At 32.0% G+C, this 72,089-nt stretch overlaps 1 protein-coding gene, 1 long non-coding RNA gene and 1 other non-coding gene across 3 annotated transcripts; 1 reads left to right on the top strand and 2 right to left on the bottom strand.

Annotated features, from left to right (window-relative positions):
• Positions 1 to 17,368: 17,368 nt before the first annotated feature.
• LOC105341677 (uncharacterized) lies at positions 17,369 to 24,141 on the bottom strand. The gene is made up of 4 exons (XR_010707834.1): positions 24,078 to 24,141; positions 23,909 to 23,984; positions 23,517 to 23,819; positions 17,369 to 17,849 (listed from the first exon to the last, which is right to left on the bottom strand). It is a non-coding gene; the product is annotated as an uncharacterized protein (transcript).
• Positions 24,142 to 42,965: 18,824 nt separating this feature from the next.
• LOC136270215 (uncharacterized) lies at positions 42,966 to 44,278 on the bottom strand. Its single transcript, XR_010707958.1, has 2 exons — positions 44,070 to 44,278; positions 42,966 to 43,556 (listed from the first exon to the last, which is right to left on the bottom strand). It is a non-coding gene; the product is annotated as an uncharacterized lncRNA (long non-coding RNA).
• LOC136270214 (uncharacterized) lies at positions 44,235 to 48,866 on the top strand. The gene is made up of 10 exons (XM_066067136.1): positions 44,235 to 44,393; positions 45,736 to 45,783; positions 46,114 to 46,179; positions 46,260 to 46,361; positions 46,521 to 46,565; positions 46,652 to 46,717; positions 46,842 to 46,877; positions 46,979 to 47,047; positions 47,164 to 47,232; positions 48,036 to 48,866. Exons 2-10 carry the CDS (start codon positions 45,736 to 45,738, stop codon positions 48,426 to 48,428), a joined length of 894 nt encoding a protein of 297 aa, XP_065923208.1. The 5' UTR covers positions 44,235 to 44,393; the 3' UTR covers positions 48,429 to 48,866.
• Positions 48,867 to 72,089: the final 23,223 nt, after the last annotated feature.

Below are 72,089 nucleotides of genomic sequence, written 5' to 3'. Positions count from 1 at the left end.
AATTTTTATGATGAAGATGTCTCATTGACGCATACAATGTACCCCTTTATTTTTACACTTAAAAGAGGATATATAAGACATTTTGTTAACTAGTTTTCTTAGTTCTAGTTTATGATATTCTGAAATATTGCCTGATTTAGTAGAAAAAGAGAAAATTAATTCACATAAAGGATTGCAATAAACGAAGAAAAACTTGATAGAAAATGGCTAGAATTAAGCACAATCTAAGTCAAAGCATTCGAGAGCCTTAGGCGGCTCCCAGCCTAAATGTTTTGGCATTTTTTCCTCATAGGTAATATATAATTACTATATACAAGTTACGGTCATGTAGCCGATATCTATTCCCTGTCTTCTTGTTTATTTTATAGACAAAAACATTCATAGCATTCATAATGTAACTTATTTTAGGACATTTGTCTAAAATTGGTGTAATGAAATGGTGACAACGTACTTTATTATCGCTATTTTGGTATTAACTTGGAATCATCCGAAACATGAAACATCAATGTACAAACAATTTCAATTCTAAACCTGGTAGCTGTGACATTATGATCAAAATGACAGCCTAAAGGACAATCCAAATATTCATTTCTGCCAAGTTCACTTACTAGTATCTCACTAAGCTTCCACTTCGACATATTTGTTTACAGTCAAATAAATTGCATTGCATCAACATATTAAAAAAAATCGCCCAACTTTGGATCCACATTTTGCCGAGAGTTATGTTTTCCAATCACTTTAGGTTTATCATCACTGGGTTTGGGAGAAAAAACCCACAACTAAGTCCAAATATTTGGAAATATTTTCTTCATCTTTGTAATTGATCAGCTATAGATTTTTAGCCGGGCTGTAAGCAGGCAAATCGCCAATGTTACTATAAATAGCACAACTTCAAAAGTAAACAAAAAACCAATCAGCGTCAAAGTAAAAGCTTCCTCTATACCAAATAGTTACACAAAGAGCAAAGTTTTGTCAAAAGTGTTGGCATTTTGTTTCTTGTTTTTAATTTCGAGAGAACTGTCTATCTTATTTAGTTTTCTTATTAATAACGTGTTTTAAAAACAAGACTATGCATTTTTGGCACACAGAATGCGCATGAATTTCCATGAACTACTTTGCTGCGCGTTAAAGAAATGGGGATTGAATATATAATGCCTGTTGGCAAGTTGTTGCAAAATTCAAGTCAGCAAGTGTTGAGTCTTTACTACACAATATGCATAAAGACACAACAAAAGAGCCCGGCTTTCAGTATTTCAGTACTTTGAATTTTTTTCTTCTAGACAGACATATTTTTGTTTATAGCCGCTTACAAAATTTGGTCGCTCTTTGACGCTTTGCCGACATTAAAAGCATGAGAGAGAGAGAGAGAGAGAGAGAGAGAGAGAGAGAGAGAGAGAGAGAGAGAGAGATTTTCAGTCTTTACTACACAATATGCATAAAGACACAACAATAGAGCCTGGCTTTCAGTACTTCAGTACTTTGATTATTTTCCGTGTTTCCGTATAATAAGATAGGTATACTATATATGGTTATCTATACTAAATCATGTTTAATTCGACTATGTTGAGAGAGAGTGATTATGGAGAGAATTCTCTATACAGCAACTAGAATATCGATAGCAAGTGTTTTAGTCGACGCCGTGCAATTGTTTTTTTGCCCTACATCAACCAAAAAATATTCGGCTATTCCCCCAGAAGTGTAGGCTTCCCAGCCCACAAATGAGTTTTGACATTTTGAATTCTGCAAACTATTTCAACACATATTTTATGTTGTCAGATTGCTGTGACTTGAAATTAATCTATGCTTCATTTTATAACGTTGGAATTTTCTGTGACAGCGAGAAAAAATACATTTTTTTGATAACGGGTTTATTTGCACTAAACAATACAATAATTATTAAGTATAGTAGGGTAGGATCTCCGTTAAATATGATTATTTGTGGTGTTGCCACTCCACCAATAAGTGTTGCAACAACTAGCCTATTGTGTTCGTCGAGATAGTTAAAATAGTGGTTTTTAAAATGTTGACAATTAAAACAAAACATTGGGCTCCATTAGTTGTAATGATGAAACCAAATTTACACCAAAAAAGTCATTATTTGATCGAATTACGAGTAAAAAAAAGAATACAATACATAATTATGTATTTTTCATTGATTTTTTCGAAGAAATTGAACTCCTTCACATCTTCTTAACGTCCACAACATTATCATTAACAAACAACTAACAAATCAATAAACAAACAAGCAAACCAAACAGTTCAAATAATAATCTTTTAATTATTGGATTTTTAAAGAGACATGTATAATAATAGTTTTTAACATCCAAAGAAATGCAAAAATCGAAAAAGTGAAGTTAGATTTAAACATGTATTTTATATTTTATACCATGCAAATTAAAAAACTGAACAAGATATAAAGAAAAATAATTCAAAGTTGTTGAATGTGTAATTAAACTTTCCATCCTTTAAAACTTGACCATTCCTTATACAGAAAATTTGCTGTGATCGTTCGAAGATTCACTTTATCTCCAGCTTTTAAGACCAAAGGTACTGTGTTTGCGCAGTTTCCAAACCCCGGGCTACCTTCATTGTTGCAATTACCCAATCCTTTCCGTTTCGCGTTGATCAAGATTTCTGCGTCAAATATACTTTTAGGATTAACTAAACTGGTCCAGGTAAAAATATACAGCCCGGCAGATGGCGCTGTGAAGATTCCGCTGTGAGGATTGTATGCGTTTCCGTAGTTGAAAAATACTTTGTCATAAACAACATTGACGGGTGTATTTCTGTGCAAGATCAGATGTTTTGATATGTATGCATTGAAAGCAATGATAGGTTTATCTAAAAGAAAACAAAATAATGAAGTAGCGTGCCGCCAAAGTACAAATACGTCCCAAATATTGTATATCATATTCATTAAAAGAAATAATGGTATCGCAGAACAATCATTAGTAATAGGATGAAAAATGGAAAATATGTACATGCATATGTGTTTTCATAGAAACCATGAATATAAAACTACCTTGTATATCATTGTCAATGTTTCTGACACAGCGGTAACTAATTTCCAAATATTTGGAAATATTTGCGCAAGGGTTTCCGAAGTGTTTGCTTGTGGCATGTAGATGACAAGTTGCGTAACCGTTGCAATTCCACCTGACCCTGATTTCCGATGATTTTGATCGACAAGTGAGTGTATCCGTTTTACCACCTGGACACACCTGGTCATCTGTACGTCCGTAGTTGGCCGACACTATTTTGATTTTCAATCCATTCTTACAGCGTATCATACCTCTTTGGTCAGCACATAGAGCAACGGTTTGATCTAAGAATATGAAGAAAAATTGAAAAAAAATCAACATTGAGATGGTTTTAGTATTATATTTCTAAGATACTTACTTACCAGTTGCATTTGTCTTTTGAAAAAATATTGCCAAGAATAGAAGAACCAGTCTGAGAAGCGTAGACATCTTTTGTCTCTAAAAATTGTATATTTTTTAAAAATAATTTTGTGAGGAAAAAAGAAGAGAGAGAAAAGAGAGAGAGAGAGAGAGAGAGAGAGAGAGAGAGAGGGAGAGAGAGAGAGAGAGGACGCACACCCAGTATACTTGTAACTTTCAGTCTGATGGATATCTTGATATTTCTGAATTTTATAAAGTAAATGGACGTATTACTGCCCACTTTTAATCAATATGAGTGTTGTGTTGCAAAACAATGCTGATATATTTGGTTTTAATAGTAATATAGCACGCGATTTACACATTTTCTTGCTGTAGCAGGTTGACTGAAAAAACCAACGACCAAAACTACCTATTACATAGATGACACTAAGTGCGCAGTATCAACTCAACTTAATTTTTCAGTATATGAAACATTGTCTCTTGGGTTAACTACACACCTGAAGTAAGGAAAGTGGAATAGGAATTGAATAATTAACTTATTATACTTAGTAATGTCTAGGGTTCTTTAAAAACATGTACAGGGTTTGCTAAATCAACGCATTAAGTATGAGTATTTATAGCTCTAACGCTGTATGCATGAAACAGTTGTCCTTTACATCACGCCTTTGAATCAAAGTACTGAAGTTCTGAGGGGAGTTGATTTTATCGATTATCATTTATTTTAAAATCAACTTATCTTGCATGGCAATTACTAGTTTCTAGTCTGTATTTGAATAACGCACTTTTTTTATTATATGAATTTTTAGACTTTCCCGACAAGAATTTCGAGAAACCCCATATGAATCATGTTGTGTAATATTTAAAGATAGATTTCAAACTATGTATTAGTAATCGAAACAATTCTAAAAATCGTATGGATCCAAGCACTATTGATATCGAACTCTAGTCTCGTTCAACCAGACACTCCGTTAATCTCCGACAAGGAAGAAAGCCTCTCTGCTTGACGGAGATTTACAGAGACAGCCGAGCTTCTGGCTGAACGAGACTTTATTACACTCTGGCGTAGGAACACATGAGCCTACAAAAATATCTAAATTGTTGTATTTTCAAAGTGTTTATAGATAAGTTTCCTTGAAAAACAATGCTTCAGCATACATTACATCAATTTTTTTTTTTACATGTAAGTCTTGTCAGCGGTGATGATTTGTGATTAGGTCCAAACACTGTTTCATTTTCGGTTTGCCAGAGTAACTGCATAGGAGAGTTGATTTAAATCAACTCCCAAAAATGAATGGAAAACATAAGCTCCAAATGATAAATGTTTGAAAACAAAATTTAGACCGAAGGACTAAAATTTTTAATTCTATTTTTAGTAAATCTTCAGAAATCGCCAAAATATGCCAAAATAATATTTCTGCCCCCATATAAAATAAGATTAAACGATCGAAACAAAATAAAACAAGGTATACGGTATATGGCGCTTCTTTGATTTTACTTGAATATTATATGCATATGCCATTAAAAGGTAGAAAGGTGCAATATCTTTAAACAGTGTACAATGGCAAATACAGAACGTATTTTTAGCCTTAAACAAATAGCAGGATACTTTTTGTATATATTAATAATTTTGGTTCATTTTCTATCTATTTCCATCACTCTGAATTATCTGAAATTTGAGATAACATCAGCCAAATCTGACATGTAACTTTAAACCGCGACGCTACGCCTCCATAGTTATTGTCAATGTTTGATATTATGTATCTGGTACATGCGTAGTATGTATTGATCGGTTATGTATCTGATGCATCTGAAACACGTAGCAATGTACTTACATACCCAAGAAAAAGACGATGAAAAAAAAGTTTGGAAGAGGGAACATGTTGCCTCTCCTTAATTTCACATGCCCGTATAGGTATATCTTGTCTTAACAATTTGTGACATTATGTAATCGGTTGTTTATTTGAGATATTCTTGATTAATCATTGTGATGATAATCTGTAAAACTGTATAGGGATCAGTTTTAAGTTAATGCATACAAAAAGATACACATTTATATTGGTATGAGCATGTATTTTACAGAGATATATTAAAATTAACAAAACAACTTTATCAAAGAATCAAGCAAAATAGATAATTTTTTCGTTTTTCAAATAAACCAAAACAACAACCCCCGTTTCTTTTCACATTAATTGTTATTTAGCTTTGTAACCAAAACCAAAAAAAGGTGTGTTTTTTAACCTTAGATATATTCTATTACACCATTTTGAGAGAAAATAATCTTTCTTTAGTACTAATATTTTGATTATATAAGTATTCAATTGCTCGAAATATAAATGAAGCTCATTCATAGCTTTCTATTATAAATCGTCACCTATTTTAATATCAATAACAATAGTACATGTATATAAAAAAACTAGGTCTTAAATATCAACACAGTTTATTCTCTTTAGTTTTGTTTACACAAATGAACATATTAAAGGGACATTGTCACGATTTTGGTCAAATTCTATTTTTCTATGTTTTACTTATTTACAATGCCTGAGGAATGTATTTCTAATGATTAAATTTGAGAGTCATTCGTTAAGTTATAAGCAAGATACAAAGCTCACAATTCTTTATCATGTAAACAAGGCTCGTGTCCTGTTTTTGTTTACATAGGTTTAATATACCAGTAAAAATCTTTTTCAAGCTGATTTATATAACTTCTCATTCTTTTAAAAGCATAAATAAACAGTTCCTAACGTTTAACACAAGCATTTTACGTTTAAAATTGGAATTTATACTTTAACATTCAAAATGTAAACAAATGCTTTCTCAGACACGTAGCATCGTTTTTGAAAGTGGGGGGGCCAGACCCATCCAAAAAATCTTGACAAGCAAAAAAAAAGGAAATTTTAAGTTTCCAAAAATCTTCAAAATCCTAATCCGTGGGGGGGGGGGGGGGGGGGGGGGGTAGACTCAACTATACTTCCAAAAAAAAATTCTTCCCTACCAAAATTTTTTTCCATCAAAATCATGAAATTCCTAATCCGTGGGGGGCGGGGGGGGGGGGGGGGGGGAGGAGGAATAACCTTCAATTTGACTACTCCTTTCCTAATTTTCATATCAATTTTTTACTAACTTCCAAAAAAGTGGGGGGGGGGGCAACTCCATTATAATTCATTTTTTTTATATGTAAATTTTAAAAAATTCGTTCCTGCGAGAAAAAGTGGGGGGGCCAGGCCCCCCCTGGCCCCCCCCCCCCCCTGATGCTACGTGCCTGTTTCTTTACAAAGCAAAGAAATGGAGGCTCTGTAACTCGCTTATAACTCAACGAAGGACACTCAAATTTTGGTTGCCTATTTAAAATGCATTACTGAGGCATTTCGAAAAAATATTTGTTGACTAAAATCGTGACCTTTAATTGTACATAGTTCTGGATATGTTAAATTGGTATGTTAAAAATATTAAAAAATTCTCAAAAATCATTTGGCCAGGACAATTTCAACTTGTCTGGAAGCACTTTTAGGTATTTCAGAATTAAAATCATATCATAAGTTTGCCAGTTAAGTTGAAGGTTTCCGTGAATATGTTTGTGTTATTGAAAATACATGTACCTAGTAGTACAGTGTAGGGCGAGGTCACTAGCAGGCTATGGACGGACATTTGGAATTCAAATAAAACGGGAAAGCTGTAGATCCTCTTAAAAAAGAATTATTTGACCAGAAAAGTTGAAACTAAAGTGATAACATTCGCAGGTATGTTATAAGCTGCGAATGTCGCAGCCTACATGGATAAACCCGACCGAACATGGATACGATTGTGATAGGACATCGAACGACAAATGGACGGTATATTATTCCAATAATAGCGAGCGCAGCTTGCCGGCGCGTAGCGCCGGAGCGAAGCGAGTTCTAACGGCAAGGCATGTGTGAATAAAAAATTCGGACTAGTTGCACTTTCATTCAACGGATTTTTTTGGCGTCAGTAAATCGGACCAGTAATGCATTGTTTTAATCGTCCCAGTAGTTCCCCGTAATCATGGCAATTTTTATCACTTCACACTCTCACGAGAATCAGAAAGACAATAAAAAAAAAATAACGATGTATACGACATACAGTCAGTGCTACCTCTAAAGTTCACGTCAGTACACTCTCAATCAAAAATAATCGAGTGACGTCACAAAGGTTTACACATTGATCCGATAGATTTTTTTGGCGTCAGTAAATTTTGACCCACAATTCATTGTACCAATGGTTTCCAACCTCACGTACTCGCGAGAATCAAAGTTCATCTTTTGAGAAGCATATATAAGATATGCAATTTTAAGAACATCATGCTTTTTTTAAAGTAAATAAAACAGTATACTTCGCGTACTTTTATTTCTAAGGGGAGTTTTAAAGAGTCAGTCGACACTTAACCAACGTCAGCTTTGACGTCACAATAAGGACTGATAAGGGGAAATTACTCTAATCGAAGTTATTGTAAATCTGCTGAAATGACCAAAATCCTCTCAAAATCTTGCAAAGGCTAAGCTAAAGAAGAGCTGAACATAGGCGTCGGAACTCTTTTTTTGCAAAGTTATACCGAATCATTAGAATCATAGCATGATAGAGGGTTCAGTCCCCCACTTTTTCTCGCAGGAAAGATTATTGTTCCTTAATTTACCTTGAAAGATTGAGAAGTTGGATTCAGAAGCATACTAGCCCCCCCCCCCTCTTTAGCAGTTCAATGGTTTCTTTATTTTCACTTCCATTTATTACATGCAAGGGGGGGGGGGCGCACCATGTTCTTTTAATATGATAAGCAAATATTCTTAAGTGTAAATTAAAAAAAAATAATTAAACATTAATTTTTTTTTTAAGTGGAGGGGGCAAATCCATGATAAGTCGATTTTCTATGTGTAAATTGAAAAAAAGGGAAATATTATTTTTTAACATAGGGGAGGGAGGGGGGGGGGGCTCTATGATGAGTCAAGTTTTATATGAAGGTTTCAGAAAAAAATGTCTACTGCAAAAAAGGGGGATGAACTGACGTTAAAATCACTTTAAAAGAGGAGATACAGTGCAATGAATATTTATATATTAAAATCTTTATTATTCAACAACATTGTATCTGAGATTAAACTACTGTTATACTTATAATTAAATAAATTATAGCAAATCTTATAAACTATGAATAATGAAAATTTACTGAAAAATAAATAACCGTTATGTATATTTTTTATTTTATTGATTTATTACAATTCATCGTTTGATCGCATGCTGTGTTCGCCCCAACGGTCGCACCGTAAAACATATTATTGTTTACCTTTTAAATGGAAAATCTGCAATTATTATCAGTAAATGTAAGGGCGTTGAATACTGATGAAAAAAAGAAAAAAATGTTATGCATGGCTAAATGAGTTAAAACAGATATCATTTTTTTGCAAGAAACACATTTTATTGAAAAAAATGAAAAAAAGTATAATTTTGGATGGAAGGGTAAATTATACCACGCTTTTAGTAATTCTACTTATAGTAGAGGAGTGTCTATTCTTTTTAAAGAAAATATCGATGTGCAAGTTAACAATGTAAATAGGTCCAATGACGTTAGAAAATTACTGCTGAATTTGGAAATAAACGAATATAAATTCACTGTGGTTAATATTTATGCGCCAAACGATAATCAAAACAGAATTGATTTTTTAAAAAAGCTTCTAAGTTTTATAAATAAACATAAGGATAGTGATAATGTATTATTATGTGGGGATTTTAATAAAATATGTATCCAGATATTAAAGGTTTTACTTGGTGTAATGCCAGGGATGTTCCTACAAGCAGAATAGACTATGCATTCATTAGTTATAGTTTTGTTCCAAGAATTGAAAACATTATATTAAGAAAAATCCCAGGAACGCATTCGGGTAAAAGAATGAGTGACCATAGATTTTTGAAATTTACGCTCAAGATTTTAAACAATAACAGAGGTCCAGGGTATTGGAAATTAAGTGTATCATATTGCGAAAATGAAGAATACAAAAGTAACATTAGAAATATTGTTCGAACCTTAGATAACTCGCTAGGTGCAATCGACAGATTGGAGCTCTTAAAACGAAAAGTTAAAGATTTTTCCATATATTTTGCAAAAAACAAATGTAAGTCTATACGTGATAATATAAAATTGATTGAAAGGAAAATTGACGCACTAGAAACGGGTCCAACTGAAAAATTTAACTACGCGGAACTGAAATCACTCGGAGCTAGATTAAATTTACTTTATGATGAAAAAATAAAAGGAACACAGATAAGATCAAAAGCGAGATGGATTGAAAATGGTGAAAAAAATTCCAAGTATTTTCTAAATTTAGAAAACTAAAGTCACACACCGGTGAAACGGTAAACGAAACAAACTCTATAATAGGGGAAAAGGTAATTAAATTTCTATACAAGTCTATATTCTTCTAAAACATTCCTAATGAAAATATTATTGAATATTTATCAAATATAGATGTTCTAGAAATAAACGCTGATGATAAAAAGATGTTAAATAAATTCCCTTCATACGAAGAATGTAAAGACGCAGTATTTCAAATGAAAAAAGATAAATCTCCTGGCTTTGATGGTATATCTATCGAATTTTATCAAATGTTTTGGTCGGATATTGGGCCATTATTCTATGCAGCATTACAGGAAATATATGATCAGGAGGAATTAACAAGTACCCAAAAATTATCCATAGTATCTCTTTTGTTTAAGAAGGGTGAAAGAAACCTATTAAAAAATTACAGGCCAATTAGTCTCACCAACACTGACTATAAAATTATTGCATTTGTATTTGCCAAAAGATTGCAAAATGTTTTATCAAAAATGATTAATGAAAACCAAACGGCTTATGTGAAAGGGAGATATATTGGGGAAAACGCTAGGCTTATTCTAGATATTTTTGACTATTGTAATGCAGAAAATGAAGATGGTATACTACTGTTCTTAGATTTTGAAAAAGCTTTTGATTCTGTCGAATGGAATTTTTTATTTAAAGTGTTAGAAAAATACAATGTTGGTAATAATTTTATGAAATGGGTGGAAATTTTATATAGGAATCCAACATTTAAAATGAAAAATAATGGTTGGCTATCTAAAACATGTAATATGTCACGTGGCATTAGACAGGGTTGTCCTATATAGGCACTCTTATATCTCTTTGTAGCTGAAATTTTAGCAATGAAAATTAAAATTGATTCAAACATAAAAGGTATTAACATAAACTCAAATGAAATTAAAAGTATTCAGCACGCAGACGATTTGACAATAACTGTAAGAGATGATATTTCTTTTATAAACACTATGAAAATAGTACACGAGTTCTGTGATCACGCAGGATCCAAAATAAATGTTAGTAAAACGGAATTTTTATTGCTAGGTGGACTAAAAAACACTTACAGAAATTAATGGAATAAAAGTAGCTGAAAATACTGTAAAGTGTCTTGGTATATATATAGGGCATGACAAAGAGGAATGTTACAACAAAAACTGGATGAAAATATATAATGATATGGAAAAACTGTTTGAATCATGGAAACGCAGAAAATTAACATTATTTGGAAAGTCTTGCATAATTAACACACTAGCTATATCAAAACTTATATACGTAGTGTCTATTCTATGCCTCCCAGGGAAGAAGGAATTCTTTAAAAAGAAAATTCAACGTCTCATATTTAATTTCGTATGGAATAAATCAGAAAGAATAAAACGCAATACTCTTATTGGCGATGTAAGAAATGGTGGTCTGGGTATCATTGATGTAGAAAGTAAACTCAAAGCTTTAAAAGCGGCCTAGTTACCAAGAATATTGAAATCAAAAGGAGTTCTGTACAATATACTGAACGGTTTTTGTAACCAATATAATATAGATTTGATGTAAGTTTTGCAATTTTCGAGTAACGTAGACAATCTAAAATTTCCACTGTTTTATAAAGAAATACTTTGTGCTCTAAATGAATGTAAAATTTCCCGATTAGATGTAATGTCAAATGTCGATATATTACGACAGCCGATATGGAACAATTGTAATATGCGATACAAAGGAAATGTATTATTTTTTGAAAATTGGGTTAAAAGTGGCATCCTATTTGTAAAAGATATACTGGATGATAATGGAAAAATTCGAACTTTAGAAAGTTTTACCAATGTTTTGAAAGATAGATCTAATTGGTTATGTGAATATAAGACTATTATTTCTGTGTTAAAATCAGTGGTGAGAAAATATGATTTTGCATATACAAAATTTGTGGATAAGAAAATTGGTTTGGATTTTTATTTTCAAACTGGCTATGATAACTATGGAAAAAATGTAATTTTTTTTACAACAATTTTATAAAGATGAAGTTTACAAAACCTTGCTACCAGACAAAACTATCGAAGGAGTTTGAAATTCACGATACTCAACAATGGGAAAAAATATATGTCTGTAAAATTTTAGAAGTTGAAGATAAACAATTATCTGACTTCAATTACCGACTGCTTAATAATATATTGTGTAATAATGCATATTCATGTAAATGGAAGGTAGATGTGAAACCAGAGTGCAGGATGTGTAACAAGATGGAAACAAGTAAACATTTGATTTATGAATGTAAAATTGTGCTAATGATATGGAGGTTATTAAGAGAATTTCTTTCTTTTGATGTTAAATGGAAACATATTATTATAGGTTTTTACTTAGAAAACAGTAGAAAAACTGCAATATTAATTTTTTTAATATCCTTAATAGCATTGAGAATATAAAAGTATAAAATGCATTGTAGATTAGAAAAAATAGATGAAAACGAAGAAGGTTTTAAGACGCATATCAAATCATCTCTGTTAAATTACGCATCTGTTTTACGTTTTAAGTTATATCACTGATTTTGCTCGTATGTTGTAAAATATTACTATATGTAAACTTATATTATATATAATTATACATTTATAGATAAAGTATCTACTGAGAGGAAACCAGTCCTCCAGTAGCGCTGTCTATAGGGTATGTGAATGAACTGTAACGAAGAATCCCTATAGTGATCCCTATAGACAGCATATATCTACGTTTTTTGTTAGAATTTTTCAAATTTATTTCGTAGTACTCGGATTTACATATATGAGTTTTGTGATAAACCCTATTATTATTATTATTATTATTATTACCACTACTATCCTTTTTTAAAGCAATATACATGTACTGTAAAATGTAACTTAAAAAAGAATATGCCTATCATTTCAAAAAGATGTATGCATACGACCTAATTCAAATAGTTTATATTATTACCAGCACATGTTCTGTGGCTACTTTTGTCAATGCTAATACTATCATTATTATCGCATCTATTATATTTTGATTGATAAAATGTTGTTTATATGTTGTATTTAATGACAAGAAAAAATAAAATTACCAAAAAACCCCCCAAAAAACATTCGCAGGTAATGTAGATAGTTGAAGAGTTCATATTGCGATCTCCAAGGTTGTGATTGAGTCACACTTGGAGATCAAATTATTTTATAGGCAGATCTTAGAGGAAATCTTCAAAAGCTTCTTTTTAAAGATATGAAAATATAGAAAAGTTGAAAGTGAGTGAAAGCATCTTCAAGTTTACAAAAATAATCCTGATCCCTGCGGTTATAGGGGAACCACAATCGGGTATAAAATATTCACATACTAGTAAGGGTTTGTACAAATTTGTAAGGAAAAATTCTTCTGCTCCAGCGTCAATGTTACTATAACTAATAATGTTACTACAATTTTGCAATTACTATGTAAGCATCGTCATAAAGTGTTTCAACCCTCAACCTTATTCTGGGCCCTCTGAAAGATCATATATATATATATATATATATATATATATATATATATATATATATATATATATATATATATATATATATATATATATATATATTTTTTTTTTTTCAAGAAATGCAATGCCATGATGTGTGATGTAACTATGCAAGTATCCTGATATTGTGTACATTCAATATAATAATCAAACTGTGACAAATATGGTGTTGGTTCTAAGGAAGGGTTAAGAGCTCTATATATGAATGCAGTTAACGGTTTAATTAACTTGTTCAAATCTTGACCCCCAAAACCAGCACATGAATCTCCGGCGAGATAGAAGATCATTGAAGGATTGTTTGGAGAATACTTTTTAAAGATAATATTCTTTTAAAAAATGCAAAGCTTAACTTGCAACAGTATCAAATATGAATATGCATTGGATATAGTTTTTATTCTAAACTCTTGAAACATTGACGACTGAAACAACTCTAGAGCCAAACAGGGTTCATTGATTCACATACAAATTTGTAGATAAACATTTGAATACTTTCTTGAATGAACAATTCAAACTAACTCAATATCTTCATAAATACTATTATCAACCAAAGACAGTTTTTTTTTTATATTTTATTCAGAAATATGCAACCCTTTACAATACCTGATTGCCCCGGGTCAGGACAAGCAGTTGAATCTTAACTAATAAACAGATTATAACAATCAAATAAGTTCTAATATTTTACCTCTATATATTTTTGTTTTTGAAAAATTCAACATCAAGTCCATTTCTTTAGAGAAACCTTTTGAAAAAATTCAATAGCGTGTTACATGATTGAAAATTTTCTTTCAGTCTACATGTCATTTTAAATTTATAAATCACATATGATACATATGATATAATTGTATTTAAAAATGCAGTTTTTGAATTTTTTTTCTATATAGAATCCTATAATGATGTGTTTCCAGCATAAATCGAAATTCAAAATACTATTCAATTTTTGCCACAATCTTTGTACAGATAAACAATCAAATAAAAGGTGCTTAATATCCTCCTTTTCACATGGACAGAATTCACATTTTGCACATAGACCTTGATTTACATTTGTATTGAAAGGAATTACAATTCAAAATATTATTTAACAACTTATAATTAAATTCACTAAGTCATACATGTTCTTAACCTTTCTTTCATAAATATCTTTCCAATTTTCTCTACCAATATTAAATAAAATTGTTCAATGCAGATTGGTAGCAAGGTAGTTTGAATTTTTTATGAAGCAACTTTACATAGTAGAATTTACATCTCTTATCGAAAATATGAAATGTTCTCTTATGGAAATTATAAACCTTTCTTTTCAGTATTTTTGTATAAAAACAACACTTCATATCAAAACGCTCACTTTTTTTCTTAATTACTTTCTTTAAAATATTGTATTCACACAACCAATTATTTTTCTTCTTTAGATTATTTGAAAGTTCTTGTAGTGTTTTGAATTCACCATTTTTGTTGAATAAATCTTTAACAAACAAAATTTTACTCATTACCCAGTTTTTAAAAAATAATGATTTTCCCTTATGTCTGAACAGAATATTTTTCCACAGTGGTTGTTGTGCAAATGTTACATTTGAAAGTTCAGATATATCAATTAACCTTTTACATTCATTAAAACAACACAACAATTCTTTATACACAGTAGGTAAATTTAACAAGCATACAAAACTTTTAGCTTTTCTTTCAGACATTGATAGTATATAATCTATATCTAATCCAGTGTTTTTTTTTATTTATCCTTGAAATATATTATTAAGCATGCAAGATTCATCTAAAAGTCTTTTTACCCATGATGCTTTTATAGCATTAAGTCTCAGTTCTATATCTACTAGACCAACACCTCCGTCCTTAATTTTGCCAATTATTGTATCTCGTTTATTCTATCTCTTTTATCCCAAATAAAATTAAAAATGCTACATTTGATCTTTTTAAAAACATTTGATTAGGGAGGGGTAAAATCGACCCTACGAAAATCAGTTTTGAAATAGCTAGAAAATCTACTATACAAGTTTTTTTTCCCAAAAATAGTAAGTTTTCTTTTTTTCCATGATTCAAAAAGTTTTTCCATATCATCGTAATTTTTTCCCCAGTTTAAATCAAAACATTGTTCTTTATCATGTCCAATAAAAATTCCTAGACATCTTACAGCATCGTTTGTGACATTAATCTCGCCAATATTAGAATGTTCATCTTTAAGTTTTCTAAGAAGTATACATTGTGTTTTGTTTAAGTTAAGGTCAGACGACACGTTCCCCGAGAATCTTTTTTGTATCTCCTCGTAATAGACTTCCTTTAAAAATGATAAAAAATTACTTGGATTTGGTTATATGTCTAGATGGTTGAGTAGTTAGAACCGTGGCCACTCACTGCTAGAAGCGTATAGGTTCTAGAGGTCGTGAGTTCAAAGCCCCGCGGAAATATAGTTCTAATATAGTGAATTTCGCTGTGCTGTAGATGTATTAATTTTTATATCAGCAATTCAAGTGTATTTTCAAGAAGATTATATAGGAAATTACATACTCTAGTATTTTGCAGAAATGCCTGGCAAGGTATCCTAATTTTTTGCAAGAAAGCTTGTCAAAGTAGTAGTAAACCATTAACAAATTCCTGCAAATAGTTATCTAAAATTGAGGAACGTGTCGTCTGACCTTAAGATCCAGCATGATCACAAAAAACCTTTATTGTTTCAATAGCTTTGTCTAAGAAAAGCATTTCTCTAAGTGCTAAGGTAACATCATCTGCATGTTGTAGATTTTTAATTGCTGTACTCATATTAGCAATTTTTATACCCTTTATATCATTAATTGTTTTAAGATTTATAGCTAAAATCTCTGCAATACATAAGTGCAATAAAGCTGAAATAGGACATCCCTGTCTTATGCCACGCGACAATTCACATGTTTTTTGAAATCCAACCATTGTTTTTAATTCTAAAAATTGGATTAGTATACAATATTTTTACCCATGAAATAAAATTATCTCCAAAATCAAAATTGTTAAGCACTTTTAATAAAAAGTTCCATTCTACCGAATCAAATGCTTTTTCGACATCCAAAAAAACTATCATAACCCGTCTTTATCATTCTCCATGCAAAAATCGTAAATATCTAAAACAGTTCTGGCATTGGCGCCAATAAAACGACCTTTGATGTATGCAGTCTGTTAGTTACCGATTAAATTATTGATAACTTTTTGTAGCCTTCTTGCTACGCATTATAAACGCAATAATTTTGTAGTCAGTGGTTGTCAAACTAAGAGGTCTGTAATTTCTTAGATTTTTATTATCTCTTTTTTTGGTAAACGTTACATTTTATTGAAACTAACGCCAATACAACACATATGTAAAATATGACAATATTCGAGCTTAATTTACAAAACAAAGAAGTATGAACTCTGTATCTTGCCTATCACTTGATATTTGACTTTCAAGTTTTGACATAACATTATAAACTTCTATATGTATCAGTATAAACATTGAAAATGGGAAAATAAAATTTGAAATTTTTAAGTCAAATCGTGTCTTAGTCCCTTTAAAAGATGATATAAGACTTTTTGTTGACCAGTTTTCTTTAGTTCTAGTTATAAGGATTCTGAAATAAATATTGCATGATTCAGTAGAAAAGAGAAAAATAATTTCACAAAAAGGATTGCAATAAACGAGGAAAAATTTGCTAGGAAATGGTTACAATTAAGCACAATTTACATGTAGGTCAAAGCTTTCGGGAGCCTTAGGCGGCTCCCAGACTAACTGTTTTGGCATTTTTTCCTCATAGGTAATATATAATTACTATATACAAGTAACGGTCATGTAGCCTATAAGTCTTCTTCATCTTTGTCATTGATCAGCTATAGATTTTTAGCCGGGCTCTGCTAAAAGTCATTATTTGATCAATTTACGAGTAAAAAAATAATACATTATTGTGTGTTTTTCATTGAAATATTTTGAAGAAATTGAACTGCTTTATATCTCCTGAACGCTCACAACAATCTATTTAACAAGCAGCTAACAAATCAATTAACAAACAAGTCAACCAAACAGTTCAAATAATAATCTTTCAATTATTGAATTTTTAAAGAAACAGGAATTATATATAATAGTTTTTAACATTCAAAGAAATGCAAAAATCAAAAAAGTGAAGTTGAATTTAAACTTTTTTTTTTATATTTTCTAACATGCAAATTAGAAAACTGAACAAGATGAAAAGAAAATGATTCAAAGTTGTTGAAATGTGTGATTAAACTTTCCATCCTTTAAAACTTGACAATTCTCTATACAGAAAATTTGCTGTGGTCGTTCGAAGATTCACTTTATCTCCAGCTTTTAAGACTAAAGGTACTGTGTTTGCGCAGTGTCCATATCCAGAACTACTTTCATTGTTGCAAATGCCAAATCCTTTCCGTTTCCCATTGATCAAAATTTCTGCGTCAAATATACTTTTAGGATTAATTAAGCTGGTCCAGGTAAAAATATACAGCCCAGCAGATGGCGCTGTGAAGATTCCGCTGTGAGGATTGTATGCGTTTCCGTAGTTGAAAAATAATTTGTCATACACAACATTGACGGGTGTATTTCTGTGCAAGGTCAGATGTTTTGATATGTATGTATTGAAAGCAATGATAGGTTTATCTAAAAGAAAACAAAATAATGAAGTAGCGTGCCGCCAAAGTACAAATACGTCCCAAATACCGTAAATCTGGAAATTGTTACGTCGATTTATTTTTGCGAATTTGCGAATTCGAGTCATAAAGCTATAGATTAATTTTTACGTTTTAAAATTTTGCGAATTGTCATCGGCGCTAAAAATAAAAAGCACTCAAATATTAAATGTCAACATACTGACATGCACAATGTTAGCTAACCTTCGGACATCGTATATTACCGCCGCCTCTAATTTTCTCACGAATCGTATATGTTTACCAACTTCATATAGTATCATGTGAGAGTTGATGTCTGCAATTTATATCTTGTTCAAATTACCAATATATACAATAACAGCAGCAAATGCAACAAAACTACCTAAAGGGGTATCTTGGTACGGATTTATAGCGAGATAATTATCCCAATTAGCAGTTCACACCTTTTCAAATTCAAAATACTGTACAGATTTTCGTATTCCGTGAATTTTGGTGTCCCGCCAGTACACTGTGAATGGGGTAAAAAAAAATAACGCTACATTCTGCGTAACGCCGGTGTAATGAAGAATAATGACCCCCGGAGAATAATGACCGGGGGTCATTTTTCTACGTAGAATAATGACCCCCCGGTCATTATTCTACGCAGAAAAATGACCCCCGGTCATTATTCTACATAGAAAAATGACCCCTTTGCCTGAAGAATAAGTGTCATTTTCATAAAAATGAGCACACTCCACATGAAGAAAAGTGACCCCTGTAGAATAATGACCCCCTTGGAGATTAAAGTTTTTCAGTATATTTTTTTTATTAAATGTGAAATAGTCTTTACACTATTGTAATTCTTACTGCTGCAGTTTACAGAAAGTAACAGAAATTATAATTCATATTCAAATAAACTTAAAGTGAAAGAAGGGGTTTATCTTAGAAAATTAAAATCCTTTTGTTATAACAAGATATTGAGGCATTGCATTACATTTACATATATCTATGGTGTTCCGTTAGGGCCACTTCGACCTAAGTTGCAAGGGCGATAGTGCGAAGGCGAAAGTGCGAAGATGCGACGACGAAGCGCGAAGATGTGATGCCTAAAGTGCGACGGTGCGAAGGTGAAGGAGCGATACTACTATCGCTCCTTCCCAACTTTGCAATCTGGCCTTTGCATCTTCGCACTTTCGCCTTCGCCTTTTTTGATTGCATTCAGCAAGCCTCGGTAGATTACATAGAATTTAATACAGGCACCGTACTCGCCAAGGTTTTCCGATTAATCCATGCTATTATTGGTAAGCATGCGCTAGGCCATCGCGCTTACTATGAATGTTTATAATTATTTTAATGTGTACATGTAAAATATATCTTAACCAGTGCTGATTATGCCTAATCATTATCTACTCCACACAAAATGTAATGTCCGCCATAATGTGCACATATGCACTTCCAGACTCCTGTCACTTACCAGCCGTCTGTTTAATGTGGACCAAACACAGTAACATTTCATTATGCGACACTCCTTGCTCATGCATGGATCTGGAGGGGGAGAGGGGGTCCGCCCCCCCCCCCCCCCCGGAAAATTCAATATTAATAATTTTATGCAGTAAAACGGGAGAGGGAGTCCGGACCTTATCCCCCTGGATAATTTAATTTTATGAATTTTATAAAAAAAAAATAAAAATCCAAAATAAGCCTCGGAACCCTTTAAACGATGGAGAGCTCCGCAATTATAAAACATAGGTCATCACAGATTACAAAGCTCACCGAGACGAGGCATCACCTTTATGAGGCATCACCTTTATGAGACCACCTTTATCATATTATATGAAAACCATCCTTTATGATCTTGGATATTAATTGATTCTGTTTTGACACAATATCATATATCATCTGTTAAAAAATTGTATGATAACAATATGTTCATATGTTAATCAATACAATAATATAAAATTAAAATTTAATCCTATCATGCTTACAATTTATATCATATAAAACCATAAAATACCGTAAAAAATGTGAGATATGATATTGTAACGTATGATATGACATTGTATTGTGTTATACATTATAATTGTATTTGATCAAATAATAGAATATCATAAAACATAATACAATTTAGTATTATATGAAACAATATCATATTGCAATTATACATCATAACATTGAAACATCTGATATTATATTGTATAATTAAGCGTTGAATCATGTGGTCTCACAACTGCAACGGTGTGTGCATACAAATTGTATAACGCGCGTTAGCGTGGTATGATTTTTTTTTTGCACTCATCGTTGCAGTTATAAGACCTCATCTTTCAAAAAATAATGATTAAATGCTTATATTTACGTTTTTTAAACATGTATTTCCTTCCCGCAAATATGATTTGTTTTTAAAAAGCTCTGTCTTATTCAACGAGTTATGCGAAATTATCGGAATGGCCACTGGAACAGCCAAAATATGCTGACAAAAATAGCGCACAGCGTTTTAAATTCTAATAACACAATTTAATTTTTCTTTCTGTAATTTAATGAATTTGCTCTTGGTAAACTAAGAAATTAAACTGTCAAAATATATTTACATCAATGAAATATTTATCAGCGTAAGTATAATAACAGGTCGTTATCCGGTTTGAAGTCGCGAGAAGAGTCAGTTCCTGTTCTTCGAGAAATACTGAAGGAAGACTGAATGTACTCCTACGCACCAGATTTGGTGATTGGGTCTTCTGTGTTGTGCGTAAATATCACTCAAATCAACCAATGCAGTTTAATAGAGAGAAAGAAAGTAAATGTAAATATCATAGTATGATATTGTATTGTGTGATACTGTATCATATTTGAAACAAAATATGATATTGCATTATATATATAGTACAATATAATTTGATTCAACATTGTATCATATAAAATGATACAATATCATGGGATAAAGTAAAATATTATATAATAAAATCATATTATACACATTGTATCATATGATACAATAATATATGTTAAAACATCATAAAATACAATTTCATGTGATATGATAATATATCACATAAACCAATATCATATTATATAATATCGTATGATACGATATTTTATAATATTGTATCATAAAAATCAATACTATACATAACAATATCACGATACAATATCATATCATAAAATATAAAAAAAAAATGATACAATATTTTATGGCATCATATAACATTTTACAATATAACATATGGTATTATATTGTATCCTATTAATTAATAGTGTTTTATATCATACAATACTTTATCATAGGGATCATGCTATATCATTTAACAACAACCTTATCTTTTTATCAAGCATGTTTGAGTGAGGTAGGAGATTTCTCTAGCATCCTTGATAATGGAGATAAGGTTCTGCATCTAAAGCAACCACTGCGTTTCATTTATAATATAGTTAAATCAACTATGCAATCTATCATCTTGAAAGCATGTGACCTGTTCCAAAAAACTAAACCTCATCAAGAATCATAAACCTATGGCTCTGATTCAGCATTCAAGCCTGTCAGGTGCATCAGTATCATAAGACGCACTATCCATACAAGTTTAATGAAGTTAGGACCAGTAGTAACTAAGATATAATCATTAGAGGGCACCTGCAACAAAAACTTTAACCAGCTCCAAAAACCTTAACCTTCTCCATGATCCGAAACCTATAGCTCAGATTCAGCACTCAAGCCTGTCTGGTGCATCAGTATCATAAGACACACCATCCATGCACGTTTGGTGAAGTACAGACCAGCAGTAACTTAGATATTGCTATTAAAGGGCACCTGTATCAAAAAACTTTAACCTGCTCCAAAAACCTAAACCTCCTCCAGCATCTGAAAGTTAGGAACCAGATTCAGTAGGTCCAGATGCATCTTTCTTGTAATTTTTGTGAAGAGAGGACAAGTATCTTTATGATACAGGAGCTGCAACTAAAACATTAACGAGCTCCGGACGCCGACGCCGGGGGTATAGCATATGCTCCCATTGACTTCGTCTCGTTGAGCTAAAAAGGCGAAAGCCCGAAGCTTCGAAGGCGAGAGTGCGAAGTTGCAAAGGCGAAGAAGCAATAGTAGTATCACTTTTTCGCCTTCGCAACTTAACACTTTCGTCTTCGCATCTTCGCGCTTCGCCATCGTTCTTCTATATTTTTCATATTGTTCATGAATTATACTTGCATTGAGGATTTCCACAATACAAACTGCTGGTTATCCTCGGCATACTTTAGTTTAGTTAATATCAAGATGATTAATGATTCAATAGTTTGTATGAGCATTGGTTATTTTGGATACAATATAGATTGTGTGATCAAAACCAACCAGGATATAAACCCCTAACATGGGCCCTAACCTCTTATCAACGCTTTTAGAAACAATCTTTTCTTATTATAATCGATCAGTGTTTATTATCTATTTAGATTTACTATAGTCAGTTACTCTTCACAAATTTGCTCCAAAAGAATAAAGTATATTCATGATCACAAAACAACATTACAACAAATGTTTAGAATATTGATGTTCATGTATTACGTAGAAGAAAACAAAACTAACGAAGAATGATTTTTTTAAAAAATCACTTTCCCCAAGAAATGTAAATAAGAAGTATTCATATTCCTACGTTACCTGCCCCTTAGTCTTTTTCCATAAAGATATATGCAGGTATCATTCTTCGATTGACAATTCATTCACCAATGAATATTGCTTATATCATTACAACAATTATTCTTTCATGATTATTGTTCGTTAATTATCAAACAATATCCTCATTGTGTATGAATTTTTCTTTATTTGCGTCATTTCCCGCCGTATGTCGACGAGAGAAGTAACGTAACTGTTAACAATTTGTGGCAATGTCAGAGTGTTTTGCGTGTGCTTGCTACGGATATGAAAATCTATATACAGTGATTTATTAACAAGTTCGGTGTTTATAACTTCAAAATCAGTTAAACAGAGTGAAAAATTAAGTAATTTTAAAGTCATTTCTTGGATACGGGGTAACCAATTTCTATTCATGTTTACGGGGGGGGGGGGTCATTTTTTATGGGGGTCATTTTTCTTCATGTTTAACATGAAGAAAAATAACCCCTGGGTCTTTTTTCCAATTATTCCTCAGCTAGGGAGGGTCGTTATTCTACGTAGAAAAATGACCCCCCGGTCATTATTCTACGGGGGTCATTATTCTTCATTACACCGGTACATATAATATCTATGAATAAATCACGCATGCATGCAGTGTCGTCAGTATACATGTACACTTAAGATAGACATGAGGCTACCAGTCAACCGAAGATACCGATTTTGAGTGAAGTCCTTCTCCACACGCTGGTTATAGCTTGGGGGTAATTACCTGGTTATATAAACAGGTTTTTTAAATGACCACTATTTACGGACACCTGTTCATATAATAAGGAGAAGAGACCAGCTTTCGGCAAAATGTTGATTACTTTTTGTTGTTGTTGATTAATTTTTAGGAAAACATTTTTTGCGAATGCAGAGTACGCGCAAATTAGCTAAAAATTTATCTACGGTAAAAATTTCTAGATTTACAGTATTGTATATCATATTCATTAAAAGAAATAATGGTATCGCAGAACAATTACTAGTAATAGGATGAAAAATGGAAAATATGTACATGCATATGTGTTTTCATAGAAACCATGAATATAAAACTACCTTGTATATCATTGTCAATGTTTCTGACACAGCGGTAACTAATTTCCAAATATTTGGAAATATTTGCGCAAGGGTTTCCGAAGTGTTTGCTTGTGGCATGTAGATGACAAGTTGCATAACCGTTGCAATTCCACCTGACCCTGATTTCCGATGATTTTGATCGACAGGTGAGTGTATCCGTTTTACCACCTGGACACACCTGGTCATCTGTACGTCCGTAGTTAGCTGACACTATTTTGATTTTCAATCCATTCTTACAGCGTATCATACCTCTTTGGTCAGCACATAGAGCAACGGTTTGATCTAAGAATATGAAGAAAAATTGAAAAAAAATCAACATTGAGATGGTTTTAGTATTATGTTTCTAAGATACTTCTAAGATACTTACTTACCAGTTGCATTTGTCTCTTGAAAAAATATTGCCAAGAAAAGAAGAACCAGTCTGAGAAGCGAAGACATCTTTTGCCTCTACAAAAATGTATAATTTTAAAAAAAAAATTTGTGAGGAAAAAGAAAAGAGAGAGAGAGAGAGAGAGAGAGAGAGAGAGAGAGGACGCACACCCAGTAGACTTGTAACTTTCAGTCTGATGGGTATCTTGATATTTCTGGATTTTATAAAGTAAATGGACGTATTACTGCTCGCTTTTAATCAATATAAGTGTCGTGTTGCAAAACAATGCTGATATATTTGGTTTTAATAGTAATATAGCACGCGATTTACACATTTTCTTGCTGTAGCAGGTTGACTGAAAAATCTAACGACCAAAACTACCTACAACATAGATGACACTAAGTGCGCAGTATCAACGGAACTTAACTTTTCAGCATATGAAACACTGTCTTTTGGGTTAACTACACACCTGAAGAAAGGAAAGTGGAATAGGAATTTATTAATTAACTTATTATACTTAGTAATGTCTAGTCTTTTTTAAACATGTACAAGGTTTGCTAAATCAGCGCATTAAGTATGAGAATATAATTATAGCTCTAACGCTGTATGCATGAAACAATCGTCCTTCTAAATCAGGCCTTTGAAAAATGTATGGAAAGCATAAGCTCCAAAAAGATAAATGTTTGAAAACAAAATTTAGACCGAAATACTAAAAGTTATAATTTTATTTTTAGTAAATCTTCAGAAATCGCCAAAATATGCCAAAATAATATTCCCGCCCCCATATAAAATAAAATTAAACGATCGAAACAAAACAAAACAAGGTATACGGTGTATGGAGCTTCTTTGATTTCACTTGAATATTATATGCATACGGCATTAAAAGGTACAAATATTCAATATATTGAAACAGTATACAATGGTAAATACAGAAAGTATTTTTTGCCTTAAACAAATAGCAGGATTCTTGATATATATATATATATATATATATATATATATATATATATATATATATATATATATATATATATATATATATAAGAATTTTGCTGCATTTATAAAACTTTTTCCACCTCTGTGCATTACCTGAAATTTGAGATAACATCTGTCGAATCTGACATGTAACTTTAAACTGCTACGCTTGTCCTCCATAGTTATTGTCAATGTTTGATATTATGTATCTGGTACATGCGCAATATGTATTGATCGGTGATGTATTTGATACATCTGCAACACGTAGCTATGTACTTACATACTTATGTAAGAAAAAGACGATGAACAAAAAAGTTTGGAAGAGAGAACATGTTGCCTCTCCATAACGGTTGTTATATGCCCGTGTAGGAATATCTTGTCTAAGCAATTTGTGACATTATGTAATCGGTTGTTTGTTTGAGATATTCATGATTAATCATTGTGGTGATAATCTGTAAGACTGAAGAGGGATCATAGATGCATGACCCCTTAACACTACACTCACCAACTGCACCCCCTAAAAGATGCAAAAATCCAGACAAGACAAAATGTGGTGATAATATTTACATCTGCAGCCAACTGAATTCAATTTAATCTATTTCACTCACACATCAACAAAATGGTTACGTATACAATATTTGAAATTCTTGGGCTTTAAGTATACACACAAGCAAATACAGGGCATATACATATTTAAATAAAAGCGGACAGGGTGAAATTAAGTACACAGCTCTTCATTTTTTCAGCTTTGAAGATGACATCAATTCTCAGAAGTAAAAAGTAATTGGCCATTCTGAAATATTGAATTTTTGAAGATTCTTTCTTATGCAATGACAAGGCATTTCGTTTCTGTACAAAATGGTTGTGTTCGAATCGCAAAAGATCCATAAAAAGAAATACAGAAACATGTATCAGAGTCAAACTGAGTTCAATAAATGTTTGATACATTTAGTCTTTCCACAAACAAAATAAAATGGATTTTATCTGTTTTAATTCATGAATTAATGGTTTATCGATGTTAAGTGAATGCATACGAAAAGATACACATTATTTTACATTGGTTTGTGCATTTTTTTTTTTACAGAAATATATTAAAATTGACATAACACCTTTATCAAAAAAAGTCTAGCAGAATAACATTTTTGTTTATCAAATAAATCAAAACAACAACCCTCTATTTCTTTTCACACAAATTGCTATTTATCTTTGTAATTAAAAACCAAAAAGATGTTTTTTGAAACTTTAGATATTTTCTAATACACGATTCTAAGAGAAAATAATCTTTCTTTAATATTAATATTTTGATTATATCGGTATTCAATTGCTCACAATATAAATGAAGCTCATTCATGGTTTTTTTTATAAATCGTAATTTATTTCAATATTATTAGAAATACCACATGTATATAAAATAATACTAGGTCTTAAATACCAACACAGTTTACTCTCATTAATATTATTTACACCAAGAACATTTTAATTTTACGTAGTTCGGGACATGTTTAATTGGTATGTTAAAAGAATTAGAAATTTCTCAAAAATTATTTGGCCAGGAAAATTTCAACTTGTCTGGAAGCACTTTTAGGCATTTCAGAATTAAAATCATATCATGAGTTTGCCAGTTAAGTTGAAGGTTGCCTTGAATATGTTTGTTTCATTAAAAATACATTTACCTAGTAGTACAGTGTAGGGCGAGGTCACTTGTATGGACCAAAATTTGGAATTCAAATAAAACGGGAAAGCTGCAGATCCTCTTCATAAACTTATAAGAATTATTTGACTAGAAATGTTGAAACTAAAGTGATAACGTTCGCAGGTAATGTAGATAGTTGAAGAGTTTATCATATTGCGATCTCCATCAAATTATTTTATAGGCAGATCTTAGAGGATATCTTAAAAAGGTTCTTTTTAAAAATATAAAAATATAGAAAAGTTGAAACAGTGAAAGCATCTTCAAGTTCACAAAATAATCCTGATCCCTGCTGTTAAAGGGGAACCACAATCGGGTATAAAATTATCACATAAGGGTTGATACAAACTTGTACTCCAGCCACAATGTTACTATTACTATTAATGTTACTACAATGTTGCAGTTACTATGTAAGCATCGTCATAAAGTGTTTTCAAGATCATATAAATGTAGGAATACATATATATATATATATATATATATATATATATATATATATATATATATATATATATATATATATATATATATATATATATATATATATATATATATATATATATATATATATATTAGGGATGTCAAATCGGTCAATTTTTAGTACTCGGTTACTCGGACGTTTTTCCGATCGAGTACCCGGGTACTCGGTAAAAGTGTAAATAAATATGAACAAGTAAATTGATAACTGTAAAACCTTGGTCACTTTTGTAGAAATAAAACCACATGATATAATGGGAGGTTTCCCCGTAAGTGTGTTTCCGTTGTAAGAATTATGAGCAATTTATTTATAAGATAAATACAAGATAAACACATAAAATAAAATCATAAATTGTTCAAAGTGGGTTTTTTATGTGATCAACACAAGAAGAAGATAGTCTACTGTGAAGCTTTGTTAATCCGAGTCCAGTTTCTGAGATAAACGCAGGATACACACAAGAAATAAAATCATAAATTGTTCAAGACGATGTTTAATACGAATGTGATTTAACATTTTAGTCGTCCCCCCCCCCCTTTTTTTAATTTTCAGTTCTTTTAAAATATTTTCAGACCTTCGAAGTCGGTGGTGGCATTTTAGGTCTGTTCATTTTCTCTACTGTGTGCTATCTAATTTATATAATAGACTATATAAACGATGTTCAGTGAAAACAAATCATTAAAGTAAGTCAGAAATAAGGGTAGAAGACAGCCAAAGGTGATAAAAGCTAGGTAACAGGGGCTTGGTCACGATAATTACTATATAAACACTGCCACGGGCGATAACGGTCATTTAGCATATTTAGAGGCGTAGAAAATCTTAATTACTGTATGTACAAGTGCAATGGACATTTTAAGTTTTAAAACCGATGTTTTAATGCATTATTAAATAAACTTAGAAATATTAAAAAATATACATCCGAGTAACCGAGTACTGATTTTAGTATTCGATACTCGGACGTTCGATCCCTAATCGATAATTGACATCCCTAATATATATATATATATATATATATATATATATATATATATATATATATATATATATATATATATATATATATATATATATATGACCACTGAGGTTTTTCTTGGATTTATCTATATATATATATATATATATATATATATATATATATATATATAATAATAATAATAAAAAATAACAGAATCCGATTCAAAACTCCACCGGTTTCATTATATATATATATATATATATATATATATATATATATATATATATATATATATATATATATATATATATATATATATATATATATATATATATATATATATATATTTTTTTTTTTTTTTTTTTTTCGAGAAATGCAATGCCATGATGTGTGATATAACTATGCAACTATCCTGATATAGTTTATATTCAATCTTGTTCAAACTGTGACAAATATGGCGTTGGCTCTAATGAGGGGTTAAAAAATTTATATATAGGAATGCAATTTACAGTTTAACTTGTTCAACTTATGACCCTCGAAACTAGCACTGGAGTCACCGGCGAGATAATGGACCATTGAAGGGAAAACTTTAAAAAAAAATATTATTCTTTTCAAAAATGCAAAGCTCAAATTGCAACAGTATCAACTATGTATACGCATTGGATATACTTTTGATTCTAGACTGTTGAAGCAATGACAACTGAAACAACTCTAGAGCCAAAAAAGGTTCATTGATTTACATAAGATTTTGTAGAAAAACATTTGCATACTTTCTTGAACAAGGTTCTTCTATTAAAATACCCATGTCACAGTGTGACATTTAATCTTTTGGACTATTTTTAATTTTTGTGTAAATTAACTTTTTCGGACTTTGTGTTGATTGCTACAAAAACTGTTCATCTATCTTGACAACTGTTTTATAAACGTTATAAATCCGAGCAGCATTAATCCCACCTGAGGCACAATCAGTGATGGACAGCTAATCTTTTAATTGACTTCTGTTTATGTTTATTGACACTTGATCTTTCATCTTATTAATCCTGTTATGTAAAATGTAATGACTTACTCAATCAATAGCTGTTTGATAACTTAGCTTACATCTGTACTTATTATGTTAATCCTTCATTGTGTTGTTCCATTGTTCATTATATGTAAATTATAGTCAGTTGAAATCAGACCTTCGGTGCTGATGCATACCAAACTCACGTAAAAGTATATTTCATGTAAAGTCTATATAAAGGTCTGAAAACTAAAACGCGTGTTTGCTTGTTGGGGGTTTCATGAGGCTGGGTCCAACAACAAAAGAATAAGCACACGGTTGGCCCAGTATTTAGTCCTGTACGGGAGAAAGTGTCCCGTAATACCCATATCAGTTTTGTTGCTCAGTAAGCGATTGCTTCCTTCACGCACGCATGCACGCGCACACACACACACACACACACACACACACACACACACACACACACACACACACACACACACACACACACACACACACACACACACACACACACACACACACACACACACACACACACACACACACACACACATGTGAAGAGTACCAGCTGATTATAGTAAATCTTAATAGATAATAAACACTGATCGATTATAGTAAGAAAAGATTGTTTCTAAAAGCGTTGACAAAAGGTTAGGGCGGTCTGCCGTTATCTAATACACAAGATTTGCGTCTTGCTGTAATGCACACATGGGTTTATTTATGTAGCTGTAAACTCTCCCCCTTGATTTTGATCACACGATCTTTATTGTATCCAAAGTAATAGTGGAAATCCTGGATTAATCGGAAAACCTTGGCGAGTACGGTGCCGGTGTAATGAAAAATAATGACCCCCGTAGAATAATGACCGGGGGTCATTTTTCGACGGAGAATAATGACCCCTTTGCCTGAAGAATAAGTTTTTTTTTTATAAAAATGAGCACACTCCATATAAAGAAAAGTGACCCCTGTAGAATAATGACCCCCTTGTGGATTAAAGTTATTCATATTTTTTTATTATTTGTGAAATAATCTTTACACTAATATAATTTTTACTGCTGCAGTTTACAGAAAGTAACAGAAATTTTAATTCATATTTAAATAAACTTAAAGTGAAAGAAGGGGTATATCTTAGAAAATAATAAACCTTCCGTTATAACAAGACTTTAACGTATTGCATCGGGGTATGGTTGTCATCTTAAAAAGGCATAGTCACGATTTTAGTCAAAAATTATTTTTCCGAATTTAATGTTCACAATGCTTTTTCAATAGGCAACCAAAATTTGAGTGTCATTCGTTGAGTTATAAGCAAGTTACAGAGCTTGCAATTCTTTGCTATGTAAAGGAAGCTTTTGTTTACATTTTAAATGTTGAAGTGAAAATTCCAATTTTAGACTTAATGAATGTGTTAAACGTAAGGAACTGTTTATTTATGCTTACAAATGAATAAGACGATAGACAAATCAGCTTGAAAAGATTTTTTACTGGTATATTGAACCTATGTAAATAACAACAGGGCACGAGCCTTGTTTACATGACAAAGTATTGTGAGCCCTGTATCTTGCTTATAATTTTACAACTGACCCTCAAAATTTCATTTGATCAGTAGAAATGCTTTCCTTAAGCATTGTAAATAATGAAAACAGAAAAATAGAATTTGACCAAAATCGTGACCATGCCCCTTTAACAATTACAGCTTCGCATCTTCGCACTTTCGCCGTTGCCTTTTTTGATTGCATTCAGCAAGTCTCGGTCGATTATTTCGAATTTAATGTAGGCACCGTACTTGCCAAGATTTTCCGATTAATCCGGGCTATTATTGGTACGCATGCGCTAGGCCATCGCGCTTACTATGAATTAATGTGTACATTTGACATATATGTTCACCAGTGCTAGCTATGCCTAATCATTATATCTACTCCACACAAAATTTAATGTCAACCATAATTTGTACATATGCACTCCCAGACTCTTGTCACTTAGCAGCCGTCTGTTTACCGTGGACAAAACACAGTAACTTTCTAATTTCATTATGCGACACTCCTTGCTCATGCATGGATCTCGAGGGGGAGAGGGAGTCCGTCCCCCGGGATATTTAATATTAATAATTTCAGGCAGTTAAAGGGGAGAGGGGGTCCGGACCCTATCCCCCTGGATAATTGAATTTTATTAATTCTATAAAAATAAAATTTCCAAAATATGCCTCAGAACCCTTAAACGATAGAGAGCTCCGCAAGTATAAAACATAGGTATTCACAGATTACAAAGCTCACCGAGACGAGGCATCAACTCTATGAGGCATCACCTTTATGAGACCACCTTTATCATATTATATGAAAACCATCCTTTATGATCTTGGATTTTCATGGATTCTGTTTTGACACAATATCGTATATCATCTGTTAAAAAATTGTATGATAATCATATGATCATATGTTACTCAATACAATAATATAAAATTAAAAATTGCATCCTATCTTACTTACAATATATATCATATAATACCATAAAATACCGTAAAGAATTCTGAGATATGATATTGTAACGTATGATATGACATTGTATTGTGTTATACATTATTGTATTTAATCAAATAATACAATATCATAAAACATAATACAATATAGTATTATATGAACCAATATCATATTGCAATAATACATCATAACATTGAAACATATGTTATTATATTGTATAATATAGTACGATATTGTATTGTATAATACTGTTTCATATTTGATAAAAAATATGATATTGTATTATATGATACAATATAATTTGCTACAACATTATATCATATCAAATGATACACTATCATGGGATAAAATAAAATATTATATAATACAATTATATTATACATATTGTATCATATGATACAATAATATATATAACTACATCATAAAATACAATTTTATTTTCTATGTTAATATATCATATAAACCAATATCATTTTATACAATATCGTATGATACGATATTTTATAATATTACAATATCATATATACAATTTCATTTGATATATTTCTATATTACAGAAACCAATATCATATTATACAATACTGTATGATACAATATCATAGAATATGTAATATTATATTATAGAAAGCAATATTTTATACTGCAATATCATATGAAATAGTCTCATGTGATTAAATAATTAATTAATATTAACAATATAATATTATACAATATTGTGTCATAATATACAATCCTATACATAACAATATCATGATACAATAGTATAGCATAGAATGTAAATAAAAATGTTACAATATTATATCGTATCAAATAAAGTTTTACAATATAACATATGTTATTATATTGTTTCCTATTAAACAACAGTCTGTCATATCATATAATGCTATATAATAGGAATCATGTTATATCATTTAACAACAACCAAATCTATCTATCAAGCAGGTAGGAGTCAGGTAGGAGATTTCTTTATCATCCTTGATAATGGAGATCAGGCTTTGCATCTGAAGCAACCTCTGCATTTCATTTATTATATAGTTAAATCAACTATGCAAGCTATCATCTATAAAACATGTGATCTGTTTCAAAAAACTCAACCTCATCAAACATCATAAACCAATTGCTCAGATTCAGCATTCAAGCCTGTCAGGTGCATCAGTATAATAAGACGCACCATCCATGCATGTTTGGTGAAGTTAGGACCAGTAGTACCTATGATATCATCATCAGAAGGCACCAGATATTACAACCTTTACCTCCTCCAGCATTCCCAACCTATGGCTCTGATTCAGCATCCATGCCTGTCAGGTGCATCTGTATCATAAGACACCATCCATTCAGGTTAGGTGAAGTTAGCAAGTTTGGTGAAGATAGGACAAGTAATAGCTTAGATACAGGACCTGCAACAAAATCTTTAACCAGCTCCGGACGCCGACGCCGGGGGTATAGCATAAGCTCCCCTTGACTTCGTCTCGGTGAGCTAAAAAGGCAAAAGTGCGATGATTCGAGGGCAAGAGTGCGAAGTTGCAAAGACGAAGAAGCGATAGTAGTATCACTTCTTCGCCTTCACAACTTAGCACTTTAGTCCTCGCATCTTTGTACTTCGCCGTGGCATCTTTTATAATCTTCATATTGTTCATGAATTATACTTGCACTGAGGATTTCCGCCATTACAAACTGCTGGTTATGCAAGTGCATCACCCTGAATTAATAATGAAACCAAAATTATTAAAAGTTAACTCCACTGTTAGGCATTATATCCAAGCTGAAGTTAGTAGGCACTGACAGCAGCCATTACGCCAGTAGAGGTTAACGGCCAATAAGGAAATCATCAAAGTACTGAGAGTACTCGTACAGAAAATATATCTTACTTTATCGTCGGCATACTTTAGTAAGTTTAGTTAATATCAAGATGATTAATGCATTCATAGTTTTTATGAGCATTGGTAACTTTGGAATAAATAAAAATCGTGTGATCAAAATCAAGGGAGATATAAACCCCTAACATGGGCCCTAACATCTTATCAACGCTTTTAGAAACAATCTTTTCTTATTATAATCGATCAGTGTTTATAATCTATTAAGATTTACTATAGTCAGGTACTCTTCACACATTTGCTCTAAAAGAAATTCTATTCATGATCACAAATACAACATTACAACAAATGTTTAGAATATTAATGTTCATGTATTACGTAGAAGAAAAAAAAAACTAACGCAAAATGATTTTTTAAAAATCACTTTCCTCAAGAAATGTAAATAAGAAGTATTCATATTCCTACGTTACCTGCCCCCTTAATCTTTTTCCTTAAAGATATATACATGTATCATTCTAAGATTGACAATTCATTCACCATTGAATATTGCTTATATTATTACATGTACAACAATTATTCTTTCATGAGTATTGTTCATTAATTATCACACAATATCCTCATTGTGTATGAATCCTTCTTTATTTGCGTCATTTCCCGCCGTATGTCGACGAGAAAAGTGATGTAACTGTCAACAATCAATTTGTGGAAATGCAAGAGTGTTTTGTGTGTGCTTGCTACGTATATCAAAAACTATATAAAGCGATTTATTTACAAATTCGGTGTTTATAACTTCAAAATCAGTTGAATAGAGTGAAAAATTAAGTAATTTCAAAGTCATATCTTGGATACGGGGTAACCGATTTCTATTCATGTTAATTGGGGGGGGGGGTGTCATTTTTCTTCATGTTTAACATGAAGAAAAATAACCCCTGGGTCTTTTTTCAGCAGAAAAATCCAATTATTCTTCAGCTAGGGGGGGGGGGGGTCATTCTTCTACGTAGAAAAATGACCCCCGGTCATTATTGTACGGGGGTCATTATTCTTCATTACACTCTACATGAAGAAAAGTGACTCCTGTAGAATAATGACCCCCTTGTAGATTAAAGTTTTTCAGTATATTTTTTGATTATTTGTGAAATAGTCTTTACACTATTGTAATTTTTACTGCTGAAGTTTACAGAAAGTAACAAAAATTATAATTCATATTCGAATAAACTTAAAGTGAAAGAAGGGGTATATCTTAAAAAATAAAAATCCTTCCGTTATAACAAGATATTGACGTATTGCATCGGGGTATGGTTGTCATCTTAAAAATTATTTACATATATCTATGGTGTTCCGATAGGGCCACTTCGACCTTAGGGCAAAGATGCGAAGTTGCAAAGGCGATAGCGCGAAGGCAAAAGAGCAAACGTGCGAAGATGCGACGACAAAGCGCGAAGATGTGATGCCTAAAGTGCGAAGGTGCGAAGGCGAATGAGCATTTAGCAAGTCTCGGTCGATTACATAGAATTTAATACAGGCACCGGACTCGCCAAGGTTTTCCGATTAATCCATGCTATTATTGGTACGCATGCGCTAGGCCATCGCGCGTACTATGAATGTTTATAAATATTTTAATGTGTACATGTAACATATATGTTAAGCAGTGCTGGCTATGCCTAATCATTATCTACTCCACACAAAATTTAATGTCCACCATAATGCGTACATATGCACTTCCAGACTCCTGTCACTTACCCACCGTCTTTTTACCATGGACCAAACACATATCGGCTTCGCTTCGCCATCTATGCGATTGATCAACCCAATATATTTCCGTAGTGAGTCAGTAACTAACCTAATAAGTAATAATATGGACATCATTGGCCGACGCTTCGCTTACTCATTTCAACATTTCATAGTATTTAATACATAAACCGCATGCCGTAAGTTCTTAAAGTATTTGAAGTAGTTGCCCTTTAAACTTTTTTTTAAAATTAGAGTACAGTAGTTGTCCTTAGAATATTGACGTCACATTTTTTTGGTCTGGAGCAGAATAAAGTGGAAGCGTCGAAATTTGCTCAAATCTCTGCAGAGGAAAGGGAGAAAACATTTAAAATTGAATAGCAACAAAACATCGTAAGCAAACATGGGTGAAGCAAAGATTTTTAAAGAGTATTTGAACGGTGAGTTTGGAAATTTTGAAGAGTTTAAATGAGATAAATTGGACGAGATGTTAGAGATCTTGTACATGGCTTTGCTTAGATCATCACTATTTGTGAATAAATATGTCGCTTGATAGTCCTCGGGAAAACAAAACACTTATTAGGTTAGTTACTGACTCCTTACGGATATATATTGGGTTGATCAATCTCATAGATAGCTTCGCCTCGCCATCTATGAGATTGATCAACCCAATATTTTTCCGTAAGGAGTCAGTAACTAACCTAATAAGTAATAGTATAATTAAGCAATGAATCATTATTGTTTGAAAGATGTGGTCTCATAACTGCAACGGTGTTTGCATACACATCGTATAACGCGCGCAAGCGCGTTATGAAAATTTGTTTGCACTCATTGTTGCAGTTATGAGACCACATCTTTCAAAAAATAACGATTCAATGCTTATATTTTTTAAACATGTATTTCGTTCCCGCAAATATGATTTTTTTAAAAGGTTCTGTCTTATTCAACATGTAATGCGAAATTAACAGAATGGCCACTGGCCATGGAACAGCCACAATATGCTGACAAAAATAGTACGCAGCGTTTAAAATTCTAATAACACAATTTTATTTTTCTTTCTGTAATTTAATGAATTTACTCTTGGTATACTAAGAAATTAATCAATTGAATTCATTTAACTGTCAAAACAGATTTACATCAATGAAATATTTATCAGCGTAAGTATAATATCAGGTCGTTATCCGGTTTGAAGTCGCGAGAAGAGTCAGTTCTTGTTCTTCGAGTAATACTGAAGAAATACTGAATGTATTCATACGCACCAGATTCGGTGATTAAGTCTTCTGTGTTGTGTGTAAATATCACTAAAATTAACCAATGCAATTTAATAGAGGGAAAGAAAGTGAATGTAAACATTATAGAATGATATTGTATTGTATGATACTGTATCATATTTGATACATAATATGATATTGTATTATATAATACAATACAATAATTTGATAAACATTGTATCATATCAAATGAAACAATATCATGGTATAAAGTAAAATATTACATAATACAATCATACTGTACACATTGTATCATATGATACAATAATATATATTAAAATCTCATAAAATACAATTTCATGTGATATGATAATATATCATATAAACCAATATCATATTATACAATATCGTATGATACGATATATCATAATATTACAATATCATAGGGATCATGTTACATTATTTAACATCAATTACATTTATCTATCAAGCAAGTTTGAGTGAGATAGGAGATTTCTTTAGCATCTTTGATAATGGAGATCAGGCTCTGCATCTGAAGCAAACTCTGCGTTTCATTTATAATAAAGTTAAATCAACTATGCAAGCTATCTACACTACGGCCAACGCGGTTTGCGTATTTACCGCGAGTCCTCGTGGTGTGAAATTGATCGCGGTTTAGCACAGGTAACTCAGGTAAAACCGCGCATCCTCGCGGTACAGCTTCTCACCTTTTCCACACCGTCGCGAAACTGTGAAACCAGTCCCAGGTGAAAACTGTTCTTGTTTTTAACGCGAGTTACCTCCCCCAATTTCTTCTCATACGGGAAATATAATTGAGAGAGTTAATGAATATAAATTCATATTCCTGTATTTTATAAATGGATTTGATTGTTACAATTAATTATTATTATTTTTAAAAAGTGGGAGAAATAAAAGGAACGTGTAAATATGCTAATACAGAATTTTGTATACGATAGCGTCACATACAAATTAATTTTGGCACATTCATCGCTGACAATTCTTGGTTATCAATTAATACAATTGATTATATAATAAAAATTTCATCAAAATATCTTATTTGGCCTCGAGAAAGGGGATACTAATTAGAGTTTAGAGAGAGAGAAAGAGAGAGAGAGAGAGAGAAGGAGAGAGAGATAGAGGGGAAGTATTTAATGGGTTAAATAAGAGTAAGATTGAGGGGAAACATACAAGTTGAGTTGATGCCTATGTTAGCGACCTTATAATAGTACATCGCAGAATATTTGTCTTCTATAAATCGGTTGCATATTTTCAACTCATCATATGCAAAAAATAATATCTAAAAATATTACTAATTTTAAGTACACGTTTATGCATGATTTACGTAATACATTGCTATGTTTGGGACTCTTATACAATATTAACAAAATACTTGCAGCAATAGTTTTCTGACAGTACAATTCAAAGAAAATAATGAATTATTTTTCTAATAATATCTATATCTAAATTCTAACAATAATTAAAACAGCGCCTTTCCTTTTCTTCTCGGTTTGATAACACACCTGTTACGGTGTTTTACACCATCGTGGCCCCGCAATCACCGCGATGACAATACCGCGACTGTGTATCGCGGAAAGGATTAAAACACCATCACGGTGTCGCGGGAAAATACGGGATCCGCGTTGGCTGTAGTGTATCTAGCTATAAAACATGTGACCTGTTCCAAAAAACTAAACCTCATCAAGAATCATAAACCTATGGCTCTGATTCAGCATTCAAGCCTGTCAGGTGCATCAGTATCATAAGACTCTATCAATGCAAGATTGGTGAAGTTAGGACCAGTACTAACTAAGATATCGTCATCAGAGGGCGCATGTTTCAAAAACTTTAACCAGCTCTTAAAATCTTAACCTCCTCCAACATCCGAAACCTGTGGCTCAGATTCAGCATTTAAGCCTGTCAGGTGCATCACTATAATAAGACGCACCATCCATACAAGTTAATAAAGTTATAACCAGTAGTAACTTAGATATTATCATTAGAGGGCACCTGCAACAAAAACTTTAACCAGCTCCAAAAACCTTAACCTCCTCCTGCATCCGAAACCTATAGCTCAGATTCAGCACTCAAGTATGTCTGGTGTATCAGTATCATAGGACACACCATCCATGCAAGTTTTGTGAAGTATGGACCAGCAGTAACTTAGATATTGCTATTTAAGGCACCTGCAACCAAAACTTTAACCTGCTCCTAAAACCTTAACCTCCTCCAGCATCTGAAAGTTAGGAGCCAGATTCAGTAGGTCCAGATGCATCCTCCATGTAACTTTGATGAAGAGAGGACAAGTAATAGCTTAGATACAGGAGCTGCAACTAAAACTTTAACCAGGTCCGGACGCCGACGCCGGGGGTAAAGCATATGCTCCCATTGACTTCGTCTCGGTGAGCTAAAAAGGCGAAAGCGCGAAGATTCGAAGGCAAGTGTGCGAAGTTGCAAAGGCGAAGAAGTGGTAGTAGTATCACTTCTTCGCCTTCGCAACTTAGCACTTTCGTCTTCGCATCTTCGCGCTTCGCCGTCGCATCTTCTATATTCTTCATATTGTTCATGAATTATACTTGCATTGAGGATTTCCGCAATACAAACTGCTGGGTATACAAGTGCATCACCCAGAATTAATGATGAAACCAAAATTATGAAAAGTTTACTCCACTGTTAGACATTATAACCAAGCTGAAGTTAGAGCCATTACGCAAGTAGAGGTTAACAGCCAATAAGGAAAATCGTCAAAGTATTGAGCGTACTCGTACAGAAAACATATTTGTATGAGCATTGGTAACGTTGGATACAATAAAGATCGTGTGATCAAAATCAAGCGGGATATAAACCCCTAACATTGGTCCTAACCTCTTATCAACGCTTTTAGAAACAATCTTTTCTTATTATAATCGATCAGTGTTTATTATCTATTAAGATTTACTATAGTCAGGTACTCTACAAATTTTCTCTCAAAGAATAAAGTCTATCCATGATCACAAATACACCATTACAAAAAATGTTTAGAATATTGATGTTCATGTATTACGTAGAAGAAAACAAAACTAACGCAGAATGCTTTCTTTAAAAATCCCTTTCCCCAAGAAATGTAAATAAGAAGTATTCATATTCCTACGTTACCTGTCCCCTTAGTCTTTTTCCATAAAGATATATACATATATCATTCTTCGATTGACAATTCATTCACCAATGAATATTGCTTATATTATTACAACAATTATTCTTTCATAATTATCACACATTATCCTCATTGTGTATGATTTTTTCTTTATATGCGTCATTTCCCGCCGTTTGTCGACGTGAGAAGTAACGTAACTGTTAACAATCAATTTGTGGCAACGTAAGAGTGTTTTGCGTGTGCTTGCTACGGATAGGAAAAACTATAAACGGCGATTTATTTACAAGATCGGTGTTTATAACTTCAAAATCAGATGAACAGAGGGAAAATAAAGTAACTTTAAAGTCATATCTTGGATACGGGGTAACCAATTTCTATACATGTGTACCGGGGGGGGGGGCATTTTTTTATGGGGGTCATTTTTCTTCATGTTTAACATGAAGAAAAATAGCCCCTGGGTCTTTTTTCTTCAGCAAAATCCAATTATTCTTCAGCTAGGGGGGTCATTATTCTACGTAGAAAAATGACCCCCGGTCATTATTCTACAGGGGTCATTATACTTCATTACACCGGATGCCTCATATGGACACAACAGTGATCGGCCGAAGCCTAATTCTATTTCTATTTCCAGATAATGTTTTGTTGTCGAAAATTAAAGTCGACGACGTCATTCAACTTCTAAAGATCAGTCGGAAGACCTCCTCGTTGTTCGCAACTAGACCGTCTCTAGATATTCTTCTTATTCTCGAAAAACTTTCGTCAGCGTTTTTTTTAATAACGGAAAGACATGTTCAAATAATTATGCAACAGTCTTAACGCAAATCCCAATGACACGCGTATTTAAGGTTTTAGACTTCCGTTTCCGATACTTCCGGTTTTGACCAGAAAATACTAAAAACTGGATTAAACACGATATCTTGCGTAATTTTGGGGTAGGAACATTCAAATTTTAGAATAAGATGTATCTTGTCTAGCTGTACAAAACTGAAAGCGTTGGCTCTTTTTTTTATATTACAGTTTTTGAGAGATAAGGTCCCAAACTTAAAAAAAGGGGGATGAAAAAGCAAAAAAAAAAAAAAAAAATAATAATAAAAAACAAAAAAAAATAAAAATAAAAAAGAACATTAAGAATTTTTTAAGTCGCTTAGACAGTAATATCACAACTTGTCTAAATTTCAAAGTTTTATTTAGAAAGAGTTATCTCGCTTTGCTCTAAGAATGTAGGGCATGAATACTGTAGGCATACTAAATTTTGTGTCTGAGGAATGAAAACTTACTTTAAAATAATTTTTTTAAAGTATTCTTCTGGAAATTAGAAGTATAGCTACTTGCAAAGTTCTAGAGTTATCTTGCTTTCGACATTGCAATACTCATAAGTTCCTATTTAAGCAAATGGTTATTACAAGGCGTTCACAATTTTTGGAATAAATTAAAGATTAGTTTTTTGACATTTTGAATAAAAAAGGGAAAGTGGGGCTGTCGAAAAGCCCTGACTTTTTGTTGAAGACAAAAATAGTTCTAATTATTATTATTTCTCAACAAATTATCGTCAGTGATTTTTGACTACAAAAATCTTATTTTTAAACTATTTTACAATTGTCTTATAGCATTTCTATATGACACGTGTATGTAAGATTTTGGACCTCTGGTTTTGGTAATTTTGGTTTTAACAGAAAAAACTAAAAATATTGAATAAAACGCAATATCTTGCTCAGTTTTTTAGTTAGAGCGCTAGCATTCAAATTTTAGACTTACATGTATCCTGTCTAGCTGTACACAATTGTAAGCGTAGGCACTTCTTTGTCTCTTACCGGTTTGAGATATATAGCCCCAAACATGAGAAAAAGCACCAAACATGAGAAAAAGGGGAATAAAAAACAAAAAATTAAAAAACTTCGGAATTTTTTAAGACTAACAAACATTGTTTAAATAGAAGTAATTAACATATATTTCAAGTTTCATTGAAAAGTATTGAGTATTTCCGGTTTCATGAGCCGATGAAAATCGTCTATGGGAGTTTCAATGTTAAATTTTATTTACATATGAAACGTTTTCTCAAACAGTTTTCAAGCAAATATTTATATACAAGGGTCAACTTTAAAAAAAGCTCTTAGGTTCTAACGTTTTGATTTCCAAAATCTCTTCAGCTGATAGTTCAAAATAAAAAGCACAATTTAAAAATTATGGCATGAGGGCCGGTTTTTTTCTTATAGGGGTTTTAAGGGCTTGAAAATAATAACATTATCGCAGTTCAAAAAATTAAACGAGAGTTATCTTGTTTTGCACAATGAATGATAAGCATTAGAGCTATAGGCGTACGAAGTTTCTTGAATGATAAATAAGTACTTTCTTACGTTTGAATTTTAAAAGATTTTTTCAAGAAATAAAGGAAATATTTAAATATTAAATTCTGGAGTAATCTTTCTTTGGTCTTTAAAATTCTTACAAGCTCATATACGGGTATCCGGTAAAAATATATGTTCTCATTTTATAAAATACAAAATTTTGAAGAAAAAAATAAGAATTTAAAATAAGCGGCCTAAAGGGATGTCGGGAAGGCATTCCTTTTTGTTGAAGACAAAAACAGGTCTAGTTTGTTTTGTTATTGATTACAATTTATGAAGAAAAAAGTTTTATTCCTGTAGATAAACAGTTTAGTGTAGATAATAGTTTAGGTTATGTAAACGATTTCACCCAGCTTGTTTCGCGTGTCTTACATCTGACTTTATATAAATTCACGTTTGTTTGAATGTGATTAGTTTTCAAGTTAACATAAATTGGATATCGATTAGGAAAGGAAAAAACCCAATAGTTGATGAAACCAAATGTAAAATGTAGCTACCATTTGTAGTAAATAATTATTATTGTATATATTTGGAACTTTGTTTTTTTTCTGAATGTGAAATATAATCTGTATTTATATGTATGGCTACTGAAAAATTCTAATCATCTGATAAAATCAGAAACAGTCTAAACATGCACTCATTACTCATAGCTATTGTGTTATTACAATGTGCTGTAATTAAAATGCTCTTTACATTTTTTCATCTTAAATTGTAATGATTAGTTCTAAGAAAGTTTTCTTTGCAAATGCACATCAATTATGATCAAGTCACTCAGGGGTAAAGTGTATCTTGAGTTTTAATCAATGGAAAAATGAACAAGAAGGGTATTTCAACAATGAAAATGAAATATTTAAAATATATCTATTATCATTTTTGTTATTTGTCAGTTTTTAAATGCACTTTAAAACTTATTCTCTCGAAAGCTTTTTTTTATTAAAGCAGTCAAAACTACTTTAGTTGTGTATTGTGCACTTTCCTTATATGTACATTCCTCTATTCCATACCAAACAGTTGACAACGCCCATTTGATTACTAGATTATAGTTTGTATGAAATTTTTCAACGGCTTAGTTTTACATTCTAACCAATATTTGAGAGAAAGTGTCCTTGTTCTATGAATTTTGATCAACAATTCAGAAAATGAATTACTAGAAACTCGTTGTTGGTGTTTTTAAAGACATTTTGCAATGCAAAATCTTGAGAAAACAATAGAAAACCAGCAGAGAAACAACAATTTCAAGATCAAGAATCTTTTATTTATTTGAAGTAAATCATTAAAGATACAAAGAACATTGAATACTCAAATCCACTGTCTAACAAATCATTTCTTTTACATTAATTGACATAGAAAGGATTGATTTTTAATATATTGAAAAGTTAGATACATTTTTTATAAAAGAATTTTATGCAAGAAAAGAAATATCTTTTTAGAATGCCACTGCAAGTAGTTTGGCTCCGGTCAGGCAAAGTGATTTTGCTTTTGATGCAATGGCAGCAACTATTCGTTTTGTGATAGATACCACCTTCCCCCATCCATCACGAAAAGCTTTTTTCCATGTTTCTTTTGTCCATTCGTATCTCACATTTCCATTACTTCTAATGGTGATCACAAGCCTGTTTTGTTCCCTTCCGAACTTGACAACTATTGGACTATCAAGTACCCCATCAATATAGACAACCACTCTGACATTTGTTGTGCAGCTTTCAACAATTCTATTTATATCTCCTCGAACATCATAAAACCGTTGTTTCAGTTCTGGGTGTTGTGTAAACTTCTCCCTTACTTGATAAAATGCTTGGTGTAGAGCCTCGTCATTAAGCTCGTTAACGTCCTAAAAACAAATAAAAACCCATAAAAATATAAGAAAGATAGTTAGATAAAAAGAAACAACTATTCTTAGACGTTAAGCTTCCTTTAAAACACTTGTAAAGGAAACAATTAGATGCTGCAAATCTTATTCAAGGTGTTGGTAAACTAACGATGTGCAAATACCAAAGTTTTAGTTACAAAAAAATGAATATATTAAACAGCAGGTGAATCCGTAAAATAGTTTGTAGTTTATCATTACCTATTTACAAAGAAAATATCATAAGATACGTATGTATTTTAAAAAGATTGAAAAATGACGTTAAAATTCCAGTTTGCACTTTAAAAGATATATAAATCATTTAAAATTAAATAACTACTTTATTCAAATATCATATAAATGGTAAACATATTTTTATTTCAGAATAATGTATTATATTATGGAAGTCAAATTATTAAAAAAAATGCAACAATGTAACAAGAGTATAAATTGTCTCTAGCTTTCAATTTTAATTCTGTTGTAAATCTTTTCACTTACCATGTCACGTTAAACCTGTATTCTCAAACTGACTGTATGGATTAAAATGAATATTTATATACAGCATAGGATTGTGACATCAAAGCCACTTATCGATCTATTGGTCATAACAATTTTAAGATACGAAAGGGGCGTACACATTCTTAGCTAAAAAGACCACGAACTTGATTAAATCTTGTCATATCGCATGGAACCAAGCACAGTCAAACTTATAATCACGCAACAACATTCTTACTAGGAAGGCGAGGAATTTAAAATAAATGCTATATTAGGTTGTTTCGTATACCTACACGGTTATATTTTTGTTAGTTTCGCCAAGGAAAGGTAGGCATTTTTTTTTATTTTTAAATTATATTAATGTACATTAATAATATAAAGTGTGACGTAGTTGACTGATATTAAATATCTGTTTATACCTCATTTAATTTTCTGCATTTGCCTAAATAAATAATATTCAAGTCTCAAATATATTTACTGTAATTTTAATGGACACATGGTCATCATTTAAGCTTTAAAAACCTTTACTTGTTATTTTTGCATTGTTATTGATTGAATTGCTTCACTAGGGTATATTAAATGCTCAATCAAAGTTTGAATGTCAAATGTTGGGTTATAGACAATTCTTCTTTTGTAAACAAGGTTCTTCCCATGCTTTTGTTTACACTGGTGTGGATTTTCTAGTGTTTGTTACATTCAGTTATGCTTTATATTGTTTTAGTCAGCATTTAGTAAAATTTTGTACATTATTGGACCAATGGTAAACAAAATTTGGCCAGTAAAGCCAAATTTAATATTATCAATACATTAAAACTTATCATAAAAAAGCATCAGTATGGAATACTGTTAACTAGTCTGGAAATTTCATAAAAATATTGTTGCAAATATCTATCGAGTAATTGATACTTTTTTACTTTTATGCTGAAAAAATATAGAGAAAAGGAGAAGCACATAGCATAAATATTCAAATTAACAATATATATGAGGAAATTATGTGCTGCTTTGCTGTTTAATTTGAATATTTCAAACTCAATTGTTGAATAATTTACGTTGAACAAAGATCCAATGCCCAATTCTATGACTTATTCATTTGATAAATTTCGGAATAAAACTATACCCCTAAGTTTCAAACATATAGGGCTTTGAAGAAAATTAAAATATCATACATCGATCACTACGGTTCATGTATCTTTAACGCATCTTTCAATTTGAAATACTTTTTTTTATTACGGACACTAAATGTCTTGCAAATAGGTAAAGCGCAAAACCGTCTCAGCGATGATGCAAATACACGCGTTATGTCAGTTTTTCTCTCCCTCTCTAAGGTCAAATAAACTGTACCTTTTTTCAACTATATAGATGTGTATTTCTGCCAAAAAAAACCCAACAAAAAACAAAAACAAAAAACAATCAAATGGTATTTACATGGTTTAAGTTATTGCGTTTTAAAAAAATAAGAAAATAAGTATCTATCTAAATCAATTCTTATTTTAATTTTGTTTCATGTATTGCTAGCCCTTTGTTTATCTTTATCAGCAATAAAATTATATTTTGCACGTGAACTTAAAACAAATAAGTAATTTGCTATTGATTTGTGACCCATGATCCTCCATTATGATACTTTGCATATATAGCAAGTATATATTCTGAATTTATTTTTCTTTTTCAGATGGGAGAATTCATTACAAATGTGAAAAGCTTTTATAGTGCAATAGAGGTCTTTATGCCCCAAGATTTGTTTTTTTATTTGAAATGCCTTATTACTACTTAAAATGTCTATCTATCTATCTATCTATCTATCTATCTATCTATCTATCTATCTATCTATCTATCTATCTATCTATCTATCTATCTATCTATCTATCCATCCATCCATCTATCCATCTATCTATCTATCTATCTATCTATCTATCTATCTATCTAAAGCTATTGAATGCAGAAAGCTAAACCGTAAAAACGAATTCTCGAGTTTTGTTACTCTTGATATATGAATATAATATAAATCACTGTGCAAAAACTACTGTATTCAATGTTGTGTCAATTAAAGGCATGCGGTAAAGAACAGCGACATATTGCTGCTGAAGTGATGGAATCGTTCAGTGCTTTTATTGAAGTAAGTTAAATGAAAGATCATTAGATAAAATATTTGGTTTAAATTCAAATGCAAAACAGTAATATTGACTTGTATAACAGGAAACACTTTTGACATTCCACATTAAAGTTGGAGCATCAGATACAACAAATATGCAAGACTTATTATTTCAAGATCTGCTTGACTTAGTTCGTCATATTAAGGTAAAGTTTTGCTTGATATATTGAAATTTATTGGCATGCAGCTATCTTGTAAAAGAGAGTTGTTCATTCATTCAAAATACATTTTAGAGGGAGGGGGTTACAGCCCAAAAATCAAACTAGAATATTTTTACTTCATTTAAATTTAATTTTTTGAGATAGCCTGAAATGAACGAACGTGTAAAGTCGTATCTGAAAAGGATTCAGGTAAGGATATCTTATTATTTGTGACATTGTTTTTGATATATGATTAATCAATCTTTTTTTCTTCATTGTTTTAAATTTTATTCAAGGAAACAAAAGAGGATCGATTATATCGGCTTCGCAGAAGAATTTCCATGCTACGACCAAACTCTAAGGTAAAACTTTAATATACGTGCAAACACGCACGTGTGTGTTTGTGATAAATCTTAACTAAAAACTAAACTAAAACTAAATGATAAGACAGCAATATAAGTACATGTATATGAACATGTATTTCAGGTTACCAAGGAACAAGTTTTAGGCTGGAAAATGAAGGTTTGTTAAAGATCTAGATGTGTGATATGCTTCCTTTTAACTCAATATAATCTTATGTTACAAGTGTTTTTCTGTGCAATGTATCTTTTGATTTTCTTCAGGAGCAGGAAATGAAAGACCTGGTAGATTTCCTTTCTATTACTGCCAGTTTAATTCAAGGCATATCATTGGTACGTTGAAATAAAATTCTATTCACCTTCTTCATAAAAATCATGAAGCATCATCAATGTAATTAATGGTCCTTTTCTACATCAATACCTGTTCTTATTGAATCATTTTTTTTTAGTGTAATCCAAAGGAATCCTTCTTCAAAAACCTTCTGGAAAAAGCGATAAGACACAGAGAAACGTTCGGTGTAAGTGTTTTCTTCACAATAATTTTTGAACGACAATTAAAATATATTATTGCATATATATATATGTGTACATGGTCATTATTTATAGAGGTTTCTTCCTGTTTTAGGTCATTCTGAGAGTTTGTATAATTCAAAATCATTAACATTATTTTTTCCCCAGACATTGATCTAAAGATATTTGATAAGATTAAGTAATATATTTGATTAAAGGGGATCTAAAAAAGGAAAATTAACCAATTATAGGATCAGTTTAGGCAAATGTTTAAAACAAAACATTGAAGAAAAAATGCGCTTTCAATATCATGCTATATTTTGGATTTATAGCATGATAAAAAGTGGTAGTCTGCGTATTGGCTAAAGAAATAAGTTGAAGTTAAACCAAATATCATAAAGTATCTTTTATGTGAAAAAACTGTTGGGGTTTTAGCAAGCGGTAAACGTGATAACTAAGGCAATCGACATCAATAACATTCTTCCTTTATTAAAGTTGCAACATCTTTAAACGCAATATAAAGATTTGCTTAAATGTATTGTTTCTAATTTTAGGATATGCTTAAGAACTTACATGGTAATTGAAATATCATGACTGTCATAAATTAAGTTTTAAGCCATTATTTATGATTTACTTTTTATCCGGAATGATATTGCACCTTCAGATATTAAGGTTTTAATTTCGTATCTTTATTGCTTGCTTGCAGACCTAGAAAAAATTAAGATCGTTTTAAAAAATGTCTTCTTAATCAGACTTGTCAATATATTCGTGATGTCACTTGATATATAACAATGAATATGTTATTGTTTAGTATCAAAGCGGTGTCTTAGAGGTGGAAGAAATCAACAAAAGGCATCTTGGAAAGATGATTATACAGCACGTCGGTCATGAAGGTGTTGAGGATAAACCAGTTCTCCGTCGTCTTCTTCAGGCTTGTATTGATTTTCTTCAAACCGAAACTGGAAATGTTTGGAAGAATGCCTCAATAACGATCTATGATGATGAAGATAAAATGTACAAAATCGCAAGTGGAACAAAAAAGCATCAGTTTATTTGCCAAATGAAAAATGGAGAACCATTCATAAAGGATAGAAAAGGGTCATCAGAAAAAACAAGAATTCAATCCACGCCACGTTCAACAACTGACATCACAGATGATACATCTCGGGAGAGAGGAGACGGACAAAATTGTACGATTGCTTAGTCTTTACAAAATAGAATCTGGAATTTTGTCGATCAGGATCGGATTAACTTAAAACTGAAGTTAAATTACGATTTGTGAGAAAAGAGTTTTTAGAAAATGTTTGCAAAGATTTATACTTATTTAAAGACGTATTAAGAAGGTTGGATGGTCATGGATATTTGAATATTGTCTTCACCTTCTTTAGAAGAACTCTATCTGAAGATATAGCCAAAAGAACCATTAGAATTAAAAGCTAAAATTTATGAATTTTCATTGACTAAAAATAGTTTATAGCTTAACAAATCATATCCAAACATTAAAGGTATATCTGATTGTCGATTTTGGAGAACACCCAGCCTCTTAAAGTTCTGAAGAATTTTAGCAGTAGGTTAATTGTTGAACCGTTTTGTGAAAACTCAAATTGTATTAACTTGATAAAAATAAATTTTAAAATTTACAGTCCAGTTTATTTTGTTTATAGTGATAAAAGATTCATCAAATTTATACATTGAAAATTACATCTTTTTATGTTAGTACTTGTAGTACGATTATTTTTTTTAAAAAAAGGTATTAAATAGGTTATTGATTTTGACGTCTTTAAATTAAAAACGACACAAATATAACTGAAAAATTTAAAAATTATCTTTTAAGCTCACCTGAGCTGAAAGCTCAAGTGAGCTTTTCTGATCACCTTTTGTCCGTCGTCCGTCTGTAAACTTTTCACATTTTAAACTTCTTCTCTAAAACCACTCGGCCAATTTCAACCAAATTTGGCACAAAGCATCCCTATAGAAAGGTGATTATAAATTGCCGAAATGAAAGATCGATCTTTATTTAAAACAGAGAAAACCTCGAAACTGTAGAAAAAGGGGGTGCATTGTAAAAAATCTTCTTCTCAAGAACTATTGAGTCAAATGCAACGTTATTTTGCATAAATAATTCTTATGGAAAGGAAAAAATAAATTGCAAAAATTATTGGCGAATTCTGTTTCAAATTTGAGTAGTTAACGAAAATAAAAATAAAGAGATATTCGAGGTCAATCAGTTTGTAACTTCGGGTTCGGTATTCCATATCGAAAACGCGGGTATGATAAGGCAACTCTCAGCGATCAGATTCCTCTGATTAATATGACGTCACAATAAGCAGCATGATGTCATATTTCACTCAGAAACTTGTCGATTTTAACTTTATCTCTGGGTTTAATTATAAAAACTACAGGCATAAAATATCACAAGAAACTCTTCTAACTAAATATATCTTCGATTTCTTATATATATTATCTCTTATCTACTCTACTTTGGCTTGGATTGAACTCTTGATATACACCAGCCCGGTAATAATTTCATTATCAAGGCATTCTAAAACTTGCTTTCGGTTACAAACGGAATGCTGACACATATGGTCGTTGAGATAGAAAAAAAATATAAGTATATACATGTTTATTGAGATAATCGTCAGGACACACAGTTCCTTTTAAAAATATAACATACGGTGTAAATATTTTTATAACTTTTGAATCAACATATGCATACCAAAAATTGAACGAAATGGTATATTCATCACGAGGTAAATCATAATGTCTCTTTTATATACTGTAAAAGTGGTTATTTACGCGTGGGGGGAATTTACACCGATTAAGCGGTTATATCTAGAACCGCGTAAGATACCCATGCCCGTATGGTAAAAAACTCAACATTTTAGATTGTTATACCATGCATTTGCGTAGATAATACCCACGCGTATTGTTTGATCATAAAAATGCGTACTTTACCACCAGCGTAAAAACTGCTTTTTCAGTGTGTAAATTAATACATTTTGTCATCTGCGTAGGCCTAAAGTTGAAAATTAGAAACACGGAAAAAAGTTTCCCAGCAGTTTATCATACATGCCCATCGTAAAGAAATAAGACAAACAAATCATGAAAAAATCTATTTTGTATTACTTTTCATTCGCTTAGGCTGTTCCGATCTTCCAGTTGTTTGAGACCAACCTGTCAACACCACGATCTTCTGTAGAAATTATAAAAACTTGCTTACTATAATAGATTGTCACACATTACTTAGGGACAGTTTTCTCCGTTTTTAATTAAGCGATTTACTCTCGTGATTATCTCGTATATCATATCAATCAAATGTTAAATTGTTGTTTTCATCTGGCCATTTTTTCCAAAACACATTCAGGTTTAAATACATGTATCTTATTATGTTAGGATATAGTGTTACAATTTTATCTCATACATATTAATTTATTGACAATGACATTAACAGTAACATTAACATTAGCTAACATGCCATATTCTGGCTTACAAAAATATACTATGTAGATATTTTGCAACTGTTATATAATCCATTGAAATGAGTTGTAGAAAAAATTTGAAAACCGATTATCTTCTGTACATTGGAAATTACCAATGTCCCATACAAAAAATAGACAACGCACATTTGAGTAGGATAAAGTTCGTATATAAAGTCCGATTATCTTCCGCAGATTGCAAATGATTGCATGATGATTTTTATTTTTATTGATTACAATATATGAAACTAATCCGTTTTATTTGTTAAGATAAAACAGTATAGTGTTTACAACAGTTTGAATTACATGTATGTTAATGATTGTTCTCATTTGTTTCGCGTCTCTGAAATCTAAATTTATTGAAAAAATATGGTTTGTCTGGCTGCAATTAATTCTAAATTTATCATTGAATGGACCTCAATTAAGAAAAAAACAAAAACAGTTGATGCAACCAAATATGAAATGTATATATACAACTGAAATTAATTTGCCGGTCACTTTCACAAAATACGAGGGTCAATCAAAAAAAATGAAAACAATTATGCTGTTTATCATATGTTTTTCAGAAAAGTCATAACTAACGTTACGTTACAACACATAATTTATTCATATAAGAAGTTTCATTCCATTTGATGAATATGTATAAATTTTTGTTACACGCGTACGGTTTTTAAATTAACATGTTTTGTCACCACGGCGCACGGTAACGTTGAAAACGTTAACATCAACGTCAAAATGACACACACATCACTGGCGTCGGAAGCAAATTGAAAGTGTGGGGGGGGGGGGGCTAGACTAATCCTCAGAAATATATTGAGAAAAAAGTAATTCCCAAAATCATGGAAATCCGAATCAGTGGGTGGTGGGGGGGGGGTTATACCTATACTTCCAAAAGAAAAAAACCTTACTAACCCACATATTTTTTTCTTCCAAAATCATGATATTCCTAATCCGTTGGGGGGGGGGGGGGGGCGGGGGGGGGGAGGGGGGGGGGGGCTAGTATGCTTCTGAATCCAACTTCTCAATTTTTCAAGGTAAATTTAGGAACAATAATCTTTCCTGCGAAAAAGTGGGGGCTGAACCCTCTATCATGCTATGTTTCTAATGGTTAGGTATAAGTTTGCAAAAAGCCCCCCCCCCCCCCCCGGTTCCGACGCTTATGCGCATAGTTAAAGGGTACCTGCAGTGCCGGTCAATTTTTGATATAATGAAGGTCTATGAGTAAAAACATCATCCTGAAAATATACAGCGATCGCATAAGTAGTTTTCGAGATATTTGGGGAAAACCCGATTTCACACCTGAACGAGTTTTGAATCAATCCGTTTTGGTGCGAGATGAACTGTGACGTCACGGGGTCAACGCGACTGTATGAGAAACTGGAATATCGTATGAAAACTGTTCGTTTTCTTGCATTGTTTTATCGGTATATTATGGTGTCCGGATAGGGCCATTTGCGTTAGCGCGACATCGCGTTCAGATAAACGAGACATCGCGCTAACACACAACACGCCGTCGCGCTAACGCAACTTTGCACAACACGCCGTCACGCTAACACACAACACGCCGTCGCGCTAACACACAACACGCCGTCGCGCTAACACAACTTTGCACAACATGCCATCGCGCTAACACACAACACACTATCGCGCTAACACAAAACACGCCGTCGCGCTAACACAAATTTGCACAACACGCCGTCGCGCTAACACACAACACGCCGTCGCGCTAACACAACTTTGCACAACACGCCGTAGCGCTAACGCACATTTGCATATAAATTATTAATAAATCTACCAATTGATAAATTAACCTTAAATATTAGTATTATTAATTAATTCAGCAATAATATATATATTTATACCATGTACATGTCACAAATTCATATTAGGTGCTCTGTATATTACCAAAGCAAAGAAATTTTAAAATGTAAAATTACAGGTATATAACATGTCCTGATTATATTATTGTTGATTTAATGAATTATACTAAATATTTAAGGTAAATTTATCAATTGGTAGATTTTATAATAATTTACATGCATGCTAGCATATCTTTATACAGTGACATACCAGTAACTATATTTTTATTCATATGCATTAATTATAAATGAAAATAATATATATATATATATTTCAAAGTACATTTTATTTATTTTTAATCCATGCTTGCGTGCAGGCCTACATATTTCAGCATGCGCAATTTGATATTTCCGGACACGACTTCCTACTAGACTGTGAAACTTGCAAAGTTGCGTTAGCGCGACGGCATGTTGTGCAAAGTTGTGTTAGCGCGACGGCGTGTTGTGTGTTAGCGCGACGGCGTGTTGTGTGTTAGCGCGATGGCGTGTTGTGCAAAGTTGCGTTAGCGCGACGGCGTGTTGTGTGTTAGCGCGACGGTGTGTTATGCAAAGTTGCGTTAGCGCGACGACGTGTTGTGCAAAGTTGCGTTAGCGCGACGGCGTGTTGTGAGTTAGCGCGATGTCTCGTTTATCTTACCGCGATGTCGCGCTAACGCAAATGGCCCTATCCGGACACCATAGTATATGAACATTTTTTTCTCTTGTTTTATTTCCTTATCAACCCTGGATGACTAAATATATTGTTGTTTGAGTTTAAACCCGTTTTTTATCGAACAAAAATGCCGAATTCGGAAAATTGTTTGCTTTATGAATTTAGTCAAATGTGTAACACATTTTGCATATAAATGCAAATCATATGTAGCAAAATGGCATTTAATCAAACTTTTGTTTTAAGAAACATATTTTGTTAATATTGGCATTCTTTCGAATGATTTTTCCGTGACATTATGAACTGATTAATAATATTGATGATACATATTTCGTAAAAGGTAACGCGGGATCTGTTCCTCGTATAAGGCATAAAATTACAAATGATTTCGCCCGATTATTCAATAATAATGATATAGGACTAATAACAATCAAAATAGTATGCATTCTTTAACAAACAAACACGGGATTATAAACGGATCAAGACGAAAGTCCAAGATGGCTGCATGATAAAGTCTGTCTCGTATTGTTTTAAAAATACGATAATTGAATTTCATTTAACATTTTTTTGCACCCTTTCTCAAAATGTTCAAGTTTATTCAGATTTCATAATGATTCGCTGTCAGTATAACAATTTAAGTAATGTGGAGTTAAAGCGTTAATTAATTGCTGACCATAGCACTCGAAAGAAAGTTGCACTTGATTAAATAAGAAATTAAGACCAACGTAAATGTACATGTAATTACTTCCGAAATAATTACTTGATCACATAAAAAGGTTTAAATTGCTGAATTTGGTCATTATTTCAGTGATTAGATAAGTAACAATAAAGGCATTTATACTTCGAACATTAGTTTTACTGTTTGATAGTCTTTTAAATCACTGATTGACGGACTATATACATGTATTAGCTTACGAATGCTTGATTCACACAGTCTAATTTATTTTTCTTTTTTATTGTTTAACAATTGAGTAGCTGATTATACACAATTCAATTTACCAGTCCAGAGGTGTGAAACCCTCTCTTTGTTCACCAGACTCGTGTACCATGTGTATACATACCCCAGATACACGTGTGTCTGGAGCAGTGGCTTCGTTAGTTTACCTGTTTACCTGTGTCATTGTCTCAGATCACTCGTGTGTGAAAGGATGTTATGTAATCAAAGAATGAATAATGAACATAAATCTGCCCATGCAAGCGTTTTAAGATATCGTATTCATCGGTAAACAGGTAAAAGGGCGACGGTAATAGTAAATTTTAAAATCCTTTAAAAATAAATCTGACTGTAATAAAATAATTACGGATACAAATTTCTAAATCTACAATACTTGAAATAACTAGATACGTCAAAACATCAGACCTATATTAATCATTTTGGCTGAAAAATCGAATTTAATTTGTATAGCTTTGTAAAGAAATTTCCCTCGTGTTGACCTCGTGACGTCACTTCTGCTGAAGCCTCGTTATCGCCTAATTCTGTTTTCTCTTGATTAGATTTCCCAAAGCAGGTAAAAATAGCCACTTTGAAGCGGCGTGACCCAGTTATTTTTGCATCGATTTTGCATTAAATTTTGGTAATTAAATTCTTTGACATATGTTTAACATCGGTTTGGCTGCAGGTACCCTTTAATAGAAATATCCAATCTTTATATCACCCTGAGTCTTTTTTGCTCTTCACCGTACAATTGAAATCGGCACTGTATCACTTGACGTCTAATTTGTTCACAATTGTTCGAAAACCATTGGTTTGTTCCTGGAAGTTTTCATATTTTTTATCACATGTCTTTCCGTTTACAGAAAGAAAATCCCTTAGTTTCAGATGACGTTGTTTATTCTTTTGACAAAATATTTACAGATATTCTACTCTCTTTCGCACTGTTTGATGTCCAAAATACAGTTACCACAACCCCCACAAAATGTGTAAGAGTTACACACAAATGTGCAAATATTTGTTTACTTTTTTTTTCCACCATTCAGCATTTTCACTTTTTATATCAGGTTTTTAAAGGTAAATCAATACTGTTTTTACTTTTCATTGCGCCGTATTTTTTTAAATTTACCCTCGTAGTGCAACATTCGTTAAAACAGACTTTGGATTTCCTTTAAATGTATGGGAATTGGTATTCTTCTGTTTCAAAACCTCTCCTATTTGATATTGGGCAATCTTTACAAAACTAACGATAAAACCATAAACCGATTCTGCTCAAATTGAATCATGCACGTACGCAACTATGTTAAGGCTGTCATAAGTTAACTCTAAATCGGAAAACAATTCTTTTTTAATGATCATATTTTAACCGGGCAATTTTAAAAAAAATCAGGTAAATAAACAGCGATATCCAACACTATTTTTGATTTTGGGACGTCGTGTGTTTTTCTTAATTACGTGAAATGCCCATCCTAACTCGGTAAAAAATCTAAAAAAATCGCATCGGCACAAATGATTAATGATACTACATGAAAAATATTTTTATAAAAAAACCTTTGAGAAGTAACGTATTTTCAGTTATTGCTGGGGTTAAATATAAATATTTCGTTTATTTGAAATATTGTCAAAACCTTTCGCAACATCATGGAAATTAGGTACATTTTTACTTTTCAAACACGATTTACTCAAAATTGGGTCAATCGGTAGTTTTTCTCGAGCATGATTCACATTTATACTTAATTTTTTCCCAATATCAGCAATGTATGCTAAGATTGTATTTATCTTTCATTTGCGCCAAGCTGTATTTTTTCATGCGTATATTATCTCCATTCATGAGTTTAAACATAGCAGGGGGATTCTCAAAACCATAAGTTTATTAGTTGTTATTTACCAAATACCAAGCTTTAAAACTGCTTATTTGTTGATATCCAATATTAATTGTCTGTACGTTCTGGGAGTTTTTTGACACAGGGTCAATTGGTACCATAACTGTTAATGAGCAATTACATAAAGTTTAGATTGTTTGGATAACTCTAATAATAAAAAAGTCACCCCGAGCTAAATAGAAAAAAAAGCAGAATAAAAAGCATAAAGAATGCAAGAGGTCTTTCACCTGAAAGGAGGAAAGACCTAAAAAACAAACCAGCAGATGTCAATGATTCGGCGTGAATGTTTTGGTTTCGTTTTATGAATAGCAGGTCTTATATTTCCGACGACATATCTTATAATACATTTCAATAAAGAACTATACAGATATGTGTGTGTTTGTTTTTGTCTTAAGGTCCAATGGTGGACTTTATTCAATAAGTGTTGATTAAGGTGTTTGTATTTTGAATACGATATTAGTATAGATTTGTAATAAATAAAAAAGATTAAATGTGACAAGGTTTCAGATGTAAATTTCAATAATTATTACTTGTCTTGAATTACCAAAAAATGGTCATGAAATGTCTCGGGTTACTCACGGTTTGAAATCTTTAACTTAGTATCGCAATTAAATGAACACCATTGCCTTTTTACATTCAAATAGGAGAAGTATTGAAACAGGGGGTGCCAATTTCCATATATTTGATGGTAATTCAAATCCATCACCTTGACAGAATGTTGCACTCTTATTGTATGCAAGTGGCTGACACATTATTCTAGGTTGCACATTTCTCAGAACTACTTCTGTACATGGTAATAGCAACAGCTATGGATCAGACTTACAACAAAGCAGTTTATTCACTGCGAAATTAAATCTTCATAGAACAAAGAAATATTTTTTTTAAAGCTGAAAGGGAACTTAAAGTAAAAGAGTTAAGCATTGCACATGAAAGGACTAAGTCGACAAAGGAAGCGTACCGGGGCCTACACTTGTTGTGTTCCAACTTATAAATTGTCATTTTATTTATTGTATTGTCAACATATAGAATATTATGACCTCTTATTTATGTAAATGAATTGAATTGTATCTTGTAATTTCTTTATAATTTAAATCACCTTATTGAGTTTTATTGCTATCTGCGTTATCGACTTTAAAAAATATAAGGTTTTCAATGTTGATTTATGAATGTTAATTAATTATATTGAAATAGAAAATCAGACAAAGAACAATAAAATAAATGCTTGATAGCGATGTCGATATAAACATGCTTTCCTTTTATAAGAAAACTGAACTGAAACAAAGAACAGTAATTACTTTATAATAACTGCAATTAGTATAAGTATTTGCCGTCGTATTAAGAGAACTGCTGTATGATCTATATTTAAGCAGTTCGTTATGATCTTGTATGTTAGGATTACTCTACAATAAACATGTGAAATGAGTTTTGAGACAGATGCATGCAATTAAACATTTTAACAACATGAACCCCTTTACTTACACGTAGTATATTACTCCCACCACCACCACTACCCATAAAGTAGGAAAAAATGTTTTATTTACAAAAGCGTCGAACAAAATATACAACTAGAGCAAAGCTCGTTGCAAAGCAACGAGTGGGTTTTCCGTTAATGTCGGAAGTAAAGCTGGAAGTTCCTGTAAGAAGCAGAGCTCTTAAACCAATAACAAGAGTAACTAAAATATAAAAGATGAAAAAATCGATTTATTCCTGGTTCGACTTAACAAAATACGAATGATTTTATGTACAACTTTGCAAACACCTTTCCGATTTCAAGAACGACTTTTAAAAAAAATCCGAATGTGTTCAAGTACGAATTAACAATTATTTTTGGTACGAGTTAATTTTACTTTAAACATTACGCTTTTTTTTTAAACCAAGAACGCGGAATCAAAATTTCCGGAAAAATCAATTTTTTAAACCCCGATATCTCTGTAATGCATCGTCCGATTTTAAAACGGGTTTTGGTTTTAAATTAAACTTAATAAAAGCTTCTTTGCTGCTTTATGATTAATATCAAATTATTTGTCAGAAAAGAGTTATTATGAAAAGACTTAGTAGCCCTTCTGGCCCCTAATTTGAGGGGTCAGCCCCTTTTTCTTGATATCAAATAAAAGGTCTCGCTAATATAAACATATTTTGTTCTACAAGTGTTCATGAATTGTAAACCGTTCTCGAGATATCTGTACAAATGCGTTTTAGTTGCCGACCCTTTAACCCCTTACCGGGGCCACTAACAACAAAATTGTTGGTATCATATTGTTAAGAACATTATTTTGAAGAACTTTTTTTCTACATTGCTTTTAAAAATATTTCTCCTTTTTCAGATATGAATGATAAGAGTTTTGAGTTCTGGCCCCTTGAAACCCCTAATTATGTAATACATGACTTAGGTATGGTAATGTATAGATGAACAGCTGTACAATGAAAATTTTTGCTTCTATAATTAATAACAAAATATTGTTCAGTAAAGAGTTATTGTAAGAAGACATTAGAGCTCTCTTGGCCCCTTATTTGAGGGGCCAGCCCCTTCTTCTTGACATCAAATGAAAGGTCTTGTAAATATAAACATATTTTGTTTAACAAGTGTTCACAAAATGTTTACCGTTCTTGAGATATCTGTACAAATGTGTTTTAGGGGCCGACCCTTTTACTCCTAAATGGGGTCATAAACAAAAACATTTAAGGTAGCATACTGTACAAAACATTATTTTGAACAACTTTTGTTCTACATTGCTTTTCAAAATATTTCTCCTTTTTAAGATATTAATGATCAAAGTTTTGAACTTCTGGTCCCTTGAAACCCCTAATTACATAATATATGACTTAAGTATGGTACTGTATAGATAAACAGCTGTACAATAAACATTTTTGCTTCTATAATTGATAACAAATTATTGTTCACTAAAAAGTTATTGCAAATAGACTTTAGAGCCCTCTTGGCCCCTAATTTGAAGGGCCAGCCCCTTTTTCTTGATATCAAATAAAAGCCCGTGCAAATTGAAACAGCTTTTGCATTACATGTTTTAACAAAATATTTATACGTCAAAAGATATTACGGAAAATGTGCGAAAATTTTGTGAACAAATTTGGTGCTTATTTTCAGGTTCAGGCGAGCTTCTAGGCCTTGCGCATTTTTCGCAATTGGAAGCATGGAGGGAAATCTACAGACATTCATCTACAATCCCTGCAAATTTCAAGCTTTTATCATGATTAGTTTCAGAGGAGATGCGTGGACAAAATGACCCTTAAAAATTTACAAAATCGTCCATATCTGAAACCGGAAGTGACGTAATCATTTGAAATTTTAATAATCAGTAGCGACATTGATGCCTTATAACTCCTAAAAATTTGGTGTAAATCGGTTGAATAGTTTCTGAGAAATAACGCTCCAAAAAAGTCAGAAAAAGAAAAAAAAGTATAATAATAAAGAAAAAGAAACCATAGAATAACAGAAGGGTTTTCCGTTGAAAACGGAAAACCCTAATAATTGTATTTGCTTTTAAATAATATAATACATGACCTGATAGCATGAGCGTTGCCTTTTTTAATCATTATGATTTGATGCGTCTTTTTACCACGTGAATGAAGAAAACACTGACATCAAATCATGGTAATGAGAAAATGCAACGCTCATTCAATTAGTTAATGCATGGTAGTATTTGGTACCGTTGTTACATGTAGATTACATTGTAGTTGAGAGGGTGGAACTAACACAGACTATACAAGATATACAATACATGTGTGCCGTGTGCCCATGTGCACGTCAGGGATTTCTAAAGGCGTTAAAATCTTAATAAGTACATGTATACGATAAGTCTAGTGAATAAAAGTTTATTTACATTTGTACTTCATTTTCAAAGTAGTATTTCCTAACTCTATTTAACGCTATTTTATTACTGTACCGGTGATCATAAATGGGGGTTGATTATTGAAATATATGTATAAGGATAAAATATGTCACATGCCCGGCCTGGTACATCATACAATTGTATGTACAAGTATATGTTTATATCATTTGCAATTGCCACATGCAGAAAATACGTCAAAGGTAATTGGTAATATTGTTTCTTATAGAATTGATAGTTTAAAAATCATGTTTACAATTGAATGTTTAAACATAAATATATCATTTCATTTCTTATTCTAGATCTGTTGTAAATGTATAACTAGATCTGTTGTTAATGTATAACTATCAATATCAATAAAATTATACATACTGGACCGGCGCCATGATCATGAAAACCGGAAAATTGCGTAGAACTAATACCCTTATAGTTTCAATCCATTCAATAATAGAAATAGGTTTATCTTCTTCCTTGCATTTCATTTAGCTATGAATTAGGTGAAAGTTCATCTACCTGTTTTTATTTTATTAATTAAGTACTAGTAAGCCTAACGATTTCCATTTAGGTATAATATTTTTTTTTCACGGAAGACCAAGATTTTACGCATTATTTTAGCGCGAAATTGGACTCTAATAGATTAAAGTGCTTAGGACGTCAAAACAATATGAAAATGGTGTCACTAAATAAAGTTTTTTGTCATAATCAAATTGCTAAACTTTAAAACAATCATATATGACAATATATTTATGTGAATATATCGCGCTCTATAGCGCCAATGAGAGGCAGTTAAACGTTTCCGTACATATCAGGAAATGTTAATCTATAATCTAAAAAGTCGCTTTTTGACTTTTGTACACCGGAATACAGATTCGGATCCATGATTATGGATATTGCTTATCATCGGCTTTTTAAGCCTACACAAACAGAAAATACTGCTCATAGACCACGTTATTTTTTCAAACAAGGAAATCGATCCTGTTAATATAAGCAATATTCTTAATCACAAAAAGTTCAGTCCTGCATTCAACCATATTTCAAGATAAAGTCAACCCCTTGTATTTCTTAAAACTATACTTCAACCGTTGTTTCCAAACTCTTCAATTACAAACAAACTATACAAGACCTTAACATCGAACATCTGCAAAATAAATCTCCAACGTACGCGTGCGTATGTTCTTCTTCGCCCTACAACTATAGTCCTGCCAGACACGTCATTACTGTTGATGTTAATTTAGTTAACAACGAAGACCTAAAATCACTAATTATATAAGGACCAGAATTTAGGGAGCCTAGATTCTTCACATGGCGTCGTAATTTTATACATATCATAAATTCTGTTGAAGATTACGCCAAGCGATGGGCAAAATCTGAAAAAAAAGAACCGGATACATTGTCAGAGTGGGTTAAAAGCATCAGATGTATATTAAAATCTCGTATTAAACGACTGAGAGGTCACATAAAAACCACCTATCTTTCACTTTTCAATAAAGCACAAGTGAGAAAAGAACTAGACAGATTGAAAGGCACATAATTTTGATTGCATTTTTAAAGAACTAGGTTTTGATTCTACACATGGTAATCCTACATGCACCCATAGCATTCTTTCCAAGCAGGAAATACTTCAAAAACATAAACCTGTAATGGATATCTTTAATATCCCCAATACACAAAATAAATTTGACTTACTTTTTTTTACTGGATTCCAAAGCTTTACAATAGTCCTTACAAACGGAGATATATAGCAGGTTTCTACGAAAGCCGAGAAGGATCATTCGAGATTCGAGATTCAAAATACGAGATTCGAAATACGAGATTCGAGATTCGAAATTCGAGATTCAATATCTAAATTAACCAATCAAATCATGGATCTGAAACCTGTATCCTAGCAACTTCAAACTGTTCTAAAAAAAGATCATTCGTACATGCTCTTTCCTACAAATAAATGTCTTAATAGCTCTTATATTGTGGTTATAAAATGGTTAAATTAACATTGATAAATTGACCCCCCACAGGATAAACAATTAAATTAGTGATGACACTGTGGGCCTTGCAAATCTATGTGATTTTGTTTGTCCTGTATGTATCATCCCCCCCCCCCCCCCCGAACCATTTTAACCCGTTGTGTATTCGCCCCAACTGTGTAAAAATCGGCTCGCGAAGAAAGATCTGTTTAATCTAAATAATAACAAGAGGCCCATGGGGCCACATCGCTCACCTGAGCAACAATGGGCGTTCAAAAGATATTGTGCCGTATGGTCCCTCGGTAGAATAACAAAAAATAAATATTGTAAAGTATTCGAATTTTACACTTATTTTTGCATACACGTAATCTTTGACATTGTACCTTCATGAAATACTATTTTTTTTTTTACAAAAATAAGAAAATCCTACGCAAGATATAAAACTAAACATTTGGTAGGAGTACACTGTTAAGTTGTTAACTTCCAATTCCCTATATTTTCGTTCTACCCCCCCCCCCCACACTTTGTAAGGCGATCAAAATATATGAAAGCATATAGGTACATTTTTTTCATCAACTACTTACTAGTTATTGTATTTAAAAAAATATATAATAGTTATTGTTTTTTATTTTAAAAATCCTACATGTATAGATGTGAAGAAGAAAATTGTACCTCAATGTGCTCAATTCCTCAAATTAAAAACATTCAAAAAATTTATTTGTCCATTATAATTAAATGAATGTTATTTACTTCGCGTACAAACCAGGATAATTTTCCAATGTGATAACTTCTTAGGAATAGCGATAATTACTTTATCCCCGCAACCATGGCAACAGAAATGTGTCAGAACTATGGGAACTGTTTTAAAGATGTCATTTTTATTTACCCGTGTCTGAAAAACTATCAAAATTGATGTAGATTTCACATTATTTATTGTATAAAGAGGGGGCCCCAGAGAGTAGGTATATACAGAAGACCATTCTTTATTTTGTTTGTACAAGTATTTAACATACTCTAATTCATATAGAATTTCTAATGTTCAACCAACATTTCAGCGTCAATCGTAGAATTATAAGCAAGATACAGAGCTCACAGTTCGCCTAGGTTTGAGTCATATTTTGTTCCCATGAGTTTATTACATTCAACTTAAGATTTTTAACTTGGTATTTCCTATTCAGCATTTAAAATGGAATGAAAAAAAAGAATGGCCTAAGATTTTCAATTCTTTTATTCACTCAAGACCAGTTCACTGGTATTTGAGGTTCAAAATCAGTTTATACAAATGTACACAAACACAGTCAAGGATCACATGTACAGTAGGAGTAATAATGACGAAGAAAGGTTAAGTTTACAATATAATAAGTTGTTAAAGTTGGTTTCTGGAAAAACAGACTTTGAAAATTTTCTTAATAAATATTGACAATTTTTTTTACTTTTTTAATCTTTAGTTTTTAAGATCTGTGTACAAACATAGAATTGTGAGCAAATATATGTATCTTGCTTATAATTCGAAGCTTAACACTTAAATATAGTTAGTAAATAGAAATTGTAAACAATTAAACACAAGAAACATGCACTTTTACAAATACATGTAAAGAACACAATTTATTTTTTCGAAATGAATCATATATATACATGTTTATTCCTACATATTTCCCTCAGCGATATCAAACTCTATTTAAACTGAATAAACTCCACAAAATGCCAAGCATCTCAACAAAACCTATTGCAGTAATCTACCATTACGCAAAAGATAAGATAATGCCTAATTACCGATAGAATGAATTGTATTTCAGTACTTTTTTGATACATCAGATTTTGCTTAATTTGCGCAGGTAAACAGTAAACTGTTTGATTTACCAAAGTCTCTGTTTGATTTGATACGTAAAAATCACGAAATACAGACGATGGTTTCCAGGTTACAAAACATAAATAATGAAAACGAAACGAAAATCAGAACAAGCTAACACCAACGTCATGTGTGAAAACTGTCAACGCATTGAAATATTTAGCCTTAATTTACTTCACAAAATCGGCACCAATATATTTTGCATGTTTCAAAAATTTCCCTTCATTCGCGAACAAGCAAATTCATCATAGTCAGATCGACCCTTTTTCGTATAATGTCATGGCTGCTTTAAACAAAGAACCTCGTTTTAGAAGTATGGAATACGAGTCTTGGTAAAATGGGTATGCAAACCCAGGCCGTGGCAAAATAAAAGCCGGGGCAGATCGGCAATCGTCAATTCCAAATACGCATTATTTTGCAGCAATATTTACAGCAAATACAAATATACTGGTCCATCAAATATCTTGAAATTTTAATGAGATTGGCAGATCAATAACTGCCAATCTTTTGTTATGCCCAGGCCAACCAAGTCTTGTCTACCCATTTTACCGGATACCGAACCTATCGGATGCCGAACCCAAAGCTATTAAACTGATTAAAACACGCCTTTCCTTTATTATTATTTTCGTAATAACTCAGATTTGAAACAGAATTAGACCTTAATTTTTGCAATTTATATTTTCCTTCCCATTAGGATAATTTATGCTAAACTACGATGAATTGGAATCAGTAGTTCTTGAGAAGAAGATTTTTAAAAATGCACCCCCCTTTTTCTACGGTTTCAAGGTTTTCTCCGCTTTGAATATAGATCGGACTTTTATTTCTGCAATTTATATTCGCCCTCCCATAAGGATGCTTTGTGCCAAATTTGGTTGAAATTGGTGAAGTGGTTTTAGAGAAGAAGTTCAAAATGTAAAAAGTTTACAGACGGACGGACAGACGGACGGACGGACGGACGGACAGACGGACAGACGGACGACGGACAAAAGGTGATCAGAAAAGCTCACTTGAGCTTTCAGCTCAGGTGAGCTAAAAACTGAGTGTGGTTTTAGCTATGAAACAAAATTCAATGAAATAATCGACATGTCAAATTATAGGTTATCATAAAGTTTTAAACCATAGAAGATATAATGATTTACAACCTCAACGACAACAATCCAGATAGGAATAGTGTATTGTAGGGTATCAGTGCCATTGTCGATGAGAGAGAGAGAGAGAGAGAGAGAGAGAGAGAGAGAGAGAGAGAGAGAGAGAGAGAGAGACAGACACAGACAGACACAGACAGACACAGACAGACAGAGAGTTTTGTAGTGTCAAATTCAGTTTTGATTTAGAATTTGAAATTAAATTGATTTGTTACAAGCATATATAGACAATAATCAAGCCTCTAAAAGGAGAAAAGAGAGGAGGTAGCTAGGGTAGGGCAGACCAACTAGCAAGCTTTAATTTTACATCGACTCTCTCTCTCTCTCTCTCTCTCTCTCTCTCTCTCTCTCTCTCTCTCTCTCTCTCTCATCACCTAGCATTTCCTTTTCCGTGAGGGGGTTTGGGGTATTTGTGATGTCTTACATTAGCTAGCGAAAATGATAAAAAAAAAAACCATGAAATGTTCTTTAAATTGTGTGCGGATGTTGTACTCCAATAATCTGTTTTCAGTATATACATTTCAAGAGGGGGGGGGGGGGCTATATAGTCCTAATAAGTTTGCCAGTTATTCTGTCGCCACATTGTTTTCTCTTCGTTTTCCAGGTTGTTTTTATTTGGCTCGGCAAATTAATATAAAACTTTCTGTGTAGCTCCATAACGATGCACTGTAGATAAATTATGAGTAGTTTTACTTTTGATAAACAGGTCCATATCCGTACTTGATTTTTAATTTGACTTTTATAATCGGATTTAATATTCCAATAAATATAGGATAGGAAAGAGTAGACGGGACTTTTTTGCGCATATCCTACTGTACCATTCATTCAACACAGGTATTAGCACTCATCGAGTTCGACTTGCTTTCCTTTTTTTCATCCACTGGATTTAAAGCTATTAATTTTTGAAAATATTTTGAATTTATGGCCTGATTATATATAAATTAGAGCTGCGCTGGTGCATCTATTAACCCAAATGGACCAAAATATAACCAAATAAATCTAAAAATGTTGACAAAATTAGTTTTAAACGTACGACTCTTTTTCAATTCTAATCGGGTATGTCCTTTAGAAAAATCTTGAACCACACACATTTTAGCAAATAAAACGACAATTGTTTCATTTTTTTATGGGGAGGGAGGTGGTGCCGGTGTTATATAGTGCATTTTCCCCCTAGCCATCTTTCCCCCCGGAAAAATGGCTATATAGCAGTTCTTCCCCCCGGAAAAATGGCTATATAGCAGTTTTACCCCCAGGGAAAGCTGACTATATAGTGGGCTTTTCACCCTTTTTATAGCCAGATTACCCCCACGGAAAACCTACTATATAGTGGATTTTCCCCCTTTTTTTACATTCCGGCCATTTATATGGTGGACCATTCGTGGTAATAATTTGCAATAATTGATATGATATTAATTTTTCATAGAAAAGGATAATTATGGCATTTATTAATACATAGAATAAAATAGTATTTCATGGTGTTTTAACCCCAAATATGAACTAAGGCACGCGCCTCCATAACATTCATGTGTCATCATCGTTTATTTCACCTGTTTTACACCTTTTTGGAACACCTTTTACACGGATTTCGGAATACCTCGAATCTTTTTCATCTAATTGATGCTTATCTACAGTTTCGACTTCGACGTTAAGAACACGTGAGAACACATTTGAGTAAAAATACGCTGGTTTGGAACTTTAATTTTCCAATGTATTACCATCTCTGTATAAGCTTCTCTGAGGGAACTAACTGTACAATCTTAACTTTAGTTTGTAGAGGAAGGGAATAAAAAGTGAAAATGTATTACTCCCTTCGTCCAAAAGGCTATCAATTTTAAATTAATACCGCTCGAATTAAAAACAATTATATATTTCTTCTTCTAAATATCAAACAGGGTGCAATGAAATGATGAGAACTGAAATGCTTTAGTTTTATTTTGATTGATGGTGTTCTAAATCATGGGTAAGGGGTATTTTAATTGATTATATATTAAAAGCATGTGAAAAGTTAGTGTTTTCAATTTTGTTTTAAAGTTACGCATATTCATATTTTTAGCACATTTTTTACGAAACGCGAGATTCTATGATGTAAACACTTTGTTTCAAAAAAGGAAATGTCTTCACAACCAGAACAATGTCGGTACCTTTGCTGGTTACTTTGGAAAATGTGAAATGGAGCCTGAACTAACCTTATGTATATATTTACACTCAGTATTTGCTAATTTTCCACTTTTAAGTTTGCAACGTGATTTATAAATATACAATTTTGAAAACGATGCCATATAAATCAAGATATACGATTCACTTACCTAAAAATCGTATATTACTATTTGTTTCATATTTTTGCAATAAAGATTTACTTGTGTACCATATTATTTCTTCGAACAATGAAACAAGGGTAATTAAAAAAAAAACGACCCCCCCCCCCCCAAAAAAAAACCCCAATAACATCTATTGTGATGAGGTGATGAGCTGACTTATCAACTAACAAGTTAAAAAAGTCGTATACATGTATGCGCTTAGGTTGGTTATTCATTTTTTATTTTCGGTTGCTCCTTTTATGAATAAAAGTTTATTGATTTATTTATCTAGTTATTTATTATATCATTAGTCATCTTATGAATTGATTAAATGTTTTGAAGAATAATGAATTTACCTGCGTACCTTTTTAACATAATTTGTTCGTAAACTTTGGACTATATATGATATGGGCGCCTTAGATGGCCCCCTAAAATGAACATCATCGTTTTACTTCAATTCTTTTTTTCTTTGTACAGATATATATGTAATGTTTATACATTATGTTCATTTTGATTCTAGTGCTCACATTTAAGAAATATGACATCGTAAAGACAACCTTTTCCCGCCATTTTTGCAATTTTAGCATAAACAGCTTGTTTTCAAGCAGTTTTTCTTTCAGAAAACATAGAGCGCGTGCTTGAACAAACAAAATATTTTAATCAGAGATATATATAACCAAGACTAATAAGTAACAAAAAAATATCTTTGTTCAAGCATGCGCTCTATATTCCCCATTCGTAAACGGATAAGAAAAATGTCAATTTTTGACCGATTTTGATTGAATTGTAGTAATAGCGTTACTTCTGACGTCATATACTGCAAGTGAGTGCAAATAAACCAAATGAATAGGTAAAAAATATATTTTAAATCAACTCTTCTAAAAAATAATATAACATTTTACTGTACCCGAAACACTTTAAAAAATTGCGAATTATGGGGGCCAAATTTAAATCATATTATATATAGTTCTTAAAAAAGAAAAGCAGAATCGTTATTTTCAATCATTTTGATAAGGAAATATATGAGCGATTGTGTATTTTTAAATGATGTTTTTACGTTTAAATGACCGTATAAATATGTTCATGTGGCCATCTTTAGTTTTTGAGATATGGGGCCCTTAAAAAATACATTTTCTTTATAATTGGATTTCAAACATCGGGCTCGAAAACAACAAAGGCCCCTACCCTGCATGGGGGCTAAAATTTTCAGTGTCATCTACTAGTGGTATAACACTATCACTGTGAAAATATGGTTAAGTGGTCATCTCTAGAATATGAGATTCGGATCCCTACTTATAGAACACTATTCAATCATTATAATGGGGTTTTAAACATCGAGCCCTGAAACATCAATGGCCCCTACCCTGAGGGCTGAAATTTTCAGAGTCATCTACAAGTGGTAAACCACTGCCACTATGAAAATATGGTGATATGGTCATCTCTAGTTTATGAGACATTGGACCCTTAAGAATATGCACTATAATCATTATAATAGGATTTTAAAAATCGGGCTCTGAAACATTGGAAACAAAATCTCTTTAAAACAGAGGTTTAGCCTGGATGAAATTTTCAAAAACAGACAGACAGTCTGATAGATTTATCAAAAAATTCTTAAAACATTCTCGCTTAGTACAATTTCAGAACCCAGAATTCTGCATATAAGTGTATAACTTGTAAAACCAAGTATTTTTTTTTCAATTAATTACCTAAATTAAGTTTTATGTGTAATTCCATTACACACATGTTCAATTTTCAGCATAGTGTATAAAAATAATAAATTGGCAAAACGAAACTTAGCCTTTATAGATGAATGCAGTTGTACATGTATGCAACCTGGAAGTGTATAAACATTAATTTTAATCCTTACTGGATTTCCATCAATATTTTTTATAAAATCTGAACCAAAAACGTGAGGGAGAAACCCTACTATGGGGGAAAAGCTACTATATAGTAGCTTTTCCCCCCAGGGGGAAAGGCTACTATATAGTAGGTCTTCCGGGGGGAGAAGCTACTATGGGGGAAAAACTGCTATACAACACCGGTAAAGGACATGTATTGCTTGTGGCAGTTGTGCTATACTATCATTTGTTATAATAGGTAATACTACATATTGATATAAAATGAAAGTTTCCAATTACACTGTACATAGCTTCTATCATGCATTTTGACCCGTGCGATAGTTTTAAAAAAATTTCAAAGCATTTAATGTAATTCAACCGATCATTTTTGAAATTTAATTTTCTAGATCCCCGCCTGATACGTCCGCCTTCTTGTATATTAGAATTACATGTACGTTGACCATATGTACACATTAACTTAATCGGCTATGTTATGGGACGATAACATTTTTTATCAATGATAATGATAAGGATATGTAACAAATAACAGCCTATTTGTGGGTTTTTGCACTGATTATTTGAGATAATTTGCCGCCATCTTTTATGCATTCCACACACCACTCACAGTTTCTTTATTTGGGTTCTGTCTGTATGGCGACAAATTGGTAAATTTGCATCACTCACTCCGTGTAGCTTCATCCTGACTACATTTTATCTGGCTAAGTGTAATGTAGTAGTATATTTAAAATAAATACATCTTTGTTGGCAGTGCTTATTTACATCTTTAGAGATTTACTTACAAAAAAAGTAAACATTTGTATGACTTATATGTAATTATTATCAATTTTGGTGCGGGGAGGGGTAGGGGGGTAGGAAACTACAGAGAAACTTAACTTGGCTGTGAAACATATGCTTTTATTCTTTCTTGTTGATATATCAATGAATGAATTATAACAAAAAACATGTACAACAATTAATTTTGAAATATTCATGCACAATCAAATTTTTAAAAAGTTTTACTGTTCTCTGCACAAGAAATCGGCAATGTGAACAAATTGGCACCCTATCATCCCTACCTTTAATTGTAGAGAGTAGGTATCCTTCTATATTGAAAACAATTCCAAAAGTAAGACTCATAGTAAGTTGTTTACTGAGGAGAAGGAAAAACAATTGTATTTATTAATAATTCCGTATGATGTGATAATATCTCAATGATTTGTTTATAATCATAGTACTAGTGTATCACTGTATGCATACATAAAAACGATAAGTAATCATTATGCTTATATTTATTAGTGAAACAGGACAGATTATTTATATTTGGATTATTTAGATACATGTACTAATCTTCATGCGGGGATCTAGAAAGGAGGGGGTCAGGGGATCTGGACCCCCTCCTCGGGAAAATTGGAGCTTATTAAATTTACATAGTGTATCTTTTTAAAATTGGCCTAGGACCCCCTACAGAAAAAATTAGCTACGCTTATGAAGTTCTCTACCATAACCGCATTTTTACACAAAAGGGGTGAATAAACCCGGGTTTTAAACTATTACTGGTGGTGATATACCCCAGGGTTCAAACGCATTAGGTGGAATTGCACCAGGGCAAACAAAATCACTTAGATCCGCGAAGCACACTGCATTATTACTAGTCTACTTAGATATTCTGTGTAAAAGTAAATACACATGTACAAATAATCATTAAGTTAGGTAGGGAGAAGTGAACATAGCATTTATTTGTAGGAAAGAGCATGTACGAATGATCTTTATTTAGAACAGTTTGATGTTGCTAGGATACAGGTTTCAGATCCATTATTTGATTGGTTAATTTAGATATTGAATCTCGAATTTCGAATCTCGAATCTCGTATTTCGAATCTCGTATTTTGAATCTCGAATCTCGAATGATCCTTCTCGGCTCTCGTAGGTTTCAGTAAATGTTCTACGAAACCTCTTTCTTTCCTCCTTACTTAAATTCTTATAGTAGTGAAGGAGAAACGTCAAGAGAACTGCACAATAATATACTGCAGAAGTGGTGTGAATCAGATGTGGATATTAAAAAAACTCTATAGAATTATTAAAGACTTTGAGGTCACAAAATCTTACAAAAATCAATAGCATCAAAACATACGATTTTTCAACGCTTTATAAATCCATTCCCCTTGACAAATTTTAAAATCTAGGCTTCTTGATATCATCAACAGTTGTTTCTTCAATAAAAATGGTTAACTTGTCATTGGAAATCTAAAAAAATGATTTTGTTATTTGACACACCATTCTGATTGCACATACAAGTACTAAGAAGTTGACATTAAAAAGAAACTTGAGTTTATGATAAATTTCTACGTAGTTTTTGGAAATCAAGTCTTCCAACAATCTGTTGGAATTCCCATGGATAACAATTGTGTCCCATTGTTAGCAGATCTATTTTTTACGGAAGCGTATTAGTTCCACATACACACTTCACATTTCTTTATACTCTAAACTTTAATGTGTAAATTTTAGACTTTAAAGTGTAAATTTTCCAACTTTAAAGTGTAAATTTTACACTTTAATCTGTAAATTTTCCCACTTTAATCTGTAAATTTTACACTTTAATCTGCAAATTTAACACTTTAATCTGTAAAATTCACACATTAGTCTGTAAAATTTACACTTTAATTTGTAAAATTCACACTTTAAAGTGTAAAATTCACACTTTCATCTGTAAATTTTACACTTTAATCTGTAAATTTCACACTGTAATCTGTAAAATTTACACTTTAATCTGTAAAATTTACACTTTAATCTGTAAAATTCACACTTTAAAGTGTAAAATTCACACTTTAATCTGTAAATTTTACACTTTAATTTGTAAAATTCACACTGTAATCTGTAAAATTTACTCTTTAATCTGTAAATTTTACACTTTAATCTGTAAATTTCACACTGTAATCTGTAAAATTTACACTTTAATCTGTAAATTTTACACTTTAATCTGTAAAATTCACACTTTAATCTGTAAAATTTACACTTTAATCTGTAACAATCTGTAACAACACACTCTAAAGTGTACAATTCACACTTTTATCTGTAAATTTTACACTTTAATCTGTTAAATTCACACTTTAAAGTGTAAAATTCACACTTTTAT

The sequence above is a fragment of the Magallana gigas genome, chromosome 7, assembly GCF_963853765.1.
Source record: "Magallana gigas chromosome 7, xbMagGiga1.1, whole genome shotgun sequence".
NCBI lineage: Eukaryota > Metazoa > Mollusca > Bivalvia > Ostreida > Ostreidae > Magallana > Magallana gigas.
This window is presented reverse-complemented; position numbering and strand designations above follow the sequence as displayed.

Bases quoted from the DNA above. Each gene is read 5' to 3' on its own strand.
- LOC136270214 (XM_066067136.1), top strand. From the start codon at position 45,736: ATGGGAGAATTCATTACAAATGTGAAAAGCTTTTATAGTGCAATAGAG. The intron at 47,048-47,163 runs GTACGTTGAAAT...ATTTTTTTTTAG, and splicing joins TAATTCAAGGCATATCATTG to TGTAATCCAAAGGAATCCTT. The intron at 47,233-48,035 runs GTAAGTGTTTTC...GTTATTGTTTAG, and splicing joins GACACAGAGAAACGTTCGGT to TATCAAAGCGGTGTCTTAGA.